This window comes from Pinus tabuliformis, chromosome 2_2 (assembly GCF_031772625.1).
Source record: "Pinus tabuliformis cultivar Carrire ecotype Pingquan chromosome 2_2, CPIR1, whole genome shotgun sequence".
Taxonomy (NCBI): Eukaryota; Viridiplantae; Streptophyta; class Pinopsida; order Pinales; family Pinaceae; genus Pinus; species Pinus tabuliformis.
Window position 1 is genome coordinate 68,534,407 of NC_142300.1, and position 72,089 is coordinate 68,606,495.

The window sequence follows — 72,089 nt, forward strand, 5'->3', positions numbered from 1 at the left end:
TTTTCTTCTAATTTACTTTTTAAAATATTTACCTCAACTTGATGTTGTTCTTCCTTTTCTAGATGTTGTTCTTCCTTTTCTAGATGTTGCTTTTTTAAGATTTCTTCAGCCTTTCTTCCTTCTTCCACTTGTTGTCTTAATTTGAGAATCTCATTTTCTTGTTCTTTATTTGCTTGAGGTAGTTCTTTATTCTACTTATTTTTAATGATATCGCTTCATCCTACAGCATTTGATGTACTTTGAAGGCACACTCCAGCTGAGCTTTTAATCCGGCAACTTCTTCCTTGAGGGCACACTCCCTTTTGTTAAATAGATCTTGTTGATCTATGATTTTATCTGATGCTTCATTTGCTTGTTCATCTTCAATCTGAGGTGATTCAAAATCTGTATACTTGCTTCCACCTAATGGCCAATTGTCTCTCCTGCTGTCGCTGTTCCTTTGAGCTGTCTTCTTCTTCTGAGGCGCTTTCTTCTTTAGCTTCTTTTCAATTGTTCTACGGATCTCCTTCAAGTGATCAAGCTTCTACGAAAGGACCTACTCTGATACCAATTGTTGGAAATAATACTGAGGGGGGGGGGGGTTAAATCAGTATTAGCAAGTCAATAACTTTTCTCTTTTCATACTCAAATTTATATACACTCCTTCAGTTAAGGGAACTCGTGTGTACACACAACAGTGTTTAAGGAAACTAGTGTATATCCAACAGACTTATGATTCAGTTAATTTATCATATGTTGATCTTTAATCAGTGCATTAGAACTTCATTAACCATATAAACAGTAACCAGGTGCAATAAAAACATAACAGATCATCACACATAAGAAACACACATGAACACCAAGATTTAAGGTGGAAACCCAATGCGGGACAAAAACCACCTGTTGCTGTCTTCTTCTAATATAAGAAAAACCTGTTTACAATCTTGTACTGGTGCAGACTCATACCAGTATGCAGGCACCCACCTGCAGAAGGCTACAACCTTCTCTCATTCTCCAGCTTCTACTGGAAGGGAGCTACAACCCCCTACCAAGTGGGGAGATAAAGCTAGTTATCAACAACTTGTGAGGATCAAAAACTCTTCTAAATAACATCCACAGATTGTAGTCATATATCATTATGTCAAAAAAGATAACTGTTAATTTTCTGAATTAAATTAGTCTTTCTGATTTTGTCCCACTGCATTTTTCCTCAAACCACATATACGCGACTGTGCAGCTTCGAACTTGCGTATATACATGACTTGTCTTCATGAAACTTGTGTATGAGATTTAGAACATTGAAGTTTCATACTTTCATCTCCCTCTGAGTCTATTATGTCTGTATACTCTGCTATACCACATCTTTTTGACTATACTTCCTTTTTCTTCCATATCTTAGAGTGTGATGATGATTTCTCCCTTTGGTATGGTGGCTGAAATTTGCTTCTACATTCCTTTGCTTTATGTCCAAACTTGTTACACGCATAACATCTTACATGATTCATATTCCTTCTTTGACAGTCAATGGATTTGTGACCAAACATCTTGCAAGAAAAACAATATCCCTTAAAGTACCTAGAACATGATGATCTTTCTATGTGATGGTCTTGAACCATTCTACTTCTGCATCTGGCTGCAACATGTCTAAAATTATGACATATGAAACATTCGACATTATTCATCGAAGGAAATAACCGTCTATGACTTCCACATGTAGGAGTAAAGATTTCCTTTGAAGACTTTCTTTCCTTGGTTGTTGATGGGGTCGACCTCTTATCTCCTTGTTGTGCATTTCAGGTTTTGCATTAGAGTTCCTTGCCTCACCCTGTGAGTTAGATTCACCTTCAATAGATTCATAAAAACCAAGACCAGTTTTGATAGTAGGAGATCTTTGACTACTAAGAATATCATCCAAAATCTTAGTACTGTCTTGAAATCGTAATAGTTTATCTTTTTCTTCTAATTTACTTTTTAAGATATTTACCTCAACTTGATGTTGTCCTTCCTTTTCCAGATGTTGCTTTTTCAATTTTTTTTCATCCTTTCTTCCTTCTTCCACTTGTTGCCTTAATTTGAAAATCTCATTTTCTTGTTCTTTATCTGCTTGAGGTAGTTCTTGATTCTGCTTATTTTTTAATGATATCACTTCATCCTACAACATTTGACGTACTTTGAAGGCACACTCCAGCTAAGCTTTTAATCTGGCAACTTCTTTTTTGAGGGCACACTCCCTTTTGTTAAATAGATATTGTTGATCTATGATTTTATCTCATGCTTCATTTGCTTGTTCATCTTCAATCTGAGGTGATTCAAAATCTGAATACTTTCTTCCACCTAATGACCAAATATCTCTCCAGCTGTCGCTGTTCCTTTGAGCTATCTTCTTCTTTTGAGGCGCTTTCTTCTTTAGCTTCTTTCCCATTGTTCTACGGATCTCCTTCAAGCAATCAAGCTTCTACCAAAGGACCTGCTCTAATACCAATTGTTGGAAATAATACTAAGAGGGGGGAAGGTGAATTAGTATTAGAAAGTCAATAAATTTTCTCTTTTCATACTCAAATTTTTATACACTCCTTCAGTTAAGGGAACTCGCGTGTACACACAATAGTGTTTAAGGAAACTAGATTATATCCAGCTGACTTATGATTCAGTTAATTCATCATATGTTGATCTTTAATCAGTTCATTAGAACTTCATTAACCATATAAAAATAGCCAGGTGCAGTAAAAACAGAACAGATCATCACACATAAGAAACACACATGAACACCAAGATTTAAGGTGGAAACCCAATGCGGGACAAAAACCACCTGCTCCTTTCTTCTTTTAATATAAGAAAAAATTGTTTAAAATCTTGTATTGGCGCAGACTCATACCATTATGCAGGAACCCACCTGCAGAAGGCTACAACCTTCTCTCATTATCCATATTCTACTGGAAGGGAGCTACAACCCCCTAGCTCTTGTACTAGACGATCTGTTTACTAGTACGTAGGCACCGCCATACTGAAAGCTCCAACCTTCACTCCTTTTCTAGCTACTACTGGAAGGGAGCTCCAACCCCCTATCTCTTGTACTGGATGATATGTTTACCAGTGCGTAAGCGCCGGCCTACAGAAGGCTACGACCTTCTCTCTTCCTCCAGGGACCACGTTTCATAAATTTTCAGACTAGATACTCCTGGAACACAACACCATAATCTGAAGGCCACGTTTCATCCAATTTTCATACTAGACCCATCAATAACATTGAAGCTCAAAATCAATCATCACTGCAATACAACCATCCACTATATTTGCATCAACCAATCACTGAAACTCAATCATAAATCTTTGAATCAACCCATCATTACTGAAGCAAATCACAATCAACCAATTTGAACATTCAGAATATTGTCATCATAACACAGTCGCCAGAACACAAAGCAGAACCCGTAGCTCTACAACGACCACTAGAACCAACAAAAACCTCAAATATCAAATCTCATAATGTATACGCTACTCTGATGAACTGAAATAGCATGTATACGTGCTTTAACCAAAGCCAACCAGCGTATACATCTACAAAAAATTTTGCAGCTATTACAGAATTCAGTAATACCCATATCATAATATTTGCAGAATAAAGCATGCGTCAGTATTCAGATCTAGTCTATCAATGATAAAACCACATAATGATAGTACATTCCAAGCCTTAAGATCCCGATCCATCATCTATCATCATCCACATAGGTGCATCCTTAGTTCAGATCAAGCAAAGCATCACAAACCCATAACCTGCATACTGGATCTCACACTTCATCATATATTCAATACTTGCACACCTTGGCCTAATGATCTTCTCCTCCTTATATAGTTTTAGACCTTTCTCAATACCATGGACCAAACACCTAGGGTCAATACCTTGGACCAATACCATGGATCAAAATACCATGGACCAAATACGTTGGAACAAAACTTAGTTTTCCAAGATATACGCGCTTTTCATTTTGTGAAAGTGTGTGTGTACGTTATACGCTCCTTTTAGTCTGTTAACTTGCGTGTATACACTTCTTTGTCAAGGTTAACCTGCGTATACCTCTCTTTATTCATTCTTTGTAGTCTGATCACTAATTCTTTGCTATTGACCTGCTTCACTATGATCTGTCATCTGAGTGAGTTGCCATCAAGGACAACACCTGTATCATAATGCCAACACCCTGGGGTCAATTTTGGGGTTAAAAGCCCAAGTTTTGGGGCTAAAGGCCCACGTTTTATGTAAGGAATGTAAAGTCTTCGCGTTTTGTGGTCGCAGAGCGTGAAGATGTAAACAGTCAAAAAGGGTTTCCGCACTTAGTTTAGATAGTTTGTGTCACCTTGATGAGATTCGCCCTTGGTCCGTGGGCCATGGGAATGTATAAGAAGGAGAGTCTTAGAGAGTCTAAGGAAGTTCATAAGTTTTTAGTAGAATTCTAAGTAAGTTTTGGGTCTATGAGAGCTAAGAGCGAAGAGTCTTAGCGTAGGAAGAGGCTCTGCAGCTGAGTGCGCAGAGGCCTAGGGTAGAAGTACACAGCTGAGTGCGTAGACCCTTGCAGCTGTGTGCGTAGGGAAGTTAGCGTCTGTACTAGAAATCTAAACCATCAATAAAGATAATTATTGTGGAGATATATGTGTATGAGTTATTTTACTTTTGTTATGAATATTGTGATTATGTTATGTTGAATACTGGGTTTATGATTTAATGTGATATTGATGCGCGAATCTATGTATTTTACTTTGTCATATGAATGCAAGTAAGAATATCTATTTACGCACGAAAATCATAATGCATGTTGAATTTAAGCAATACTTAAGCTAATCGGGATAAACACAGAAGTAAGGATAATTACAAAGGTGCATAAGCCTCTGAATTGGCTATTTAGGGTTCGTGAAGGATGATCAAAGAATTTCGTGGAGGCTTCAAGGACGAATAAGAGAAGTACATTGATAATCCCTAAAGGGCTTATAGGTCTGTGTGAAGGAAGGGTTATGGTATAAAACTGACATCAAAACCATCTCAGGGTGCAGAAACTTGGTTCCTGCATCCCCCCATATTGCTTCAGGTGAGACTCTAGTCCGCGCTCTGCGGGTTGATGCCGAAAGGGCCAGTAGTGTAGGGATTTTTTTTGCTACTTAACGCTGAACTTGGGTCAAGGCCCATCAAGCCAACGAATGGTTCCATTGCTAGGACCAGGATTTTCATAACGAGATGTGTGATGTCACATCAATGGAATCCAACTAAGAAAGAGATAGGAGACTAGTTGGATAGAAAAATCCACGAATTCGCAGCGTAGGAAAAAAGGAATCCGCATTTGACCAAAGAACAGTGGTTGGACAGATACCTGTACACAGAAATACATGAGATCTTCTTCTGTTCCTTCTTGATTGAATTATACGAGTGGATCGCGAAGTTGGCAGACGACCAAGGGAGGTGGAGGCTTGACGGTTTGATTTTCTGGACCCTGGTGTTAGTGTGGAGATTGGAAGCCTCTGAAGATAAGATCGCGTGTGTTGTCGATCATTGGATTGATCGTATCATAGGAGGGTTTGTGATAGAATTCGTAGTCGATATCTCGGTCAGTTAGAGCGAAGCAGAGTTCCGCTTCTTTAAGGGGCCGCGAGGTAAGTATTTAAGGTCTTTAAATACTTGGATTAAGATGTTATTGTATGAAAAGCAGGTTATGCAGTGACCTTGATGTTTGGGGCTATGCGAAGTGGAATGAATTTCAGGGATGGAGGAAGAAATGGCCTTGAATATAGCCTGCTGATTGAACGTCCTCTGAGTGACGACGAGGGAGCAACACAGGCTTCTTCAAAGAGTGCTATTCAGTTAATAAAATAGGGTTTCCTACGAATACCTCATCCACCCACACAGCCTCCATCTTCACCTGCACCGCTTACACCCTCACCCACACCACCGCCACCTCCACCATCGTTCAATATGACAAACTCCGTAAATCTACCTGTGTTCGAGGGCATGGGAAATGAAGATCTTGGCCAGTTTTGGTTCGTCGAAAGGTTGTATGGTAAGCTTAGGGTATCACTAATGACCAAATGAAGAAAGCAACATTGGATAGTGCTTTGAAGGACTATGCACTAATGTGGTACATTAAGTATTGCACTGATAATCCGACGTCCCCATTGGCAGATATCCAGATTGCGTTGAATAAGGAATTCAGTAGACCTAAGTCTGAGGCTTAATCAATTGTTGGATTTAAAGATATCATGATGAAGCCTGGTGAGACACCCTGGGATTTAGATCAGAGATTGAAGTGTACAATCCATGAGGCTAACATGAATCTAACTGAAGGGCAGCATCATGAATGCTTTGTGGCTTCACTCCTTCCTTATCTAAGGGTTGCACTATCACAACAGAAGATTGGGGCCTAGGTGGAAGCCCTAGAAATCGCGATGAGGTTGCATGAGACACCAATGCAAGATGCTAATATGGGGGTTTAATAGATCCATGCGTAGTTGCATAACCATTGCCTAGAAATTCATGAGACACCAATGCAAGATGCTAATATGGGGGTTCAATAGATTCATGCGCAGTTGCATAACCTTTGCCTAGAAATGCTGAGTCTGAAGTAAGATAGAACAGATCAACCCGAGGTGCACAAAGAAGTTTAGTGCCTAAAATGCAAAATCTAGGAGCATGACAAAGATCACTTTCCAGTTTTCACAAATTATGTTGTAGTAGGGGGACCAATGCCTCTAAGGTCAGAAGCTGTAGCAGGGCTAAGTACAAGGCCCATGCTATGGTGTGCTATTTGTTAGGTAGCTGGGAAAGATGCGACAGGCTATTACCATTTGATTTAGAAATTCGTACAGACATCGAAACAATGCTTCTACAACTTCTATCAATCAGTGGGTCATGATGAATGCAATTGCCGTAGTTACAAATTAATGATGGATAGAACACCTGCATACAGGGTGCATGTAGAAACACGGCCCCCGGACCAAGGCACTGGAGTAGCGCGAGGTGAGTATCAGAGGCATGGATGAGGCTGAGGTGGAGGAGGACCTGGTAGAGGTCAAGGGCAGGTTATTTGTTACAATTCTGGAGGATTAGGACACTACGCACGAGACTTCCCAAATCCGACGCAACTATCATGTTGCTATTGTACTAAGTTTGACCATGCGATGGGGGATTGCCCTATTTTGTTAGCTAAGATACATGAGAAGGAGGTGCAACCTCAGCAACCTAGTCTCTACCCACAGATGATGAGGGCTAAACCTCGCGAGGAAGATCCTAAGGTAAATATTGTGCTGTGGAGCGGGGAAACAACTGATGAAGATAAGGGGAAGCATCTTGAAGAAGGTGAGTGGGTTCACAAAGCACCAGAAAAGGAGACCAGGTTTGATCTAGAACCCGTGAAAGAAACATTTATGGAAGTGAAGAAAATCTTCACCGAGACCTCTACCTTAGGGATTCAAGAGAAGCTGACTAAATAAATGGACCCATCCATGATTACCACGTTCTTGGAGACCTGCATGAAACTACTACATGATATCAAGGCTGTGAAGGGACTGAAGGAGCTAATCAATAGGTGCACTGGGAAGGAAAATGCAACTGATAAACCACACGTAGTCAGAAATATTGGTAAGCATAAGGAAATAACTGGACGTCAGATGAGACTCACCATGCATATAGGAGAATACGAAATGGACCAACTTATCTTGGACCTAGGGTCGGACACGAACGTTTTACCGAAACAAACATGGGAGAGAATGGGGAGACATGTGCTACAATGGTCTCTGATTTAGTTAAGGATGGAAAATCAACAAAAAATCATCCTAATGGGGAGGTTGCAGGGGGTAACAATTGATATTGAAGGTGCAAGCGCACTAGATGATTTTGAAGTGATAGAGATTATGGATGACAACAATCCCTACCCTGCGCTCCTTAGGATCGATTAGGCCACTGACATGAATGGGGTAATTAATATGGAGAAGTGGAAGATAATATTTGAGAAGAAATCGCTTCGTGTAGTGGTGCCTTTGGACGCTATAGAAGGACCTCACTATACTGAACTAGTCTGCGATTATGAAAGTGATGACAATGGTGAACGCGAGATCAGTATTGGGTGAATCCAACAACAGATGTACATATTGCATGGGACTGCGAGAGTACCTGCACATCAGATTCAGACAAAGAATTGGAGCATTGGAAGAATCGATTGCATGAAGTATCTACGCTGCGCTGTAATATGATGACCAAGTCGTTGCGTTGTGTATCATCAGAGGTAAGAAATCTGCCTTACTATGATGGTTTAACTAATGTTGATCACTTTTTGGATGCATTTGAGAGAGAAGTGCCCAAGAAACATCACTTCCAGGCCTTGGACTGGGTGCTGTGCACTACCCCTGCGAGATGGTGGGGCACACACAAGGACAATTTTGATGATTGGCGTGTATACAAAAAAATGATGAGAGTGCGATTTCGCCACCCACAAGTGCGGCTAACAGAAAATATGATGGGATAAATGATCTACGTGACCATTTGGCCAAATAGATTAAAGTGTATGGAGTGAAGCCTCAGCTGGAGTGGGTACATCTGTTTTTTCATACCTTGGATGCTATACCAATGAATTGGTACTTGGAGATGGAACTCCTCCTTGGCACTGAAGAGTGGGATGTTTTGCACCAAGGATTTTTGATGACGTTTAGCTTCGAAGATGGTTTTGAATGTATCGATGAAGCATTGTAGGAGGTTAAGGCAACAATCTTCAGAATACTAGAGGATCCTCTAGATTTGATTCAATCTGATTGGACTACCCAGCTGAGCCACACATTGGAGTGCTACAATGTAACAACGGAAGAAGAAGATGAAGACCCGAGGAAGATTAATATCCCAAAGACTGAAGGTGACCATGAAGTTGAAGGACCACAACTAGAGAACCTAGACATAACCGAGCCACTCAAAAATAGACAGGTGTGTTAGCACCTAAATCTGCCCTAGGCTGAAGGAAGGCAAAATTCAGGGTAACCACAAGCCACGCTCAGTCTGGTAGCTATCCCTACCAGAATAGGAGAGGGCTCTCTTTGAGTCACGCTCAGTGAATAGATAAGCAAAAAATGGTCTGAGATGACTTACAATGAAATATTGATCTTAGGCTAGTAAGTGAATATGGATACAAGAAACAATTTTTATGAATGACCGAGCTTCTGGGATGGTATGGGACCAACGGTCAACAAAGAACAAAGAATTTAATACAAAGGCACAGATTACTTCTTGAGGCAAGGCAGGCGGAAAGTGTAGTAATTTATTTTGGAATAACGCGGAACGGAGAGATTGCTGAGGAGTGTGAAAAGGGCATAGGAACATGAATCCTTTTCAACAGAAGAAGAACACTGAACATGAAATTTTCCCACAGGCAGAGCAATAAAATTGAATTCTACCTAATCTCACTCAGAAAATTTCACTGGAAATGAACATGAATTGAATTATGAAACATAACGAAATACATATTAAAACATAAGAGACACATTTGCTACACTCACAACCACAAGAATCTCATGAAACAGAGCCGCTGCATTTCATTAATTCTCTGTCAAAAATACACAGTGAAGAAACAAAGTTTCTTTCCCACAGTCTCCCAGAAGTTACAAACTAACCAACCCTTTGCAAATAGTTTGCATACAATATATAGAATGTGCCATGAAGAGATAGAATGCCCAGGGGTTGGGGAGTTACTCGAATCATTACAAAATGGAAGTGGAAAGCCAACCATTAGCTACAGGTGCAGCGTTACAAACATGACAAATGGCTTGGGTGACCGTTTGCCTTCCTTTGCCACTTGGATAAAAGCCAATCTGGGGAAAAAATACTTTAAATTCCACCTTAGGTGTCAAAAAACCGAAGTGTAGATGAGCGGGCCCACTTGGAGAAGTCGCGAATCAAAATTTCGTTAAACGAAAGCAAATTTGGTAATTTTTCCTCTGTGCGCCGCGATACTTTGGGGCCTGTTTTGGGGCACTTTCAGGTGTCCAAAATGTTCCCAAGTTGAATTTTTGGAAATCCTGTCATGTCTACTTTCTAACCCAACTGAAATTTCTGAATTTGGTGCTCATTTGCCCCTCCAAGTCTTCATTCTCCCAAGACTGCTTCCTGTGTGTCAAAAAAGGGGCAGAGAGGCCATTTTTTGGGTGTTTTTGACCTCCTGGAGACTCAGATCTTTCCCAAATTTCTTGTCCAAGCACCAATATTCGTAATTTTTCATACTGAATCCAAAAATACAAACCATTCTTCATTTGGAGCTCCCAATTTTTAGCGTCGCGCGAGGGAGAAAAAACCTGTGTTTTGCCCAAAAATTTGTCAAATGACCCAAAATGCCCCAAAAATGCTCCAAATTTCTTGGCCATGCACCAGTAGTCATGATTTTTCATGCTAAATCCAAAAATTTAAACCTTTATTCATTTGGAGCTCACAATTTTTAGCACCGTGCCAGTGCGCGGCGCACAGGGAAGTGGCGCGGCACACTGGGTTTGAGGCGCGGCGCATATAGCTTGTGTGTAGTGGTTTTTGCAGGAGACGTTTGGAGGCCTTCCTTGTGTCCAAATTGGGAATAGAATAGATCGTTGGAAATTTATTTGAGTCTAATTTACAAGCCAATTGGAATTTGTCAATTTTGAGTTCATTTCCCCTGTCAAAAAGCAAATCTCCTAAGACTGGTCAAAATGTGCCAAATGAGGCTGCCTAAAGGCAGAGTGCTGTTACAGGCAACTTTTAGATGCCTCTCTCAACTCCAAATTGAGCTCATGATAGCTCATTGGAAAGCTATTTGTGTCTAGTTATTATTTGATGCATCAAGAAATTCATTTGGCCAACTGAGCTAGGAGAAAGTGTGATTTTCCCAAGGTCACTTCAGAGGTGCATCAATTCTCCCGAGGCAACTATATTTTTGACATTTCTCAAAAACCATGATACCTGTGTAAAAAGTGAAGGAGGTATTTCTTCCTTGGAATGTTTGGGACAAAAACCTCTCTCATTTTCCCAAAATTCATCTTTTATTGCTCAGAAACATCATTTGAGTGAAACCTATCCCGATGTGTGGAACAAGGGATTTGTCGAAATGAAGCGAAATGAAGGGGATAGGGAGCTTCTAAATTCTTGACGAAATTTTTGGAAATAGGGAGGGATGTTAGGAAGTAGGGGAAAGTGAAATATCAGAGATTGAGTGAGGGGAAGGGGTACAAAAAGGAAAAACACAGGTCCAACCTAGAAAATTGCCAAGTTATAGCAAGAAACTAAGGTTTGTGCGAAAACAAGGAATTTGGGGGACCTCAGTGATGGGAAGTGTTTGATAAGCTACTTTAAGGATAGGGGAAGGTGTATGAACATCAGGATACAAGTTTTGCCAATGATTTGACCGTCCAAGAGAAATTTCTTTCAAAACCCTAGGAGAGGGAAATGACCATAGCTAGGTGCAACTGAAGCATGAACAAGGTGTAAAATGACCCAGTGGAACTTGACATGATAATTAAAACCCTCTAAATGATGGTACACTCAGTTGAATGGTGACATGGACCAACATTTGGACAAATTTGAAAGGAGTGAAAGCAAACCCTAGATCTAATGCATAGTGACCAAATTTTACTTGAAGACTCACTAAAATGATAAAATTTGACCTTGATACTCTGAGACCACTTTGTAAGAGCATATTTGATCACTGGAGGAAGGCTGCAAAGACTGACACTAACAAGGTGAACATTGGAACAGAGGTAGAGCCGAAGTTTTCAAATATTGGAGACTGTTGGGATGACGCGAGAGTAGATGAGGTCGCCTAACTACTTCACGAATATCAGGATCTGTTCCCCACGAAGTTTTTAGATCTGAAAGGGATAATAAGGGACCTAGGTGTCATGAAGATCACTCTAAAACCAGATGCGAAACCAGTTCAGCAAAGACCTTACCGCCTCAATCCAAAGTATAAGGAAAGGGTCCGTTTGGAGTTGGATAAAATTCTTGCAGCAGGTATTATTGAACCGGTGGAAGAATTTGATTGGGTGAGCCCAATAGTAGTTCAGGAAAATGAATGGAAGTATGAAATAAAGATATACGTAGATCTCAGGAAGTTGAATGACACCTGTGTGCATGATCCCTTCCCAACTCCATTCACTGAAGAGGTGCTAGATAATGTTGGCGACCTAGAAGCATATTCATTTACTGACAGGTTCTCAGGGTACCATCAGATCAAGATCGCGTTGGAGGATAGGAGTAAGATGACCTTCGTGGTTGAATGGGCATGCTTCTAGTATACGGTGATGCCTTTTGGGCTGAAGAATGCTTCGACAATATTTTCGCGCGTAGTCATCACGACATTCAAGGAATTCATTCATAAATTTATGGATGTATACTTTGATGATTGGACAGTGTTTGGATTGGTAAAGTGCCATGTGAAAAGTCTGCGCCTGATGCTAGATACACGCTGGAGGTACTAGATCACACTCAATCTGAAGAAATTCTTGTTTTGTGTCCCTTTTGGGATCTTGCTGGGTCATGTGGTATGTAGACAAGGCTTGATGGTGGACCCTTCGAAGATTGCAGTCATAATCAACTTTGAGGCGCCAGGGTGTGTGAAACAGCTGTGCACAATGTTGGGGCTTATAGGATACTATAGGAAATTCATCAAGAGCTATGCCTAGATCACCGCAACGATGGAAAAAATGTTAAAGAAGGATGTTACGTTCTATTGGAATGAAGAATGTCAGAAGAACTTGGATGTGCTAAAGGAGAAAATGGTCACCGCGTCGATCCTAGTCTTCCTAGATTGGAAGAAGGAATTTCATGTGCATGTGGACGCGAAAGGTATTGCACTAGGAGTAGTACTGACACACGCCAGTGAAGGGGACTTGGATAATCCAATAGCATTCGCAAGTAGGAAGCTGTAAAAAGCTGAGAAAAATTATTCCACAACAGAGCGCGAAGGATTAGCTATGGTGTACGTGCTCCAGAAGTTCATGAATTATCTGTTGGGCGGAGATTTTAAGATGTATACAGACCATTCTACATTGAAATACCTAGTCAACAAGCCTGTGTTGGGGGGGAAGATATGCAAGTGGCTGTTGTTGTTCCAAGAATATGATTTTGAAGTCATTGTGAAACCAAGGTGATTGAATGCAGGACCAGATCATCTGTTGCACATTGAAACTGGAGAAGAGCCTACTAATTTGGAGGAAGGACTACCTGATGTGCAGCTCTTTGTAGTGCGCATCGCGGGAAGTCACTTTAAAGATATTATATACTTCCTGATGATAGGAACGACTCTGGAAGGATATAGAAATCAACAAAAGAAGGAACTAGTGGTGTGCATGGTAGACTTTTCTGTCATTGCAGGGCACTTGTATTAAATGGGATTAGATAAAATACTGCGACGTTATGTGCCAAAATTTGAACGAAAAAACATCCTGCGGGGCCGTGGGAGGACATTATGCGGGCAAAGCAATAGCGCAAAAGATTCTATGCACTGGGTTGTGGTGGCCGACACTACATAAGGATTCAAAGGCATATTGTAGGGCATGCGATGCATGCCAAAGGACTGGCAGACCCTTATGGAGGGATGAGCTCTCACTAAATCTGTAGATATCATTACAACCCTTCAAGAAGTGGGCGATTGACTTTGTGGGACCAATTCAGCCTCTAGGAAAGAAGACGGGTGCATGGTACATCATCACCGTGACTGAGTACTTAACCAGATGGGTGGAGGCACAACCTGTGAAGGATTGTACAAATGCGACAACAACAAAATTCATCTTTGAGTACATGCTGACAAGGTTTGGTTGTCCAAAATTTTTAATGAACGATCGCGGTACACATTTTCTTAATGAGATGATCATCGCGATGATAGAGGAATTTCAGGTTTGCCATCAGAAGAGCATGCCATATCATCCGCAGGCTAGTGGAACAGTGGAAGCGTTCAATAAAATATTGGAGAGCACACTAACAAAGGTTTTCAATGAAATGTCTGGGATGTGTGTGTAAGAGCGGTGCTATGGGCTTATAGAACGACTTGCAAGAAGCTGACTGGACAATTGTCGTCTGGGATGGTTTATGGCGTAGAAGTTGTGATACCAATGGAGTACATTGTACCTAATCAGCGCATAGTGGAATTCACAGGAATGGTGGATCGTGGAGCCTTGGAGGAGAGGCTCGTGTAGCTAATAGAGATTGAAGAGGATAGATTGCTAGCTGGATGACATCAACAAGTTCAAAAGGAGTGCGAAAAGGCATGGCACGATCGACACATCAAATTGCACACCTTCAAGGTAAAGGATTTAGTTTTTTTATATGACAACAAGTTTGATAAATTTCTAGGAAAATTTAGGATGGATTGGCTGGGGCCATATGTCATCAAGGAGATTGCTGACGGTGGAGCAGTAACGGGGAACCCTTCCCAGGAAAGGTGAATGGCAGCCGATTGGAGCCATACACTAGCGATCCAGCTAGATGACTACATGATGGAAGCACAGTCTTAGTGCCCTAGGCAGTTGAAAGGAGGCGCGAGACTATAGACTACACTGCTCGGGTTGTAGAGCTGCGCGGTTGGGCAACTATGTGGAATGAAGGAATGTCACAGTGTCAACAGAAACGCGTGGGGAGTTGCACTTTCAAAGAAGGGACCATGTAGGGCAGCCAAAAAGTGTCTGTTATGGTCACTTTTCATGACTTGACAATGGGAAAACGGCTAAATGGAGTCCGGGGGGGGGGGGGGGGCAACATTTAAGTCGGAATTTAAGGGCATGATCTTTGAAAATTTGCTGTCAATCTAGCATTTATGAATGAACTTTTGGGGGAACGGTCAGATTTGAATTTGAAAATGTCTATAAATTACAGATGGCTACCCAATGAAAAACGCTTGGGCATTTTGAGAATTGAGGTGTTGCACTCTCAGGCCAGTATGAACCATGAGAACTTTGAAGCTTTGATAATGAGTTCAGCGTTTGAGAAGTTGCCGAAGGAAACACAGGAGTGTTTTACTAGCATCATGCCGGAGCCCACAAAAACCGTGAGTCTTGGAGAAGAAATGGAAGCTGAGGGAGTTGCCCTGGATGTAGCAATGGGAGCTGAGGAAGCTGCCCTAGAGATAGAAAGTGTCGAAGTACCTGCAGAGGTACCCAAATCACCGAGGCCACCCAGGCCGAGGCCTACGCCGACCAAAGAGGGTCCGACAATGAAGAAAGATAAGCAGAATGCGACACCGTCGGTGCGAGCATCACCTAGAAAACACCAACAGAAGGAAAAACCCACAGTCCAGGAGAAGGGAAAGGTGGTTGACCTGGAACCTGAAGAAGATAATGAAGAAACAAATATGGGTGGGGAAGACATTAACATGGGGGCGGAGGAAATTGAGGTTGAAGGGTCCGACCCTATCTCTAAACTACTCGAATACATTCCTTTGTGCTGAGGCAAGGAAAAGGTTCCGAAGGACATTGATGAGAGCAAAGTCACACTACATACACCATTACTATTAGACAAGATCACATTTGAAGGACCGCGCCTAGCACGTGTCCCCCATTTAAAGCTGGAGGATTGGGATTGGCCGATACAGAGTGCTTTCCCCACTTAGTGACTGATTAGTTCATGCATCTTGTCTTCTATAAGGACACTGGAGTGACCTCGCTGGAGCCAAAGAAGTGGATAAAAGGGGTGGACAAGGTAGGACTGCTAAACATGCTATAGGTGCCACGTTACAACCGTGTGCCCATAACCATGATAGCGATCAAACAGCTGCTATGCTTGGTGCACAATGGGTGCATGTGGTTAGAAGAACCAATACTAATCACTGACATGTTGATCCACAGGATTACTCGGCTGCCGCATTCAGGATTAATCCAGCCATGGCATTTGGCGGAAAGACAGGTGAGCGCGACCTCGCTGAGAAAATGAAGGACAAATTTAAGCTCGTCAAGAAGCCACGTGGCTACTCCATTTCTAGTATAACTGACCCAGCATTCAAAGTAGTCACCCAGATCCTGGCTGGGAAAATTATGAGGAAGTGTCGTGCAGATGAAGTGCTAACACCAGTTGTATCATTAGCAGCCAAGCGCATGGAGGGCGTACAATTTAGCTGGGCACGCTACCTCTATAGCGAGTTCCTCACGAAGTACAGAGAGGCGCAATATTAGAGAAAAAATTTTAACTATGCAAGATTGCTTCTATTCATAGTACTGGTTGCATGGGAGTTACTAGAGGATAGTCAGTTTCCTTTGGTCGCACAGGATTTACCATAAGCAGCGAAGTTTTCTTTGCTCTAGGCCACTAAGGACCCCCAAAGGGTCAAGGATAACAAGATATTTTGGATCCTGATGGAGATGAGTATCAACATGACCATCAACTGTAAACAACGGTTGTCACTGACTGTATTTGAACAGTTGGAAAAATATGTGGAGTTCAAGGTGGCCTTCCACACCTAGCCACAGACGACGCAATCGCGGTGGTCCTCGACTGTTGGCCAGCAGAGTGGTGCACGGCCTCAGAATTGACAGCTGGGTCTAGCAAGTCTGCAGTGAAGCGAAAGAAGGAAGAGCCAGACTAAAGATGGAACAGTTGGCCAAAAAGAGGAAAAAAGAGGCTGAGGAAAAAGCCAAAATGGAGTGTGCTACCAAAAAGCAGACAGAAGGTCCAGAAGAAGAGGAGGAGCGCGACTCTGATAGGAGTCAGAAATCTCCTTCCTCGGAGACAGAAGAGGACAGGAAACGATCTGAACAGGGAGGAGAAGACTTGGAGACTACTCTGTTTCAGGTTAAGCACAACAGGGAGCAGGAGAAAGTAAGGCCATGAAAGAAGTCCAAGGCCAACAAAAAATCCCTCGTCCCAATCACCTTGACAAAAGGTGATTTGAATGACATTAGCGTTGCGGTGAGGGATACGACCGCGTAACTGCTGCAACAATTCGAGCAGAAGAAGCAACAAGCCTTGAGTGCCATTAAAACAAGTCTGCGTGAGCTGCAAATCTAGGCGTCACAGGTACAGACCAGTGTGGGGCAAGGCAGTGTAGTGTCAACTAGTTTGGTGCTTGGAACTTTAGAGGCAAAAGACATGGTGCGCACGCTTGATCCTCGAGCCATAGTGCTGCTGGATGGAGCACTGACTACAGAAGTAGAATTTTACAGGGCCACTGTTAGTGCCCTAAAGAGGGTTGGGTTAAATCTGGCTGCGCTTCCAAGTGAAGCTCTTCACACCTTGCAAGATGGTGTGATCGCAGAACTTTGGGCTTAGGAACAACGTGCCCTGAATGTTATCAGTGAGAAGAAGGTGAACAATTCTCAATTGGTTGTACAGAAGAATTTTTCCATTGATCTTTTTAAGGCCACCACGGAAAAGAATGAGCACATGACCAAGGTGGTGGCTTAGGCATGTAGGACTGTTTCGGAGCTGGATATTCCTGAAGATGCGCTAGTAGATGTGAGAATTTGGAAGCTCACTGCCGGAGTGCGCGAAGTGAGAAATAAGTTGGCTAAGGTTCAGTTTGAACTAAACCATAAAATTATAGAGCTTGAGTTGAGGGCCCAGCCTTCGACTCCACCAGAGGTTAAAGAGGAGTGCACCACCGCTGTCAAAGATGTAGTAGCAACTGTAGATGCTGCAGTGACAGATTGTACAGTGCTCTTCGAGTAGTCACTTGAAGTAGTCACCAGCCTACAGGAGGATCCCAATGTGTAAAGGCTAGAAACAGAGGCATGGGAGCTACAACAGAGGTATGATGAGGTTAAAGCAATGGCGTGCACCGTCGCCATTACACAAAGGTTAACGAAGCTGTAGGAAGCGAATGGATTAAAGGAAGAGGTGGATGTAGCTCAACGTAAGGAGGCAGTACTGAAGGCTAGATTGGGGCCTTGGCTAGAGGAAGCCTATGTACTCACTACCTCCATTGAAGGGAAATTGGCCAGTTTGCAGGTGACACAACAAAAAATATAGGCAGACAGCGCAGGGCCAATGACGGAGCAGCTAGTTGAGCAGGTAAAGTAGGTGGCAAGACAGTGCACCGCCGAAGTCACAGTGGTACAGGTGGAGTTGGGAGGTCTTCATGACAAGATCTCTATGCCAGAAGAGTGACTCGAGGGTGAGTCACCAGATTTGTGTTGGGGCCCTATTGGGAACGGGTCCCCTGGGGTCAATTTTGGGGTTAAAAGCCAAAGTTTTGGGGCTACCCTTGCTCTGTGGGCCATGGGAATGTATAAAAAGGAGTGTCTTAGAGAGTCTAAGGCAGTTCATAAGTTTTTGGTAGAATTCTAAGTAATTTTTGGGTCTGTGAGAGCTAAGAGAGAAGAGTCTTAGCATAGGAAGAGGCTTTGCAATTGAGTGCGTAGAGGCCTAGGGTAGAAGTCCATAGCTGAGTGTGCAGACCCCTTCAACTGTGTGCACATGGAAGTTAGAGTTTGTACTGGAAATCTAAACCGTCAATTAAGAGAATTATTCTAGAGATATCTATGTATGAGTTATTTTACTTCTGTTATGAATATTGCAATTATGTTATGTTGAATATTGGGTTTATGATTTAATGTTATATGGATGCATAAATCTATGTATTTTACTTTGTCATATGAATGCAAGTAAGAATATCTGTTTATGCACGAAAATCATAATGCATGTTGTAGTTAACCAATACTTAAGCTAATCGGGGTAAACACAGAAGTAAGGATAATTACAAAGGCATGTAAGTGTTTGAATTGGCTATTTAGGGTCCGCGAAGGATGACCATAGAATTTTGCGGAGGCTTCAACGATGAATAAGAGAAGTACATTGATAAACCCTAAAGGGCTTATAGGTCTATGCGAAGGAAGGGTTATGGATAAAACTCACATCACAACCATCTCAGGGTGCGGAAACTTGGTTCTTGCATTCCCTCATACTGCTTCGGGTGAGACTTCAGTACGCGCTCCACAAATTGATGCCAAAAGGGCCAGTAGTGTAGGGATTTGCTTGGTTACTTAATGCTGAACCTAGGTCACAACCCATCAAACCAAAAACTTCCCAAGGCTAAACCACCTCACCCTCATCAATAGAAACAAGCTTTACCATAATCCCAAACATATCACTAGGACCTAAACAATCATGGATTCCACTAGATTTCTCCACCTACACCGTGAGGAACTTTCATGTCTCCTAGTCTCTAGGATTTACCGCAATCTCTACCGAACCTCTAGGTCCTAATCAAGACTCCACCCTCCAGGTTTTACTGTATATCCTTCCATTCACTAGTCAAGGACTTCTAGGCCTCATTGAGGGCACCCACCTCTATGTTTTACTGTATATCCCTCCATTTACTAGTCAAGGATTCCTAGGTCCATCGAGGTAACACAAAATCTAGCTTTACCGCAACCCACATTCCAGTTCAGGGGTTATTAGGCCAAGGATTTACCACAATCCAAAGTACGATTCAAGAATCACTTGGCCATGTGTTCGTTCTTTCATATATCACCTAACTCAATTTCGAATCCATTCAATAATCCAGCTCTACCAAAACATGAGAACCCCATCACACCATGGCTATCTAGAAATGGAAAGTCTAGGCTGAAGAACACTGTCATACTTGGAAAAAAACATGCCAATGATAGCAAGAGAACCAAGAACACATGTGCATAACGATGCATGCAAAAACTAGTAAGGAAATCACACATGAAAATCGATACTTGGAAGTAAGCCCATTGTAACTACTTGATCCTATTCTTCGTTGCTTGATCTTTGCTTCCTCTTTCCTTCTTTTCTTTTCTTGATCCAATGCTAAAGTGCTCCAAGAAAACTCTAAGTGTCCAAGAGTGAGTGAGAGAGAGATGAAAAAATGAACTGACCAAAAGGTTACCAACTGATCCTCAGAAGCCTTTTTATCAACGAGGCCTCTATTTTCTTCAATTTTCCATTATTTTCCTTCGTTTTCCTCCTCACATGCAACCTTTTACATTTCACCTTCCTTTTCTCCTAATTTTGATTATTTCCATAAATAAAATGCCAATAATGTCTCTTTCCTTTTCAAATGCCTTTTCCATTACCTTTGCCAATTTCATTTAGCCATAATAACCAAAATGAACACCCACTAAGATGTTTCTCCCACCATTCAGCTTGGAGTACGTGTCCCATGACCTTGGTCTTATAATTTTTTTACATGAATTTTTGACCAGGGATGTTACAGAACCCTACCCCTTGGTGGAACGCCATCCTCGGTGTTAAATAAGACCAATAACTAGCAAAACCATTGAAAACCAAAACCTATTGCCCATGGAGATTTATAACCCAACTCGTTGCAATATTTACAATGAATAACCTACTGAAAACATGACAATCATACCATTTATTAGAGACTTATAACACAAATCAGTATGGTATTTACAATAACACCACATATACTTATGCACATTTTCTTCAACCAACAAATAATCATACAATCTATGGATCTTTATAAATCCAACTCAATAAAGTATTTACAATAATATACACATATACACATATGTACATTTTCTCTAACCAACAAATAAAAGGATACGATGCCCATATCAACACCAAGGGAATCTAGAGGCTCACACCTCCACCCTCAAAGTAATATCAAGATTCACCTCCTTCCTAGGAAGTCTAAAATCCATTGTCAAAATCAACTTTGCATCCAATGTCCAACATTATAATCCTGCGCCACTAGTCCTCTCAGTGAAGAGTTACCAACTCATTGTTCGAGGGCACACTCTCAATGTGCATTTGATTCCATCTGGAAATGCTAGTGACCAAAACAAATCCATCCCTTACCTTCCCTTCTCTACGACACAGTCCCTCGAGAAATCCAATCACCTCCTTTCATGCAGTCACACACCTTCCATGTTCTGCGGGAATCCCCTTCTCTGCTACACAGTCCCTTGGGTGGCCCCTCCCTTTGCAAGGTTTCCTCACATCAGAAGTTCAAAACCAAGGCATATCCTTGCCTCAAAACCATCATACCAATCATAGCATGCTCCTGGAAATTAATGGACACTATTGTGTACCAGTGTCCCACAATGGCCCTACTCCTGAAGTGATTTACCAACACACTGTTGCTTGTTCCAATTCCTTTTGCTGATGTTGCTAATTCTTGTAGTCAGTTTCAACCACCCAACTGGGAATTTTCAGGCTTACCTATACCAAGCACACAATTAGATTCATAATTAATTGAAATAATTTAAAATTATACCTCATTGGTGGCCCATCAACAACGTATACTTGCAATCCTGTTTACTTCCTGTCACAATGAGTCAAACTAGTTGTTTGATCAAATCATCATGTATAAAGACATCACATCCGGTTAGCTCAAAACAAAACCATCATAGATCAAAATCATGAATCACATGCAATCATCATAAACCAAAATCATAAATCACATGTAACCATCATAAATCAGAATCATAGATCACATGCATAATAAAACTAAAATAAACTACCGATACTTATCGTGTAATTGGTCCTTACTTTTGCCTTTGTTCTTTCTGTACACACACTAGATCAGTTGCCACACACGGAAAGCACCCAATGCCTTTGATTCTCTTCAATCACATACACATACACATAGTGTACATCACAACATTTACATCCACACACGACATAAAACACCACACAATAGATACACCCACACCCAACACACAACACAACACACTCACCTACACAGAGCGTACAACACCACAAAATACATACACCTACACCCGATGTACAACACAACACATACATCTCTACCTGATTTACAACACCACACAATACATGTACCTACACCTAGTGTACACCACAACACAATACATGTACTACAAAGAGTACAAAACAATGAATACACATGTCATGATACCACAAATACACAATGCACATACATTGTACCACATGCCTGCAACATGACATGTGCACAATACCACATGTACACCATTACCATATGTACAACATGGACACAATACCACTTGTAAACAACACCACCTGCACAACTTTTTCACAACATCACATGTACATGGAACCACCTACACAACGTCTACATAGTGCCACATGTACACCGCACTACATGTACAACATGTACAAAACACCACATGCACGACATGTACAGGAAACCACATGTACAAAACACCACATACATGAGATGTACACAACACCTCCTACACACAATACCACATGTACAACATGTACACAACGCCACATGCACACAACACCATATGTACATAGCACTGCATATACAACATGTACATAGCACCATATGTACACAACACTACATATCCAACAAGCACACAATACGATAAGTACACAACACCGCATATCGAACATGTACATAGTACCATCTGTATTCAGCACTATATATGTAATATACACACAACGCCATATATACAACATGAAAACAACATCATATGTACACAATACTACATATACCACTTTTACATAACACCATATGTACATAACACCACACATACAACACACACACAACAATATACGTATACAATACAATATATGAATCATGCACACAACACCATAGGTACATCATGTACAATAGATACGCAATAGTAATAGTGCACACCCAGAAGCCACACCATCTCTACCAGGTAACCTTACTTCTAGTTTCTTTCCATCATACATGCTTGTCCCAACATGCCGCAAATTGCATTCTCATTTCACGGATGTACCCCTTAGCATTACCTATCCATAACATAAACATAGGCATAATATAAACACATAATATCAACTCATATCCGCATGATACCGACCTCATAAATTTGTCAGGGCTACTCTTCCCACTTGATTCCTCATAGCCAAGAACCTCTTCATGCCCTTCACCTGCATAAGAAATCATTCATCCAAAAGAATGATCCCTGAAAACCCTGTCAGACAATGACATATATACATAGATACATACACATATATAATAAACATTAGCATAAAACAATCATGATCCATGATGACCCAATCATACATGACATACATGCATACATACATGTATACAACATAATTACTAGATACCATAAGGTCAAGGTTAAGAGAACTCCCTTTATTCATGCACAACATCCACAACATTGAGAACAACAGTTCCCAAAAAATTCAGTTGAACATCGACGACATGTGCGCCTTTATATTTGAGGAATTCTTCAACCAATTTATGAACGATGTATTTGTAAACTCGATCATTAGAAACTAGGTATTCATGTCCTCCAAATTCAGTGTAAGTCAGAATTGGTTGCAACTCTTCATCCAATTAAACACCCTTTGATATTAGAAATTAGTAGCGATTACAAAGTATATGTAATTTACAAAAATGAGGATGAGGAAAGCATACCTTCCATCTCATAATCATGCAAAATATAGTCTATCACGAATTCCAACGGCGTGGAGGGAACACTGAAGCAATATATATGAGGAAGGTCAAATCTGTTATCGCTTGCTATTAAATTAACAATAATAGTATTTCTTGATTATTGGTGGCATGCCAACTTACAATGCGTGAGATTTTATTTCTTTGAATAATGTAACATAAATACCATCTGTTGTCCAATATGCCTTGTTGGAAGCAGTTTCAATTAGCAAAGAAAGTTTAGCAGAACCAATTTCCAAATCATATGAAGCGGCGACAACAGATCCAAGTTCTCGACCACCGCTGATATAGGAACCTGATCTAGTTCCCATGATCTGGACCTTTGAGTCGGATTACACAAGATCCATTGTTATATACAGGGATGAAATAATATCCATTTGGAGCACACTGTGTAATGTCCTTCACCAAACCATCAACAGTACGAAGCTAAAAAACAATGTGAGAGTAGTCAATATGAACTCAAATTTGTCAAAGAAGGACTTGCCTTAATGAAACCACCGCATCAATTGATCCCATCGACAACAGTTCGAACTTCCAAGCATATAACCAACAACGAAAGCACCCACCACGTCTCCCTTACAAGGACCTTCAAATCTAAAACCCTACTAGCTTTCCTCCAGGTTTCAACAACTCACTGCATCTCTCTTCCTCTAGTTCCCAACTAGTTGTGGCTATTTCAGTGCCGATAGAATATGAAATCACTCAGATGGTTGAGATGTCGGGATTTTGGGGCACCAAACATGTAGATCCACTGAAAATATAGCCCCACCATAAAGATCTGGATCAGTTTTTCCTTCGCAGAGATCTGGATAGGTTCTACCCTCGTAGAAACAATGCCTTTACATTGCCAATTATCAAGGAAGGATCGATCTATAACCCCTACGGTTTACCATGAAATCACCCAAAATCCCAAATTTACTGCCTCTACAATTTAAATTATTAAATTATTAAGTTATTTGTAATTCAAAGTTTAAATAAAATAATTACAAACCTCTTTACTCTCTTTGAAATAGAAAGCAACTTTTCATTCAAATACTATTATTTTAGCTTTCAATTAATTAAAATTTATTTCATTTTAATTAATATAAGATTGTTTTTGGTTAGTTATATGTATTTTTCAAAGTTATTTGTAATTTCAGATTAAAGATAAAATAATTATTTTATTCTAAAATTGAGGGAATTACAAATATTTTTGAAAGTAACTTTTCATTCAAATAATAATTGTTTACTTTCAATTACATAAATTGATACAAACTAGCTTGGATCTATCTTAATTTTGGATTTACCAAGGGCAGAGGGGTTCAAATCTCTTTTCACTTTAAAAAAGGTTTGTATATGAAGAGATTTTATCCCTATGGCACTTGATAACTTGGTAAATTAGGAGTAAGATGATTTAATTATCGATTACAATTAAAATTATTAATTTTATATTTCACTTATTTTTATTTTTATAATTTACCCCATCTTTATTTTGCTTAACATTTTTCAGATTAAATTTTATTTTACGGAGTTTCCTCAAAACATTAAAATTGATTTTTAAAATAAAATAAATTGGCTATATTTTTTAATATTAAAAGTTAGTTTTAATTTTCCCCATGGTGTAGATTAGTTGATGATAGAATGGGTTGTTAAGGCATTTCTTATGATGTTATTGGTTTAAACTTTGATTAGCTCAGTGTGGCATGTGTGAGGAAATGCAGGTACACTTGGAGGTGATTGTAGTAGTGGACATAATCGATCCTTAAGTACAAACTCGCTATAGTTGTTTATTCTCACATATACAAAAGAATAACAATAACAATAACAATAATATTATTTAAATTTTATTGAATTAATTATTTATCAAAATTAGATGTTACTAAAAGCACATGATTTTATTGGAAGTAGTTTAGGTGATGGCAATAAAGGAAACTAATTTTATTGTAAGAATTTTCTAAATTGTATTTCCACTCAAACACTCATAGAAAAAGTCTTGGTCCCACCCAAAATTCCTAAAAGAAAACTCTCAAGAAAGCCACCCAATGTCACCTTGGTGGCTTTCTTCTCTCACTCTTTAGACTACAATAAGGATATCCTTGTCTAGGGGCAATCCTTAAAGATCGATCTAAGCTAGGTCATTCAATAATGAATGGAAGTTCCTTAATGAAGACTAGTGATTTGACACTACTCACTCTCAAAGTAAAAGGTCAGGGATAACTGTGCGAATAGGCAAACAAACCATGAATTATTAACAAATTTTGAATGATTTTATTTAGACAACTATGCTTATTCATGCAGAGAAATTATACTTGAAAAATGAAAGATAAAGCTTACTCAATTAACCATATAAAATGAGATGCTAGTGAAGCATATATACAATGGCACAATAAAAATATAAAATGAATCATAAATTTTCCATGCAAGTAAGGCATTAGATCATTCATTCACTGTATTCATGAGCAATGGAGATTCAGAGTTTGTTATCATCATCAAGGGACCATTCAACAATTAAGATATCATACATCAATAGTATTAACTATGTTTTGGACAACAAAGAGTTATGTGTTTGCGCTGATAAATAAAGGAAATATTCAAACTTGTCGTTGTCACTAAGGATAATGAAGACAACAAAGTTGAATGTGGACTTCTTACACATTTGTAACATTCAAATGTCATCCATTTATCATCAATTTATCACCATTTATAGTTGGGTAGTTTGTAACCATAGAATTGTGACCCAAACGATGTCTTTGTAACATTCCAAAGTGTGTAAGTACAACTAATGAAACATGAGAAATACCATTAGCATGTGAGCACAATTGCCACTATGTATTTAGAACAAATTACCATTAGGACTAGAGATCAATGTAAGTTTTAAAGCACCCTTAAACAATAAGCAATTCCATATGTCAACATCAAATATTTAAGAATTGTGCACATTATCTAAATTGAGTGTAGAGTGCACCAATAGTGGCACTATTGGGCTTCAATCACTATCTCGTTTTTTTCAGAAAGAAAAGCTTTGATATTTATATTAAGGAAATATATTTAAACAACATATAACTGATGGGCCTTTTTTAAACAAGACTGTAAGGGAAAGTCTTTGATATGGAGATACAACATAGCCTCGATATTAGAAACATTACATAGAAAGATAATGTGCCATAAAGACTCATTGCTGGAAAAAAAGCTTATCAGAAATGGGATATATAGCACCTCAGATCAGAGTCTACAAAAACAAAATTGTAAACTTTATACGCAGCAGACAGGACGCTGTTATGTAGGAGGAGGATAGAGAGCCAATACTGAAGATAGGACAAAATTGGAGGAGATGTTTGAATCTTCAAAAACTTTTAGATTCCTCCATTTCCAGAGGCACCAGATTGTTGTGGGAAGAATTGGGCGAATGTTTGCATTCTGTCCTCCCCACCAGGTGAAAGCTGCAACAACCGAAGAGAAATGGCACTATCTCATTATGTGTGTTAGGAAGTGGCATTTCAAATTAGAAAGAGATCATACATCTACAAAAAGGCAGGCAAGTAAACCATCAAGAAAATCTTAAAAATAATGAATTGTTAACCTTATGAACCAAGTCATTTCACGTTCCCATGCATTGATTTGCATACCGGTGTGGTTAAAATGTTAAATTTGTTCAAAAAATGCAAGAAATAAATGTATCAAGAAAAAATTTGACCATGATGTGAATTTGTAAGCCCTTTTCACAATTATTTATAAAGAGCTTAAATATCAAGGTGTTTCATGCATTCATGTATTCTTGTGAGGTTGAAGAGTGTTTACTATGCCATAGATATGTTACGTAGATTTGTAAAATCCAACATGAACAAGTAAAAATATGATATTGTGTCCTTACAAGTAAAGCGCTAATCATTTTTAACTTACATTAATCATTTTTTATTTTGCCACTTATTATCTAGTCATATATTTTAGTCCTAGACTAAATTAGTCATTTAAGTTAGTCACTTAATATCTAGTCATATATTTTTATCCCTAGACTAAATTAGTTGTTTAAGTTAGTCATTTTTAGTTCGGTCACTTAAAATTGCTCAAATTTAGTAGTAATTCACTTGAAATAATTGTGGTGTCTCAAAGAATCCACAGTAGAAACCATATTTGTCAACGTTTCAAATCCCAACAGGGATCCATCATCAGGACCAATCTGAATGACGATATAAGAAGAGCTATGTGATAAGATAAATAGTTAAAGAAATAATTTTGATTGAAGGTCAGTTAATAATTTCTAACTTATATTTTTAATTTTTAATTTTAATTTTATCACAACCATTAAATAAATTGTTTCTTATTTATTTTTATTTTTAGCAGGTTTCATATTAGTTGAATAATTAATTAATTGGAGGTTATATATATATATATATATTTTAAATTTAAATTTATATTAATGGATTTAGTATTAGCTGACATGATTAATTAGTTCCTTAATTCTAATAAAAAAACTAATTTTTATTCTAAATAATCAATAATAATAGTCATTGTTATTAACATAAATAAATTATTATTGTTAACAATTTTAGTTGTTTAATTATTGATACTAGTTAATTAATTGAATATAGTTTAAAATTTTTAATTTTTAATTATTATGTTTAAAAGTAATTCATATTATAGTTAGTTAATAATCATTATTAATATCATAAATTTCTTATTAATAATCTTTATATTCTTTATTTTTATTATTTTTATGATAATTGTTATTATAAATATTCAATAATAATAATTATTAAGAATAATAATTTCATTCTAATTATTAAATATAAGATTAGATAGTTAGTTTGTTTAGTTTGTTTAGTTTGATAAACTATATTGGATTAGGTAGTTTTTATTATATTCTTATTACATAATGATACAATAATATAAATTAGATATTATTAATAGTTAAAAACTGATTATTAATAGTTTTATTGTAAATAATTTTATTATTGTTATTATTATAAACAAATTAATATTATTATTATTAAAATTAATATTCATATTTAAATGATAATGATTATTATAAAAATCTAATAGTCATATCTATTTTAATTCTATTCTTGTGTGTTAATGATATAATTATAATTATATAGTTATAAGATTAGATATTTATAAGGGTAGGACAGGAAAAACAACTATTACTTGGGATGCCTTGGTGGTTCTAACCCTCTAATTAAGGGAAGCCAACTTCTACTGCTCTCAATACTGTTGTCCCTATTGAGATTTTGTGGATGTTTTATACTCTCAAGGGCCTCTCTAATCTTCCTTCTTTGATACTATTCTTCCCTTGCAATAATTGGGGCGCCTTCCAAACAAACTTGATGTTTCGTTTTCGAGGAATGCTCTGCAAGGGCCAAAGTGCAAGAACTTCTTTTGTTAATATCAACTCCATGTTATTTCAGTATTTTCTGTAAAGAGCGACCTGTTTCACCAATGTAACTTTTGCCACAGGAACAATCAATTTTATAAACCCCTTTGAGTTTCTGTCTATCAATGTCATCCTTGATAGAATTCATACCTTGTTTAATTGTTTCGGGCACTGAGAACCGTGTGACTATGTCTTTCTTTCTTAGGATTTTGGCAATCTTATCTTTCACACCATGAATATATGCTAGGAAAACTCTACCACCCTGGTTTAGGTCTTGGGCCCTAGGCATCTGAGATAACACCCTCCTTTCTGCTCTCTCTATGGATTTCTTAATTTCCTTTTCCTTGTAGCAGAAACAATTTATTTAATGATTATGATAAAATTAAAAATATAAATTAGAAATCATCAGCCGACCTTCAATCAAAATTATTTCTTTAACTATTTATCCTATCACATAGCTCTTCTTATATCATCTTTTAGATTGGTCTTGATGATGGATCCTTGTTGGGATTTGAAACGTTGACAAATATGGTTTCTACTATGGATACTCTGAGACAAAGGTCAAAAGAAATAAACCACAGATGCCTAAAATCCAGAATCATTTCCTTGTACGAAGGGGATACATGGAGTGAAACTATTTTACTCGAAAATTTTAGAATGAAGATAGCAAGAAGAGTTGCAGATCTCCAATTTCTTAAAAGTTGTCGTGATAATAACCTAATTCCCTCTTTTGCATAGATTAATCATAGATTACATAACAAATTTAATGATAAGGCATTTTTTAAATTAAGCATAGCTCTGGTGCGTGCAGAAATTAAAAAAGTTAGGGCTTCTCTGGACAATCTTGGACGGTTGGCATTTTCTTCGCATCTAAAATTGGCCAGCAACATTAGCAGAGATCTCTGGTCGGTAGTGGATGCCAAGGTAGCTCTAAAAGCTCAAAATGAAGGCCGCATTGCTCAATCAAGACAACAAAAGAAGCTCTTCAGATTAATAAATAGATCAGGCAATGATTCAAGTCATAGGTCAATAGGAACTAGTTCGTGGAGGTTTGAACACTCCACAACAACAGGACAAAAGGCAACTAGTTCTAAACCAAGCTTCGTTAGAGAAAACCGTTCAACTGATTCAAAAAAATAGAATGCAGGTTCTGAGAATAAGGCATGGGATAAATCCAAGGAATGTGAACATAATGAGGGGAACCCTAATTCCAGAAAAGGTGAAAATGGAGAAAGATCGAACAGAGTTGTTTTTCTAGGCAGTAACAAGGAAGATAGGTTAGAAATGGTTGATAATATAGCCAGCAATGAGCATAATAGGTTAGAAGAAGTGTTGAGAGAAAATGCAGTAAAGGTGATAGCGTGGCGTAAACCCAAGGAGGATGAGTGTAATGAGGTTGAGCGCAACAAAAAGATAAGAGAGCGTAATTTAGTTGTTAACGCTGACATTCAGGACTTCAGTAGGATGGGGGACGATAGACCCATCAAAGCTTCAACTCTGAGCAGCCCAGACATGCCTTGTTGGATAGTGGAGACTGTTCCCAACAACAACAAACGTGAAATAATAAACAAATCAGTTAACACTGACACCCAAAACAACAACAAAGCTAGCAGGCTGGAGGATGCTGACATTCGAAACAACAACAAAGTAGATAGGTTAGGGGACGTAGATAGGAGGAAGTATGAAAACATAGACAGCCCCAGTCATGTGTCAACTGGTAGTAGCTTAGACAATTTCGATTCTGAGCATGAACGAACTAAGGAAGCTATCCCCAGTGCCTCAGGAGAATTAAAAACCGTAGGGATTAATTTAACATTAGGTAGAAACATATCAAAGGCTAAATTTTTTGGGGATCTATAAACTAATAATGGTGCTGGAAAACTAAGTGAAACAGATAGGAGCCAAGATGTAGGACAGGCCATTGAGGACAGCGATAGTTTAGTAGTTCGCAACAATTTTGGAAGCAGTTCATTAAGCAGAGAATACAATTCGCTGAATTCTGTAAGCACATTAGGATTCAATAACTTAGGTTCCAACTTATCCTCGAGAACCCTTCCCAAGAGAAAGGTGGTCAATTTGTCTTCCTAGGAATTAGACCCAGAAATTATTAGTGTTCTCAACAAAGGTTTAGGGTTCGCAATTTCTCCAAAGAGTATTCCAGTTGAAAGGATCATTTGTAGCATAGAGGATGGAATAAATAACCTCTCTATGGAAGATAAGGAAGCATTGAGACAAGAATTTTCTCTCATAATGAGGAAGGCTATAATTCCCAAGAGTAATTTAAGTAAGGAAGAACAAATTGCCTTTAGGTCCCTACGAAATAATGACAAAATTGTAGTTCTTAAGGTAGAAAAGGGAGGGGTAGCGGTGATCCTCGATAAAGAAGACTACATTTGTAAAATGAATGAACACCTCGGTTGTGGCCATTATAAGAGGCTTATCACCAATCCAATTCCTAAAATTATGAGAGAGGTGAAGAAGGCAATTTCAAACTCCAACCTTGAGGAAAAATTAAAGAAGAGATTAACTCCTTCCTGTGAGACCATCCCAAGAATTTATGGGTTGCCCAAGATTCATAAGAAAGGGGATCCTCTTAGAACAATAGTCAACACTATTGGCTCCCCAACCTATGAACTCACAAAGTATGTTGCGAGAATCCTTAGACCTCTGGTTGGGAATACTGATTCTTTTATCAAGGACTCCCATGATTTTGTGAACATTATCAAGAATGAAAGGGTAAACCATGATGACATCCTGGTAAGTTTTGATGTGGTTTCATTATTCACCAAGATTCCTTTGGATGAAGCTATTCAGGTTATAAAGGAGGTTACGGACACAAAAACTACAAAAATTGCCGAGGTTTGATTACGGTCAACTGTTTTCACATTCCAAGGAGGATATTAAGAGCATACATCAGGGGTGTTAGTGGGATCACCCCTATCACCAATTGTGGCCAACTTATACATGGAATACTTTGAAAAGAAGGGCCTTGAATCATACCCTTTGAGGCCAGCTTGGTGGAAATGTTTCATTGATGATACCAACCTAAAATGGACCCACGGTAGGGAAGAGCTTGATAAGTTTTTCATGCACCTAAACTTTATCTCTCTCGAGATAAAATTTACTATGGAGATAGAAGAAAAGAATAGTATCCCATTCTTAGACCTACTTATCATTATAAAAATGGATGGATCTTTAGGACATAAAGTTTTTAGGAAATCCACTCACACAGAAAGCTACCTCCATGCTGACCCCTACCATCATCCATCCTAAAATTTTGGTGTGCTTAACACTATTTCCATTAGGGCCTTTCGACTTTCTGACTATGAACATCTTACGAAAGAGAAGGAACATTTATCTTCAGTATTTAAAAGTATAGGCTACAAGGAAAAGGAAATTAAGAAAGCCATAGAGAGAGCAAAAAGGAGGGTGTTATCTCAGATACCCAGGGCCCAATACCTAAACCAAGGTGGTAGAGTTTTCCTAATTCATGGGTGACAGATAAGATTTCCAAAATCCTAAGAAAGGAAAACATATTCATGCAGTTCTCAACACCTGGAACAATTAAATAGGGTATGAAGTCTGTCAAGGATGACATTGATAGAAAACAACTCAAAGGGGTTTATAAAATTTATTGCTCATGTGGAAAAAGTTACATTGGTGAAATAAGTCACTCTTTACAGAAAAGACTGAAAGAACATTGAGCTAATATTAAGAACGAAAGATTTCGTACTTCAACCTTTGTGGAGCATTCCTCGAAAACAAAACATCAAGTTTGTTTGGAAGGCGCCTCAATTATTGCAAGGGAAGAACATTATCAAAGAAAGAAGATTAGTGAGGCCCTTGAGATTATAAAATATCCACAAAATCACAATAGGGACAACGGTATTTGGCTTCCCTTAATTAGAGGGTTAGTACCACCAAAGCATCCCAGGTAATCAGGTAGCCGTTTTTCCTGTCCTACCCTTATAAATATCTAATCTTATAACTATATAATTATAATTATATCATTAACACACAAAAATAAAATTAAAATAGATATGACTATTAGGTTTTTATAATAATCATTATATTTAAATATGAAGATTATTTTTAATAATAATAATAATAATAATAATTTATTTATAATAATAACAATAATAAAATTATTTATAATAAAACTTTTAATAATCAATTTTTAACTATTAATAATATCTAATCTATATTATTAATAATATCTAATTTATATTATTATATCATTATGTAATAAGGATATAATAAAAGCTATCGAATCCAATATAGTTTATCAAACTAAACAAACAAACTATCTAATATTATATTTAATAATTAGAATGAAATTGTAATAATTATTATTGAATATTTATAATAATAATTATCATAAAAATAAATAATATAAAGCTTATTAATAAGAAATTTATGATTTTAGTTTATGATATTAATAATGATTATTAACTAATTATAATAAGAATTACTTTTAAACGTAATAATTGAAAATTAAAATTTTTAAACTATATTCAATTAATTAACTAGTATCAATTATTAAACAATTAAAAATATTATTAATAATAATTTATTTAGGTTAATAATAATGACTATTATTATTGCTTATTTAGAATAAAAATTAGTTTTTTGATTAGAATTAAGGAACTAATTAATCAAATCAGCTAATAGTAAATCATTATATAAATTTAAATTAAAAAAGTTAAAAAAATAATTTTTTTATAAAACCTCCAATTAATTAATTATTCAACTAATATGATATCTGTTAAAAATAAAAATAAATAAGAAACAATTTATTTAATGATTATGATAAAATAAAAAATATAAATTAGAAATTATCAGCCGACCTTCAATCAAAATTATTTCTTTAAATATTTATCCTATTACATAGCTCTTCTTATATCATCATTCAGATTGGTCCTGATGATGGATCCTTGTTGGGATTTGAAACGTTGACAAATATGGTTTCTACTGTGGATACTCTGAGACAAAGCTCAAAAGAAATAAACCACAGATGCCTAAAATCTAGAATAATTGTGGTGACTAACTTTTTTAGTCACGTAGTAACTAATCTCTCATTTTGTACTAGTGATAGCCAAAGCATTTGATGCCTCAGATCCGTTTACTTCACCTTTACTGATTACTTCCTCATGATTGTCCTACCACCATCCATTTACGTCAATGGACCCAACCAATCCAACTAACTATCATACTCTTTCCTTTAGCTTCCCTTATACATACATTGAGATTCATCTAGGTCTTACATTACCTGTTGGGTTTCATTCATCTCTCTTTGAGCTCCATTAAATTCCTCCTTCCCAACCAATTCCCAACACCCTTAATACATAAAAGGAAAGAACAAATGAAAACAAGAAGAAAACCATGAAAACCAATATAGTAATATGATACCACAAACAAAGTGGCATGACCATACACTAGACATAAACAAAACTGCCAATCAAGCACAAACAAATCACAAAAGACCAAAATCACAAAACTAACAAGAAACACCATGACTCAACCCCATGGTTCCCAATGCTTCCAACGGAAATCTCAACTCGAGCCTCCTTCAATATTTCATGGAAATCTCTTTCCATGCAATCCTCTGCATCATACTGCCATAAACACATAACTGTCAATGCATAAATAAATATAACACTACCTTACCTTACCTTGTTGTGCCAATCATGTTTCCTTGTAACTGAACACATCCATGCCATCTCTCAATGGACTCCAATTCCTTTGAAATATATAGATATAACCAAAAACCAACTGTTATACCCATCAATTACATGTCCATGAATATGTCACATTTCCACATAATTTCAGATGAGATTAGGGTTAAGAAGAATTCCTGTATTCAAAGCATTCATTCATTTGGAATTGTGGTTTCCAAACATAGACAAAGAAATTCTCACCCAATTACTTTATTTTACCTTTTACCTTGCTGTAATCGAGTCTTACTATGTACTGTCACATCACCCAACTATTAATTACATAAACATATCAACTATTACCTTGTCATGCTAATACCAAGCATGTTACCCTGCAACTTCTCACACTTGTCAATCACACATTCCAAAGATCAATACATCATGTCTATTAATTGAAATAAACCTTTACCAAGACTAACAACCATGTCATAATCAAATCATAGTCATTAGTCATAATACTACAACTAACACCCACTTACACTCAAATACATACAAACTATCTCAACATAGTACCACCATCTTAAAACAAGATCATTTATTCATGCAATCTTATAGACACATACTCATACCAGGAAATTAATTAAACATTGAAAGAAAAAATAGACGACATAATAGAAACCAAACACTCAAACACCAAAAAGACGACATAATCAAACATTCAAAAACCAAGTAGACGACATAAGCAAACTCATATCTTAATATATCTTAGGGGAGGCTATCCTTTCCACACAATCAATCTAGATTAGCACATTATAACTTCAAAACATATTAAATCAAACATAAATAAGGGCATGATATCCATGACAGTAACTAACTAACATGTTCACATCATAAGCTCATAAACAATTGTTATGCATGCATAAAAATCACATATCCACAGTCATTCTATATTAGTATTACATAATATCACAATATATAAACTCATACCTGAATGTCACAATCATAATCATATTTATAGGTCAATCCAAATTAGCAAAAAAATAATAAAATCAAGACCTCAACTGCAATGACCATAACCATCATGCATATGGCCACAATACATATAACAACAAGTTACTATCCTTTATGACTATCCGACACATGTACATATGACTACACTGATCAATTAACATTCATTATACATGTAACCACGATAAAAATAGAATGATGAGCATCTAAGTAGCCCTAATGCTTATAACAACCATTAACCCCATACATGCATGCCAAACATACAAACCTATATGACGCTCTGCTCTCACCCTGAAGTCTAGTGTTACAACCTCGATTTGATTATCTACATCTCTTAATCTATCTTAGACAACACATTAGAATCATAACAACCAACAACATAACGATGAAACAAACTACATGCAGTGACCTCACAATGCATGCTTGACCTGTTATACATGCATAACTATAACCATGACAATGCATGAATAACAACATATAGATACTGACATGCATAACAAATGCATATGCAATCGACATGCATTCATGATGACCACATTCAACAACAACACCACCACCACTATGCATACACAACTACAACAATGACCGTTACCATGCATACATAACAAGAACATAGGCCACAATCATGATGAACACATATTAAACGACATGTATGCATGACAAACACATTTCTCCTATCCGGTCTAAGGGGTGAACCATGCTCTGATACCACTCTGTGGTATCGAATGACACCCAAAGAGAACGCAAGTTAAACATCACCCAAGGAGAACAGAACCATGCTATGATACCAATCTATGGTATTAGATGACACCAAAAGAGAACAAAACCATGCTCTGATACCACTCTATAACACCCTCCTCCCAAATTTACCCAAGCTAACCGGTCCATAGGGTAAACATGTGACGAAGAGTTACTTGATATGATTCAAATCCATAAGTGTAGTTAAGGAAGTGGAACCGACAAACCAAGACTTTACATACCTCCCTCAGGTGCTACAGGACCCCTTAGAGCTAATCCACCACTCCATGTGCCAAACCCTTGAGTTAACCTAGCCTTTCAATGAATTGAACCCCAGTCTCTCTCTAACAAGGCCTTCATGCGACTGAAACCCTACAATAATTCCCACAATGCCTGCAAGGGAGAGATTGCAGTCTTTTTCAGCCAGTTTTGTGCCAGAGACTGCGAGATTTAAGCCACTTCTTTAAGGCTAGTCTCTAGGGACACTAGAAAGAACTTGATGAGGCTTTCCAAGACAATAAATGACACCAAGACAAAGCCTCAAATAAAGGACTTGACTTAACCAAGTATAACCATGAAAAACATTTCGTTGAACACATTGTGCACATGTAATCTATAGGCCATAACGACAGATATAAGCATAGGGGTCTCATACTTATATGAGAATTTTAAGTAAGCATTGATGCCTTATCACATTAGCTGCATTATCATCTATTAGGTTATAGATTCATTGTTCATTCATATATCAACCAAAACATGATGAGAGCCATACATTATCACTGTCATAAAACATGCTGATAACCAACATATAACCAACACAAATAACAACGATACAACAACCATAAATACCACATATGTACATTTACACATAAAATACCAATGAGAAGGAACTCTTATTAATGAATTCATAAGCCATCCAGGTTTGGGACTTCCACGGACCACTCGACCGTAGATTGGTTGAACAAAATCTTTCTTTCAGCCAATCACCCTTGTGCCATATTCCAAGCATGAATGTGGGAGTCATAACCAAAAATAAACTAGGGCTTCCCAAAGCTAAACCATCTCACCCTCATCAATAGAACCAAGATTTACTGCAATCCCCACCGGATCACTAGGCCATAAACAAGCATGGATGCCACTAGATTTATCCACCTACATCGTGAGGAATTTTCTTGTTTCCTTGTCTCTAGGCTTTACCGCAATCCCCACCAGATCACTAGGCCCTAATTTAGACTCCAACCTCTATGATTTATTGTATATCTTGCCATTCACTAGTCAAGGATTCATAGGCCTGATTAAGGGAACCCACCTATAGGCTTTACCATATATCTAGCCATTCACCAATTGCGAATTCCTAGGCCTACCGAGGTAACACAAAATCCGGCTTTACCGTAACCCACAGTCTAGTTCAAGGGTTTCTAGGCCAAGGTTTTACCGTAATCCACAGTCTAATTCAAGGATCGCTAGGCCATGTGTTCTTTCTTTTAGAGACCACCTCACTAAGTTTCAAATCCATCTGACAATCCAGCGCATCAAAACTCTGAGAACCCCATCACACCATGGCTATCCAAAAATGGAAAGGCTAGGCTGAAGAACACTTTCACACTTGGAAAAACCCATTCCAATGACAATAAGAGAACCAAAAACACACATGCATAACCATGCATGCCAAAACTAGTAAAGAGCTCACACATGCAAATCGATACCTGCAAGTAAGCTTGTTGTAGTTGCTTGATCCTGGTCTTCCTTGCTTGATATTTGCTTCCTCTTGCCTTCTTTTCTTTTTTTGATCCAATGCTTAAGTGCTCCAACACAACTCTAAGTTTCCAAGAGTGAGAGAGAGATAATGGAGAGAGAGATCCAAAACTGAATTGCCCAAAATGTTGCCAACTGATCCTCATAAGCCTTTTTATCAACGAGGCCATATTTTATTCAATTTTCTATTATTTTCCTTCATTTTCCTCCTCACATGAAACCTGTGACCTTTCACCTTCATTTTCTCCTAATTTCCATTATTTCCATGAATAAAATGCCAAATAATGCCTCTTGCCTTTCCAAATGGCTTTTCCATTGCCTTTGCCAATTTCCTTTAGCCATAATAGCAAAATGAACACCCACTAGGATCTTTTCCCACCATTCAACTTGGAATACATGTCCCATGGCCTTGGTCTTATATTCTTTTACATGAATTTTAGACCAAGGGTGTTACAATGATAATACACATCTTGTTGAACCTGTCAACGACCTCATGTCCCTTCCTAGTTGTTGGTAAAATTCCCACAAATTCCATGGAAATAGTTTCCCATGGATGAGTGGGGATAGGTAAGGGATGGTATAGACACTTTTTCCTATTACTGGGATTGGTGGTATAAAAAGATATACATTCTCTAATGAACCTAGTAGTTTAATCATAGATTTCAATTGCAGTCACAAATTACTTTAATTCTAGTAGGACTGCCTAAAAATATCCCAAACACATGGTGTAGGAATCAAGCACAAAAAAACTCAATGCAATCCCAAACATGCACATTAAAACTAGAAATCACAAGGAGAGTGAAGGGTCATACCTTTTTATCGTGAGAAAATACTTTGGTTGGTGAAAATAGCTTGAGGGAGATCTCAACTCCTATCCCTATTCCTGAATACCTACACAAGACATTGATGTAGAAATTCTCATTGTAGATAACCTGATAATGAAATATACTATAACAAAATACTTGATCTACTTCTACAAACAAACTTGCAGAAGCTTAATCAATTTTGAGCAAGATCGAATAGAACACATATAACAGATGAAGAAGAAATCATACACATGAAACACATAAGAATACTCTGGGGAAAGCCTCAGCTAAAAACCCCACTATCTGTATTATCATACAAGTGGAAATATCTTAGGATTACACAAAGCTTTAGCTCTCAAGCTATCCAGATCTCAGTACAATCCCTCACTGCTGCTCATAGACATAATAGACAACACATATGCCTTCCTTCAGTCCTCCAAGCCTACTATTTCCTTGCACAGTTTCTCCTGGGCCCTCCAGCTGCAACCTGTGTGATTCTCACCTCACACACAACACTGACCTCTGAAATAACTGTGCAATCCTGAAGGAGTTAATTCCTTCTACATGGATGATTTTCCTATATAGGAAAATTCCTCCAACTGATAGTACACTATCCCTTCCTTTAATCTCAACTGGGTCTCTGTTTGAACTGACATGCATGAGTTATTTATGAGAGAATATTCAGTTATCTGGAGAACACTAGTTGCATGCATGCATGCATTAACTGTTTGAACTCACAATTAGTTCCTCCAACTATTTGGAACTAATTTAATTGGATTTAACTCAGTTAACTGAGCTAACTAATTACAACTCAAATACAACTCATCCTTATCTCCTTAATTAAGGGATAAATTCCTCTATCAAAGGGATAATTGTTGCATGTCTTCACAAAGACTTCATGTTTGATTTTCACCAACTAATTAACTCGGGATGAATTAATTAATTATTTTTCAAACAACTAGTGAGACTAAATTCGAATTTTAATTCTCAATTTTGATTCAAGGACAAATCAAAATTGGAATATATCCCAAAATTCTATTTATAGCAATGCTATTTTTAGCATTTCTATTTTTTTCTATTTCCAATAGAGATGGAGTATATCTTGAATTGCTATTTATAGAAATTCTATTTTTAGCATTTCTTGTTGCTATTTTCAACACTCCCTCTCAACAAGAAAGGCATTCAACTCAATCTCGATCTTGAACCTTTGGAATGTTCTAAATGCAACACTTCTCTCAAGTTTGTTTGCTCCAGCAACTCCAAAAACAAAAAAATATACAACCTGAATCAGAATGATGCCTCTGTCATCAAAGTCTCTGATTGCTATTGCCTCTGTCGACTGAAAACTCTGCACCTATGTGCTCTTCAGTATCTAACTGCTCCAGCCTCTGCCACTTTGATCTCTCATTGCATCAATCACACTGATTCCTCCTGTTGCATCCATGCTGCTACTGGTCCTATCTCCCAACACTACATCCACTCTACACCTCCTCTCATCATGTTGCATCATGCTGCCCACTGCTGCACTGCAACTCAGTTACTGAGAAGTAAGTAACTGATCTCCCAACAAACCTCCCTGTTGAGCTAGAAACACCCTCTGATGCTGAAGTTCCCTCTGCCACTCCATCCACATCTATATCTACCCACTCAGCCAGTCCTACTACTCCTCGTTGGGGCCCCTGCAGCAAGGTCTAATCAAGGAGGCTGGGTACATCAAGGATCCTACCCATATTTCAACCTTCTTGAGACTATCACATCACATCGCCCCACCTCACACCTGGAGGTATGGCTGCATGTGATCCTTCTTCCCACTTAGCTCGAAAATCCTCCCTATTGGAGGTCTCTGCATGAGTGGATTCCTCAACTCGATCTCGTCTTGGCTTCTCCAGTTGTGGCTACTCCACAACCTCCTGAAGCTGCTTCACCAATTGTGGCTCCTCCACAATTGTCTGAGACTTCTTCTGAGGCTGCATGTTGAGAGGTAATATACTCTCCCTCTCAACCACCAAGTCTCTAACATTTGCCTTGCTCCTCAAGGCTTTGCATGCATATTGAACCTCAAGACCATACAGGTTTTGTACCCATGAACCAATCTATTTCACCTCACCCGTGGTGATGTGTCTAAGGAAAAATTTTCCCTTAATGAAGACAACATTGTAGCCTTTGTCCTCCAACGTCGCGATCGATACCAAGTTCTTCTTCAGTCCAGGCACATACTTCACATCTGTTAGGGTGATAGAAGCCCCATGCTCCCTCTGAAAAGTAACCGTGCGCACTCCTGAAACATTATACCTTTCATCATTACCCATCTCGATGCAAATCTGGAGGTCTTTCTCCTCCAAGGTACTAAACAAACACTTATCGTCGGTCATGTGGAATGAGGCTCCATTGTGAAGAAACCAACCACAACCCATCATCGATGAAACCATGCATACGATGAGGGTAAAATCCAATTCGAACTAAGAGGCCAATGCCTCACCTTCAAATCCTTCCGAGGATCCCTTCTTGGATTTCTTTAATGGGCAATTAGTTGCACAATGGCCCACCTCATGACAATTAAAGCATCTCACTTTAGATTTGTCAATGTTCTTCTCACCATGGGAAGAGCTCGATTTGGAATGAGAATCCTTCTCCTTCCCTTTCCTTTCCTTACTGGCTAAGGTTAGATTTTCTTCATCATCCTTGGATGAAGAACCATCTCTGGCGCTCCTCCTGATCTCCTCCTGCAAGAGATCTGACCACAATCGTTCCCAATCTGGCAGTCTCTCTCTTACATTCACTGAGTCCTGGTAGCTATGCAAGCTCTTAGGAAGACCAAGGAGAGCAAGACTCACCATATCATCATCGACTGTCGTGATTCCTACACTTCCAAGCTCATCTCTGCAGGTGGTGAGATTTTTCAGATATGTAGAGATCGTGTCACCCTTTTCACACTTGATTTTACGAAGCTTGTCCTTTAGCACCTGCTTCCTCTGGTCGCTCCTATTCTGATATAGATCCTTCAATGTCTTCCACATTGAAAATGGAGTCTCCTTCCCATGGAGACCCGAGACAATATGGTCTCGAACTACCTCTAGAAGAATCCTCCTCGCTCTCACCACACATTTCTTCCATTCTCCCAATTCTTGGGCATTAGCTATTAATGGCTTGGGGACTTCTTGATCAATGAAGTCCTTCAAACCGTTTTCCTCTAATACCGCTTCCATGCGATCCTTCCAGGCTATGTAATTCGAGCTACCATCCAGGGCATACTCGAGTATCAAGCCATTGAACGCCATTGGTAGACTTTGAGATGTGATAAGAAATCGATTTTGTACCCACAAACAAGAACTTCAAACTTGAACTTCTCCCTTCTTTGTATACTGTTCTCCACTTTGATCACCTTTCCTCTGATACCATATAGAAATTTCTATATGGATTGGCTAGCTTTGCTACCATGTAGAAATTCTCAAGTGAAGATCACCTGATAATGCAATATACTATACTTGATCTACTTCTAAAACAAACTTGTGGAAGCTTAATAGATTTTGAGCAAGATCAAATAGAACACATATATTAGATGAAAAAGAAATCATACACATGAAACACAGAAGAATACTCTGGGGAAAGCCTCAACTAAAAACCCCGCTATCTGTATTATCATACAAGTGGAAATATCTTAGGATTACACAAAGCTTTAGTTGTCAAGCTATCCAGCTCTCAGTACAATCCCTCAATGCTATTCATAGACAAAATAGAAAACACATATGCCTTCCTTCAGTCATCCAAGCCTCCTATTTCCTCGCACAGTTTCTCCTTGGTCCTCCAGCTACAACCTGTGTGATTCTCACCTCACACACAACACTGACCTTTGAAATAACTGTGCAATCCTGAAGGAGTTAATTTCTTTTGCATGGATGAGTTTCCTATATAGGAAAATTCCTCCAACTGATAGTACACTATCCCTTCCTTTAATCTCAACTAGGTTTCTGTCTGAACTGACATGCATGAGTTATTTATGAGAAAATATTCAATTATCTAGAGAACACTAGTTGCATGCATGCATGCATTAACTGGCTGAACTCACAATTAGTTCCTCCAACTGTTTGGAACTAATTTAACTAGACTTAACTCAGTTAACTGAGCTAACTAATTATAAATCAAATACAACTCATCCTTATCTCCTTAATTAAGGGATAACTTTCTCAATAAAAGGGATAACTGTTGCATGTCTTCACAAAGACTTCATGTTTGATTTTCACCAACTAATTAACTCAAGATGAATTAAGTAATTATTTTTCAAACAGCTAGTGAGACTAAATTCGAATTTTAATTCTCAATTTTGATTCAAGGACAAATCAAAATTGGAATATATCCAGAAATGCTATTTATGGCAATTCTATTTTTAGCATTTCTATTTTTAACATTTATATTTTTAACATTTCTTGTTGCTATTTTCAACAATTGAGATCAACAAAACTCTATTCCTTGCAATAGAAAATATTACATACATGCAAACACATCCATAATCAATCGTTGAAATGTCAATGAAATATTGTCATGAAATAATGAGGGAAAATATCTAAAGCTTGTATTATACCAAATCAATGATACATTGTCATGCTGTCTTGTATACTTCATCTGTAGTCTCCTCCTCACCAACAATCACTAATTGCTGAAATTGTTATGATAACTTATTCAAGAGAGAAACTATAGCCAAATCCTCTAGAAACACTTCTACATATCTATCCTTTTCCTCCTTTGTGATCTATGAAGAGATTACTTTAATGTGTTTTCCCAAGGAGCGATCACTTCAAATGTAGACACTTTCGGTGATCAATTTATTCTATGAGTGATCAATTCTTGACTTGATCAAACCTCACCCATGCAAATATGCACTATATTTATTCAACAAAGTGTCACTGGGGCATTTTTAGCCCACTTTTGCTTGAGACGACTTCCCATAGAGCATTATTAGGCCAAGTGTTGCTTGGCCATAATTGTATGGGAGTGATGAAGCATCCAGTTCATGATTTTTGGAACACCCCACAAAACACTTTTGGATTTATAACTTGGAAGACAATGTTCCCTTGTAATGGAAATAAGGGGGTGGATTTTTGACATACAATAGATTCCACCTAATGTAAGAGGTTAGAAGAGAAACTGATGGCCAAAATACATTATAATAAAAAGACAAATGAGTGAAGTGGAGAGAGTGACCATGGGAAGAAGACCTAAAGAGACTGCTAAAATCATAGATACATAAAAAGTACAACCTCAAGGTAGGCATGCACATACTTAGTATTGAGGGAATAGTGTATGGACACCTAGACAAAATACTGCAGATTCATGTCATCAAGGGCTAGTCATGATACAATATAATCTATGGCATAATAAATTTCAGTAGGGTTGGCCACTAATGTAAGTGCCCCCAATGATGGCCCTAAAAGCACATAATGTACTCTCCAACTGAACTTTGGGGAGGAAATGGTCATGAGTGAGGTAGCCCCATGCCATAAGGTATTCAACCCATCCAAATGGTATGAATCTACTAAATGCAAATGAATGAGATGATGCTAAGAATGCATGGAGATCATCTGATTACCAGAAATTAATGTATCTTGTTAATATATGCAAGGGAGATCAACGATAATGAAAATGGTTCCTAGCGTACCTCGAAAAATCTTCAGAGGGAGAATAAATGAGCTGAGGTTGAACACTATGTAGAATCAATTTACATGGGACAATGATGAAAACTCACTATCGACAGTAAGGAAACCTACCACTAAGGACTGCAAGCTCCAAAGTACTAGACTGTTTCTAGATCTACATCCCAAATAAGGCGTTGACATTCCAAAGAAGGCCTTGACGTATTCCCCCATCGATAAATACAAAATTGAAACTAAGATAATGTCTCTAATAATAGTAATTAAAGAAATGATACACAACTAACACATGGATGGTTGACATAAACATATAGTGATACTTGTATATGGTTGACTTTGGCTAGGAATTCCCTTGAACATATAATGACATGACAAAATTGGAACTTGGAAACATATATTGAAGAGTACCAAACAAACAATGGTGACATAGGAGGCATCACCAAATCCCACAGACTGGAATGGTAAACAATCAGGTGAGATACTGATACAATAATAGAGTGACTCCACTAGAGGTGATGGTGTGGTTCTAAAGATGGGGAAAGACCAACTGCAAGAGTACGACTCAAATGAGTGTTATGTTCGAGGGAGATATATGAATTCCATGATACAACAAAGAAGACAATAGATACTCCCCCACCTATTTTTGCATAGTGGATCCCCTTCATAGTTTAGTGAACATGAAGGAGAAGACAAGTGAGCTTGATAGGTTCCTTTTTCATTTAGTTTTAATGAGCCTAAAAAATAAATAAAATAGTACTCACACTGTTTTTTTTTTCTCCGTAATTTTTATAGTGAGGTTAAATAAGAGATTAAAGTACAGTCTTGTCCTTCGCATGTTTTAATGAGATTGATAATTGAAAAGAGATTTCTCGCTATATTTCATCTTGGTTAACAAATAGGAAAGAATGGAAAGAAATTGACGTTTTCAGGTAGGTTGAACGAGCGTGAAAAAATAACAAAAGAAGCTCAGGATTTTCATTGTTTAATGAACATGAAAATAAGACCCAAAGGAAACTCATTTTAGAGAGATGAGTGGTGTAACAGTATGAATCTTGTTCCAAGGTTGATGGAACTAACCTAAGCAAAGCAGGAGGCAATGGAAAAGTGTTTGGTAATAGAAATCCACTCGTCGTAGTGGTCTCTTTGTAATCTAATGATGGTTGCAAGAGGGAGCCAAGACTGATGCAACGACAATAGGTCAAGCATGGTTGGATGGTTTGTAAGAAGAATAAAGGCTAGCATCATTATGATATCATTTAGAAATAAATTGAATACTGTGGGCATAAGCGACCTAATACCAACAAGGAAAAGAGTTGGGACCCCTTATAGGGTGATAGTGGCTACAAATAATAGAAAAAGAGAGACATGTGACTCAACGAAGATGTCATGGAGGGTACTAAAGTGGATCCCCAAAACTAAAAGTTATCACAACATGGGAACTAAAATGAAAATTAGGTTCTATTTTAAGGATCCCATGAAGGGTAGGCCCCTACTACACAAGTTATGACATGCAAAAGGGCAAGATTAATTCTGCATCCTTGTCGAGGTGGGCCCTAGGGCATAATGAAATGGTGATTTTTTTTTTCAATAATGTAGTGACAATATTGATGAATCCCAATCCTATATGCCATTTTCAACTTTATACCTCAATGCGTCAATTAATATTTTTTGTCATTTTGGATGATTTTTTATTTTGTGATGTATTTTATACATTTGTACACAACATGAAAAATTTTGATAGGTTATGCAATGTAGTTCTTGCTGTTAGGCATAGGCCAAGGATTCAAATTGATGTTTATGAACTCATATGCAGTGGTTAGAAACATTAAAACACCAATAGGGGTTCATGCCACATCTAATTGAATTTCCATGTTCCTAAAGGTTGATGATTCCAAGAATGTTTTAGAACCATAACATTTGTAGAAATTATGTTGTAGATTTGCAACTGCTCATGAAGGTTTAATCAAAATAATAAGACAAAAACCTACTCTACCACTTTATGGAATTTAATTCATAATGAAGAACATAAATAAAAAGCATGCAATGAATAACACACATGCACACAATATTTTTCCAGGGGAAAGAAATCTTCAAAAAACCCTTATGTATGCTTGCATTAATATGATGAATACATATGTATTACAATTTCTTTACTCAAATGAGCACAACCTACAAGTGAATAACCTATCTCTCTGCTCACTGAGAAGCTTTGACCCAGAATTAGCCAAAATTTGCCTCTGATTGAGCCTTATTTCCTTGCACAATTCCTAAGGAAATTGGGCCCCTATTATTTAGGAATTTCCTCCAAAATTCTTGCGCAATTCCCAATGTTGATCATTTCACTGCATGCAACACCTATACACTCAAGAATAATCTACAATTGATGTTACACTACCTTGGAGTCTCCACCACAGCTGGGGAAGTTGAATTCTATGCATGGACTAGCTATTTTGGGCTAATTGATCAATTAATTGGTTTATCACTGAGTTAGACTGAAGTCTCACTACACAACTGAACTTCCACTAGTTCCTCCAATAGTTGGAACTAGTTTAACGAAAAGCAACTTGAAATAACTGACCTTGATTGTTACAAGTTAGTAATCATACATGGTTAACTAAACTCCAATTCCTCTAATAGAATATACTGATTAAATTGAGTGACACAATCCATGCCACACAGGTTACCTGTTGATGTCGAAATTCAAATTCTCTCAATTTAATCAAGGAAAAATCAAATTGAGAATTTATTGTTGCATGTTTCAACACTCCCTCTCAACAAGAAAGGGATTATAAACCATCCCTATCGTGCATTTGTGGAACTCAAACTTTTTCACAAAGCCTTTGTGAAAATGTCAGCATCTTGTTCCTTTGTTAGAATGTATCGTAGCAACATTATCCACCTCTGCACACAATCCCATAAATGGTGATAGCGAATAGCTGTGTGCTCGGATTGGTCATGAAATAAAAGATTCTCAAAGAGCTTGATGCAACTCTAATTATCACAATAGATCACCTTTGGATCCATAATTTGACCAAACAATCCTACAAGTATGTTTCTCATCCATATCGCCTCACATGCTGCTTGACTTGCAGCCATGTATTATGCTTTTGTCGAGCCGAGTGCCATAGATATTTTCTTCCAATTGTACTAGGAAATTGCTGTGGATTGAACACTGAAAATTCCACTGATGTACTCTTTCATTTAGATGGATTCCCTACCCAATATTCATCTGTGAAGCCACACAACTTCAATTCCTCTGTTTGTTTGTACCATAGTCCAAATTGGGTAGCGCCTCTGAGGTACTGTAAAACATGATTAGCTTCATTCCAAAATAACTTGGTTGGCTTAACCATAGCTTGGCTCAGCTGGTTGACTTCATAACACATATATGGTCATGTGTCCACAAGATACATTAGTGAATCCACTAACTTCCGATAAATAGTAGCATGCACTTCCTCACTCGAAGTGGCATCCTCCTTCCTCCAATTGGTTTCCAGAGGTGTCTCCATGGGTTTACAACTCTCCATGCGGAATCTCTTTAGTATCTCATTTGCATACTTTCCTTGAGACATAAATATTTCCCGATCTCCTTGCCATACTTCCAACCCAAGGAAGTAGTGCATGAGACCCATGTACTTCATTGCAAATTACCTTGCAAGGTCCTCCTTGCAAGATCCGATCAACTGGTCATCACCAATCAAAATAAAATCATCAACATATAATAAAATAATAATAAATTTACCTTCTACTAAGATGTGATAGAGGTTTGCATCCCCTTCACTTTTGGTGAAGCCCAAACTAGAGAGATAATTATTGATCTTGGTGTACCAAGCATGGGGTGCTTGTTTGATACCATACAATGCTCACTTGAGTATGCACACATGAGACTCTTGATCAAATGTCTCAAAACCTTCTAGTTTCTTGATGTACACCTCCTCCTCAATGAACCCATTGAGAAATGATATTTTTACATCCATTTGGTGGATCTTCCACCCCATCTACACAGCCATAACAAGAATTGTTCTAATGGATGAATACCTTGTTACATGAGAAAATGATTCCTCATAGTCATTTCCCTTATCTTGAGAGTACCCCTTGGCTAGAAATATGGCCTTATACTTCTCTATGCTTCCATTTGCTGCATGCTTGAACTTGAAGATCCATCTCAAACACACAAATGATTTATTTGTTGGTCTTGGGACCACTTCCCAAACATTGTTATTTACAATAGATTCATATTTCTCCACCATTGCATCAACACATACATGTTTCTCGACTGCTTCTTCGAAAGAGGATGGATTAGTATCTACAAGATTAGTCATTAAATCCATGTAGCTAGTGTACCTCTTAGGTGACCTTCTCTTCATGTGCAAATTTGAAGGAGATCCCACATTCTCTTTCACATCCTACACAAGTCTATCAACTTCCCTGGTTCTTTTTTTGCCTTCTCTAGATGGTTCTTATTGAGTGGATGTCTCCACTCTCTACTCAATTTGTGGCTGCTCCACAACTTCCTGAGGCTCCTCCTTTGGAGTTAAAAGCTCCTCTTCTAGTGGGATATGAATATCCCTCTCAATAGAGAACCACATCGCTTTCTCCTCAACAAACTTTACATCCATTCACGCAACTATCATCCCGAGGGAAGGTAAGTACACATGGTAGTTGTGAGAAGTTTCTGTGTAACCAACAAATACCCCCAAATCTGTTGTCGACTCAAGCTTCTTCCTTGATTATTTGGAGACATGGAAGTAAAGAAAGGCTCCAAAAATCCTGAAGTGCAACACATCCGACTTCCTCCCCGAGAAAGCCTCCTCCAGTGTAATCATACCAAGAATCCAATGAGGACTCTAGTTCTGCAAGTAGACTTCTATGTTGCATGGATCATCCCACAAATGAAAAGGTAGGCCCTGGTCACATATCATATCTCTCACAGCTCCCACAATGCTATGTTTCTTTCTCTCACCCACCCCATTCTGTTGTGGGTTGTGGGGTACTGTCAGCTCTCTTCAAATGCCTTCTTTTGCACATTTTTCTTTTGAATATTCAAAACATACTCAGCTCCATTATCACTCCTAAGAGCCTTCACCTTCTTACAGATTTCTTTCTCAACCAGTGCCTTGAATTCTACGAACTTGGAGAATGTCTCATCTTTATTCCACATGAGGAAGATCCAACACTTCCTTGTGAAGTCATCAATAAAAATGACAAAATATTTGTGTCTAGCAGTGGAGGTTGTCAAGAAAGGTTTGTAGACATCAAAGTGGATCCTTTCCAAGACTGGATGTGCTTTGCTGTCCCGATCATGGAATGTGGATTTTCTGTACTTCCCCAAAGTACATCCCTTGCATACATCCTGTTACTCAAGTTCTCCTTTAGGGAGGCCAATGTTCATTTGTTGCATAATCTTCAAGGCACCATGATGCAAATGGCCAAGTCTGCTATGCCAAAGTTCACCGACATTGTGACTCTGCACTTTCTCTACCTTAGTGCTTAATGCAACACAATATTCCACATCTAGTTTATCAAGGCTATTCACATGAACCCTAATATTCTTCACCTGTCCCATGGCTATGTGTCTCAGGAATATTTCCCCTTGTTTAAGATCACATCATAACCATGTTCTTCCACAATTGCAACAAAGGTGAGATTCTTCTTTAGGCCTGGAACAAACATGACATCCTTGAGTCTGCGAGGGGAGCCCAACTCCCTCTAAAAGGTGATTGTATCAATATCAGTCACATTGTACCTTCTTTCATCTACCAAATCGATGTGGATTTGGATATCTTTCTCCTCCGGGTCACTGAAAAGGTGTTTACACCCTGTCATGTGGAACGATGCACTTGAGTCCAAGTACCACATGCTCCCCATCATGGTGCTGGCCATGCATGCGATAAGGGTGAAGTCAAAATCTCACTTTGAAGCCAAAGCTTCACCTACTGCTCCTCTTGCGGTCCCCTTACTTGACTTTCTATGTGGACACTTCGTGGCACAATGCTCGAATTCATGACCCCTTGGCTAGATTTTGGTTTGGTTTGAGATTTATTCCCTTTTCCCTTCTTTCTCTTTCCAACCAATGCAAAGTTTTATTCATCCTTGCCCTTGGATGAAGTTTTGTCTCTGGTATTCCATCTTATTTCCTCCTGTACCAAATCAGAATATAAGCATTCCAAATTTGGTAGTTTCTCCCTCTCATTCACTGAATCTTGGTAGCTATGCAAACTCTTGGGAAGGCCTAGAAGGGTTAGGATTACCAAGTCATCGTATGAAACAATAACAACAAATCTTGCAAGCTCATTCGAACTTGTGTGAACCTGCTCAGATACTGCTGAATATTGTCATTCGTCTGCATCTTGACATTTTGACGTTTATCCTTGAGCGCCAGTTTCCTATGGCCGTTGCTATTCTGGAATATATCTATCAGTGCTTGCCACATCACATAAGAGTTTATTTCCCATGGATATTTGTGACAATGTGGTCTCACACTCTCTCCAATATTATTCTCCTCACCTTGGATACATCTTTCTTCCATTGGGATAGGTTCTGGGCATCATATTCTGTTGGTTTTCTAACATCCCTCTTGATGTATTCTAGCAATTTGTTGTCATCCAAAACCACCTCCATGTGATACTTCCATGCAATGAAATTAAAGCTTCCTTCCAAGCCATAATGTAGTCTCATCCCGTTGAAGGTCATCTTCCCAACTCTTAAGTGATCCTGCTATATTGAATTGAAAAATCGAACCTCCTAAGAAACAACTTCGAAATTCCTGCTATAATGTGAAACTTGGTCCAATACCATGTAGAAATTATGGTGTAGATTTGCAAATGCTCATGAATTTTTATCAAAATCACAAGACACAAACCTACTCTATTGCCATGCAAAATTTAATTCACAGTTTAGAGCATCAAACGCAAACATGAAATGAGAAATAACACACATGCACATAGTATTTTTCCAAGAGAAAGCAATCTATTAAAAACCCCTATGCCTCCTTGCATTAATCTGATGAATATAAATACATTACAATTGCTTTGCTCAACTGAGCACAACCTACAAGTGAATAACATATCTTTCTGTTCACTAAGATGCTTTGACCTAGACTTAGCCAATTTCTACCTCTGCTTGAGCCCCTATTTCCTTGCACAATTCATAAGGAAGTTAGCCCCCGATTATATAGGAATTTCCTACAAAATTCTTGTGCAATTCCAAAGGTTGATCATCCGACTACATGCAAGACCTGTACACTCAAGACTAGTCCGTTATGAAACCAGCTCAAGAAAAGATAGAAAAGATAGATCAACGCCTTAGAATTTAGCCTCTTCGAAGGGGCAACCTCCTTTACATTACATAAATGAACAATTCTTGGATGATAAAAATGAAAAGACCTCCTTTCTATATATAGGAGTCCAAGGGGTCATAGCATAATCAGAGCCGACATAACAATAATAATGTAAGGGCACAATAATAACAATAGTGGGCTTCTATGGGGCACAATAGTAACAATATGGGCACTACATGGGTACATCAATATAATAAGTGGGTTGTACTAATAACAATAAGGGGTTACACTAATAGTATAGGGGCCTAACATGCCCCTCTCCTTCAAAAAGCGTTGTCCTCAACGCTTGAGTAGTTATTGATGTTTTTGTATAAAATTCTTGTCCTCCCATGTGGAATCTTTAGCGGGTAAGTTCTTCCACTTGATGAGATACTCTGAAATTGATTGATTTCGTAGCTGTCGGGTTCTTGTTTTATGACTGCTCTAGGTTCCAATATGATTTTTCCTTCCTTTTCAATTTCTGGCAATATTGTTTGAATTGGGATCTTTTGCAACTTTTGAATAAGTGGCCATACTTCTTCAACCTTCTTCCATTCATCCCTTGCTTCATTTATCCAATCTAGTTGGATAATAGAAATAGCACAAAACAATGCTTCCACATCCTCATCCTTGAAGAGTCTTCCCATTCGGTAAGGTCGACATTTTTTAAGTGCATGTAGTATTGCCAACATTTCCTTCTCATAAATAGCTTGCTTGAGATGTAGCAGTAAAAAAACCCAATCACCTACATCAAAACATTTTTCACTATGATGTTGATCTACCTGTTCTTTCGTTTGATTTTGCACCGAAGTGGCGTTATCCGTTAAAATTTGGAGAACTTGTTGTTGATGCTCAATGTGATCTTTCACTGCTTGAACCTTTTTCTTCTTGATATGTCCTTCTATCTCTGGAGTTTGAGGAGTGGTAATTTCTTCTAATCCTTTACAAGATATGGTTAGATTCATTTCTTGATGCTCGATGTGATCTTTCACTTCTTGAACATTTTTCTTCTTGATCTGTCCTTCTATCTTGATAGTTTGAGGAGTGGTAATTCTCGCAAATGCTCTACAAGATATGGTCTAATTCATTTCTTCTTTCTCTGGGGTGGAGTCCTGGCGTATATCTTCTTCTTTTGATGTTTCTTGATCCTTTTCTTCCTCCTCTTCATATTCTATGTAAAATAATTTCTTCTCAGCACACTTATGACCTTTAGTGCATTCGCTATCACAATTGTAACAAAGCCCTTTTTCTCTTTTTTCTTCCAATTGTTGTGGTGTAACCCTTGTAGGTTGCGGAAGGCTAGGAGAAACAACACTTCCATCTTTATAGTTGTGAGGGGTATGCTTCCTGGTTTCCATAATTTTTCTTTCCAATATGTCACAAAGCCCTTTTACTCTTTCCAATTGTTGTGGTGTTGCTGTAAAGAAGGTGTTGCTCTTTGTATCCTCATAATGTGCTATCATTTCCTCTGTGAAAATTGACCACGTAACAAGTTTTTTATGAGAACAAAGTCCTTCATACCATAAAAATTGATTTGGTTCTAAATATGAAGATGCAATAAATACCTTTTGTAACATTGGTACACCATGTAGATCAAAATATTGCTCCATCTGAAGTATCCAATTTACTGGATCCTTGCCATCAAACTTCCTCATCTTGCTTTTTCTTGATTTTAGGAGCTTGATCTTGAAATGAATGTAACTCTGTACTTTTGGATCTTTAAGTTCTGAAATTGCGACCTGTGGTAGCCCTCTTTGTTCTCTTTCCAATGCCACCACTCTGATCCAAATTGGATTCTCCAAGAAAGAGTTATGCACAATCTCCTAAGATGACCTGATTATAGACCTTTCTAGAAGAGAGAACTTGTATGAAGTGCCACGTATCACTGTTTTGACCTTTGGCTCTGCAAAATATCTACAAGAAACTATAGTCCACCCTATTTCTGTATCTTCTTATGAAATTTCAATCTGATGCTCAGAGAGAAAGTTATGACGATTTTCCCTAGGTCACCTGTTTGGAATGTAATTCAGGAGTCTACAAAAAGACCAACTTCCTCAGATCATATCTCTGCAAATATAGTGCAAAAAGCTTTGAAATTTGGACCCGAGCTTCAGTGCGATCTCATATCAAACGGGTTTTTTTTAGCTTCTGAAACGTCGCAAAAAAAAAAAGTTATAGCGAAAATACCACGATGACCTGTTTGGAGCAGCGAAACCCTAGAATCCAAAGCTCTGGTACCAAATGTTATGAAACCAGCTCAAGAAAAGATAGAAAAGATAGATCAACGCCTTAGAATTTAGCCTCTTAGAGGGGGAAACCTCCTTTGCATTACATAAATGAACAATTCTTGGATGATACAAATGAAAAGACCTCCTTTCTATTTATAGGAGTCCAAGGGGTCATAACATAATCAGAGCCGACATAACAATAATAATGTAAGGGCACAATAATAACAATAGTGGGCTTCTATGGGGCACAATAGTAACAATATGGGCACTGCATGGGTACATCAATATAATAAGTGGGTTGTACTAATAACAATGATGGGTTACACTAGTAGTATAGAGGCCTAACATGTAGAAATTTTGAATAATATGACACTTATTCACAGAGATTATCCTGATTATACACTATTGCGGAATACATGCATAATACATAACCTCCTCTACGTTGATCATCAATTTAGTAGCATTAGAAACAATGAAACATCAATCGCATGCGCACATTAACACAGTATGTAACCCGGGGAAAGCTTACAGCTGAAAACCCCACACTATCTGTATATTAATGATTGAGAACATGTAACATTACATAGTAAAATACTCCTCACAAGTACTCAGTACTATCTCCACCTGTTACACACAATACAACTCAGATCTAATCTCCAAATCTCCCCTGCTGCTTTGCCTGCCTCCACTGCACAATCCTGCAAGAGAATGAATGATGAATGGCTGATCCAAACTCCTATTTACCTTGTGAAAATCACTCACACTGGAAATCACGTGAGCACAGGCTATTCTACTGGGCATATGTAATTCTCATGGGCATACTCAATCCTTTTAATGTGCAAAATCTCATGCACAACTATAGTCACAACTGATAGAAATCTCAACCTCTAACACCTGTCTCCACTGAACTGTACATGCACTAAGTTAACTGATGTATTCTTCAGTTGCATTATGAGTTAATAATTAGTGAATTAATTAATAACTAATTCACACAACTCATCACTTAGTCTATTGGCCAGTTAGACTAAATACAACTAGTTCAACTAAGTCAAACTGAACACAACTCCATCAACTCCACATCCAACTCCACAGAACTCAACCACATGAGTTCTAACTGATGTCCTGCATGCAATAGCTCAATTGACCCACAAAGAAAGCGTATTTCCTTCTGACAGCTGCATGTGCCACATCTGTAGCTCAAACTGAAGTGCTCCAAGAGGATAAGATAAAGTTTATAGTCTAAATATTATTATGAGACAATAATATTTGACTTTTCTATTTTTGACTAGCAGTCTAAAAATAGACTCTGATCACTCCTGCTGTGATCCAAAAATAGAAGTCCATCTATTTTTCCCAACATGAACAATCATCCATAAACAACAAATTGCAACTCATAGACCATGATCCATATGTCTAAAAATAGACATAGTCTAAAAATAGACTTTACACCAAAACTTGCCCGCGAGACCACTTAGTGAAGGCAACTCCTTTCCACTAAGCTCCATCATCTTGTTGCATTCTCAACAAGCATTTCTTGTTGCACACTTTTCAACATAACATAGTCTACAACTGATATTACACTGCCTTGGAATCTCCAACACAGTTGTGGAACTCGAATTCTCTGCATGCACTAGATATTTTGGGATGACTAACCAGTTAAATAGATTATCATTGTGTTAGACTGAAGTCTCACTGCACAACTGACCTTCCACTAGTTCCTCCAATATTTGGAACTAGTTTAACTTAAAACAACTTGAAATAACTGACCTTGATTGCTACAAATTATAAATAACACATGCTTAAATGAACTCCAAGTCCTGTAACTTGAATTTATTGAGTAAAATGAGTGACACAAGCCATGTTACATAGGTTAACTACATCCAGGTTTTTTGCTGATGTGGAAATTCATTTTTTCTCAATTTACTCAAGGAAAAATTAAATTGAGAATTTCTTGTTGCATTTTTCAACAACATTATTAAGGACATAAAAGGTGAATGGTCTCATGAGCTAAGATGACTTCTTTATAAGGATGATCAATACATGAAGAGGGTATGAGAAAATTATTGATGGGGGAAGTTAGAGTGGATAATTCAATGGCAAGTTCAATGCTATAAATCCTAGACTTGACTTGGTCCAAGGGTGGTACTTCAGTGGATGAATCAGGAAATTCCCCCTGGCCCGATTCAAGATTTTGATAGCCAAGCTCCATCATTTCCAATTTCAAGAGAGTATAGGAATCATGAGGCATAGTCTCTCTTATATTACCATGTGAATCAATGAAATCCAAGATGGCCTTATTTGAAGGCAACTCAATATCAAGGGAGTCATGTGGAACTAATAGAGTGACAACCATTTTGGGATCATATTCCATATTAGGATGGAGTTTCTGATCGGTGTCATCAGATGGTGGTGGGACCATGGAAGAGGTTATTAATTTCACAAAAGATTGCATTATGCCCCCATGAAGTTCACCTTCCATAGGCACTGCTTGAGGATCAAGAGGTCCAATGGATTCATTAGTGATAAAAGAGACCATGTTAATGGTGGAAGCATATGGATTTTGATAAGGTGGAGCAAGGTGAAAGGTGCCCATATATGAGGCATATTTAAACATCCCTGCCTTGATGCCTTCAACAAAAATAATGTAATTTCCTACAAAGGGATCTGATTAGCTATCACGAAATCAAAATTCTTGCTTGTAGAAGGTCAACTAGTCAATGTTGATTATCTTACCATGACGGAGGAACATCATGACATTGAAGACTAAAGACTGAAGACATGATGATAGTCATGGAATAAAACTAACTTCTTCAGAGCATAAGGTTATAATCTCGTAGTTCATCAATGACCTTGAACTCAACAAAGATGTTTTTCCCATTAGTTCAATAGGAAAAGAAGAGAACACCCCTTGAGGCTAGAAGGTATCCCCATCAAAAGAATTTAATGCTGACTTAGGTGGAGAAAATGTTTGTGAACCTAGATATTTCCAACACTTCGACAACATGATACATATGAATTCAGGCTTCTGTGATCCATATTATGAATGCTGAGAGATCTTTCGGTAAAAATCACATAAAGAAACTATAAGTCAACACGTTTAAAAGGAGGCCTATCACTCTGAATAGATACAATGGTTGGATAATTAGCAGGTGTTGGATCCCTACCTTGTACTCCTAAGTTTTTATAATAGTTATTTATTTATTTTAATCAGAATTTATGGTATTCATTTATTTCTTATTTATTTACAGAGTCATCTATGGAGGTGGTGGAATTGCCTGGACAACTAAAAGTGGCCGTAATCCGGGCAAAAAAATTCAAAAAATCTTGTAGATGGAGTGTTTAAATAATTTTTTTGATGGTGAAATGGATTCAACACCATAAAAAACTTCGAAGGCACTTAAAATTTTGAAATTTAACAACTTTTACTTCTATTTAGAAAAATCTTTGCCAGATTTTTTCCAAATATTACTAGAATTCCCATAACTTTCAGGGCAAAAAAGCAGTTTCGTTAGACGATGAATTTATTTACTATTCATTTTTTAAGGACCTATTATTTTATTTTTTGTATTTAAATAATAAAATCGAGTTAATTCATTATTTGAACTTATATTTTTTTTTCATTTTCTTATTACTATTTTTAGTTGTATCATTTAGAATAATTAAATTTGACCTTATTATTTTTATTTTGTTTATTTATTTATTTTATTTTTATTTTTTCCATTTTCTTATTACTATTTTTTAGAGATTCTGGACATGGATATTCCACAATATTCATTTTTTATGATCGACGTTTCGAGTCTAGAACAAGACACATCCTTAGGACTTGATCTACAAAAAAGGAAACGATGTTATAAATATGAGATGGAGTGCTGTCAAATTGGTGAGCCAGCTAACTTAAGGTGAATAATTTTCTTATTTTATTTTATTAAAATCTAATTTCTAATCCCTTTTCTTGTCATCTATCTTGTCATCTAGTAACTATCTATCTATCTATCTATCTATATATATATATATATATATAGAGAGAGAGAGAGAGAGAGAGAGAGAGAGAGAGAGATTTTGCTTTAAATCATTATTATATATATTTTATTTAAGTCATGTTATACTCGTTTAACAACCCTTTATTGATAAAATTGTTATTAGTCTTATTTAATGATTTACACTTCAATTCATTTTAATGGATGGAGTAATATTAATAATACTTTGTTAATAATTTGACTAGCAAAGTAATTTATGTCTTCAATGTATGTATTGATTTTTACTGCTTAATTTTATTTTATTAAAATTTTTCGTTTTAAATTTTATGCTTTCATGTATTGTAATGAGTTTCAATGAATAATATAATTATTATTAGTCTTCTTTAGAAAGGAGAAAGGATTTGTCCTCAAGCTGGACCTTGCCAATGCCTTTGACAGGGTTCGACATTCCTTTCTGTTCGCTGTTCTCCATATAATGGGCTTTGACCCCTCCTTTATTTCAATGATCAAAGCTTGTATTTCGGATCCTTGGATATCCCCTCTGATTAACGGAAGACCGTGTGCTGCTTTCAAATCCTCTCGAGGCCTTAGGCAAGGCTGTCCTCTGTCTCCCTATTTGTTTATCCTCATGGCTGAGTCCCTTAGCCAAACCCTGGATTTTAATCGAAGAATAGGCCTCATCACTGGTATCAAATTTGAGCATGGCACAAAAAATATTAATCACTCCCAATTTGCAGATGATACCCTCCTGATAGGAGGAGCGTCCACCACCATTGCAAGGCGCTTCAAGAAGATCTTAGATCAATTTATGGAATATTCAGGAGGGAAAGTTAATCAGTTAAAAAGTTGTATCTATGGTTGGAACACTCCCAGCCATACCATCCATAGCATTGCTAGCATTCTAGGAGTCTCCTACAAGCTCAATTGGAACCACTTCACTTACCTTGGAATGCCAGTAAATTTGGGACCTCTGAAATATGACACCTGGAATGAAATCCTCAACAAAATAAAGAGGAAAATTCAACAATGGGGCACCATGTGGTTGAACCCATCAGGAAGACTTGTTCTTCTGAAGTCAGGCTTGACCTCTCTGCCCATTTACCGTCTCTCTTTATGTCAAGCACCTGCACCCTTTCATCAGAAAATGGAAAAAAATCTCAGGTATTTCCTCTGGCAAGGAGGCAAAACGGAAAAAAGAAAGTTCAACCTTGTCAGTTGGAAGAATGTCATCCAATCACAGGAAAAAAGCGGGCTAGGAATAAGATCACCAAAAATTCTGAACTTAGCTCTTGGAGCTAAAATAATTTGGAGAATGATCACTGGTCCCACAGCTTGGTGGAAGAAGGTCTTAGAGGCTAAATATTTGAACAGTGCGAGGCAGCAGCTTTTGGATACCAACATTCCCAACAGAGATAGCACAAAAATATGGCAACTCTGCAAGAAAGCCATACCCTTCATGGCTCAAAACATTTCAAAGGTTCCTGGAGGAGGGAACAGTGTCAATTTCTCCACAGATAGAATCCTCGGACAGCACCCAATCGGATCACAATCGGAGGCAATTCCTGCAATAAACTGGCTCAGCAGTAAAGAAATAGTATACCTGTCCCAAATATCACAATGGGAAAATTCTACACAAGCATGGATAGGTTGGGAATTTCCGGAATACCCCAGAGAGCTTGAGACCAGCTTTATTGCTCTCAAGAACCTCCTTCATAGCAAAGCCCCGACGCAAAAAGGCAAACAAGATGGCTACCGTTGGGATCCAACTGGAACTCAGTACACGACCAAGGCTGGGTACCATTGCTTATGCAATAACATCTTCCCTCAGGATGTTTGGAGTCAATGGAAGCTGGTTTGGAGAGCAGAAGCACCCCCCAAAATCAAATTCTTTATTTGGCTCCTTTTAAAAGGAAAGGTTCTAACCGCAGAAAACTTAATGAAAAGAGGTATAATGGGACCCTCTCGATGTCCAAATTGCTGCAGATCAGAAGAGACACTTCAACATCTGTTCATAGATTGCCCTGTAGCTGAGGAATGCTGGAGGATGATGGCATCTCTCGGGAATGCTCCATGGGAGCCAAAGGCATCTATTGCAGACACTCTTTTTAGCTGGAACACCATGGCAATCACCCTCCTATGGCGAATTTGGTTAGCACGTAACGGTAAGATCTTTCAAGGGAAAAATTGCAATATCAGAGTTATGTGCCATAAAGCTAGGATCTTAGCGGTAGAAACAATCACAGCCCATACCAAAGGCAAGATAGAGGTCACCAATTGCAGCGTCGAAGAGAGAAATCTGATTAGCCAGGTGCAAGAAAACATAATCAGTGCTCAGGAGATAAGCCAAAGGAGGGTGCAAACGAAAGAGACCAACAGGACATGGAAGCTGAGATTAAAGGAGGAGGAGTTCGCAATTTGGCTGAGAAACTGCAACAAGTTCCTTCTGTTCTTTGATGGCGCTTCTAAATCCAATCCCGACCAAGCAGGGGTAGGGGGCCTAATCTGTAATGTGAATGGCGAAAAAATTCTTCATTTCGAATGGGGATTGGGAGAATTATCCAATAACAGGGCAGAAGGATTGGCTTTGTATCAAGGGCTCCTCCAGCTGATCAAGATCGGGATAAGAACAACAGTAGTCTTCGGGGATTCAGCAATCATCATCAGGCTCATGGTGCAACGGCAAAGCACACCGAACATCCTCCTGCAATAGATCAATTACAGGAACCAAATCCTCCACAACTCCATGCAAGAAGTTCGTTACTACCATATCCTCCGTGGACTGAATAAGGAGGCTGACATGTTTGCCAACAAGGCATGTGAGCGCTCCAAGGGCAACATGTACTGCAATGACACCTCCTCCTTCCAACCGCTCCCATGAATCACACGAATACAGTCAAAGCTCATTGTACCGCAGTTGATAGCATCTATGACTACTGGCAAACAATCAGAACAATGGACAGAACAGGTATGGTTGATAGGAATTTGATCAGAATTTGGATTGGGAGAATTTGAATTTGGAAAGATGCCTCATAGGTAGGAACGCTAGAATTAGGATCAAGGAAAGGAACTATTTTGTAATTCCTTGGATCCACAATGCTCAAGAAGCACTATATGTACGGCAAGCTGCCCCTCTCTTTTTTCAGATTAATACATAGCAACCGAACTTGTCAAAAAATAAAATAAAATAATAATAATAATAATAATAATAATAATTTGTTAATAATTTGACTAGCAAAGTGATTTATGTTTTCAATGTATTGTACTTTTTTACTTTTTAATTTTATTCTAATTTCATTTTAATGAGATTATACATTATTAGATCAAGTCCTGAGGATGAGTCTTGTTCTAGATTCGAAACGTCGATCATAAAAATGAATACTGTGGAATATTCGAGTCCAGAATCTCCAAAACCACACCACAGAAATCTACAAGCAATTACTATTTTTTAGTTTTATTATTTAGAATAATTAAGTTTGACCTTTATTACTGACCTTCGTTTTGATTAAAATAATAATAATAATAGTAAAATTAATTTAATAATTTATTTACAACTAATTTCCATCTAATACTTTGTTTAACAATAAATAAATAAATTTGATTACTAATTAATGATAATTCTTTAGTCAAAACTAGCTATTATATTCTAACGACTATAAAACATATCTCTTCATCTATTTAATCTAATGCCATGATCTGGTTCTTCATATTGTCCTAAAGATGAACCATGCTAGTCGGTTGGAAACACGTCAACTTATAGTTTCTTTATGTATTTTTTACTAAAAGATCTCTCAAGATGATACATGTAGATAACCCTCATCCAAGAGTATCCAATGAACACATTTTCTGATGAATTGGACCATTATGAGGAAGGCCAATTAATGTGAAATATGGGCTTCCACAAAGGCAAATTGAAGCTCATGTTATTTGAATATGAGGGATTTACTCCACTAATAATAGATAAATGTTCCTTGTTTTGCGTCAAGAAACTTTGCAATCCTTCAAGCGCAGACAAAGTAGTCAGAGCCTGGGCCAGATCCTTGAAAATACTATATTTGTGAGCAGTCCTCACATTACGATGATGCAAAGTATTTTGAAGTGCACCCTTAGGAGGGAATGTGATCCAGGTGGATGTTGGTGGCCACCCACCTATCCCATTTGGACCCCCACAACTGTCTCTTTCAGTCTTTTCAGTTTCCTAAATTGCAGCATAGTTTACTATTTTTAGCAGTTTTTCGGGTCCTGAACTTCTGGAGCTGTTTTGAGGCCCTAAATGACGTTTTTGGGAAATCTAAGGCAACATGGGTCCACCCATGTTGCCTCCAAAAGTGGTAGTGCTCGGATAGATCTTTCTAACGAGCTATTGTACGCGTCAAACAGAGAACGTATGCCAAAGTTACGACGCCAGGAAATTGATGTACCAATTTACCCAAACGGGGCCCACAATTTGGCGTTTCATCTTCTAGGGTTAGGTTTTGGAATGTTAAGGGTTTTCCATTGTTTCTCAACAATAAATAGGCCTTCGAGCCTCATTGTAACAAAGTTCAGAACAGTTGAGAGGCATGTAGCCACCACATCTCTTCTCAGAGATATCTACCATCGCCCCAGCTAGGTTTATCCAATTCTATTTGTAAGCAAATTTCAATATTTTACAGTAATGAAATGAAGTATTATTTCCACTGCATATCTGTCTTTATGGTTATCTATGTATTTTATTGCGTTCCTGTTTAAATCCGGATCAGTGGTATCAGAGCGGTTTGCTTTTTCTCTGTTTTTCTTTGCATGTCCCCAACGAGGTAGGGATATAAGGAGTTAGGGCTTGAACTGGTCGAACCTTTGCAAGACCAGCCTCGCAAATCCCGACGGCCTACCATGGTGGATGAGAAGAAAGACGAGGGGGCAGGAGATCCTATCAAAATCTTGCTCGAAGAAGCGCTCGAGCGACAAAGGAACGCGATGATGGATAGCTTTGCGCAGATCCTTCAACGGCTACCCAGAGGCGACACATCGGCTTCCAACAACGACTCTAGAAATGCCACATCGTTTAAGGTACAAGTTAATTTTGAAATCCCCATCTTCGAGGGTCAAATAGACGCAGATGCCGTAGATAAATGGTTAAATCTGCTAGATGGGTATTTTTCTGTTCATGAATTTTCAAGTCGGGAAAAGATTATTTTCGCTCTTCTCAAAGCAGCCCCCCACGTCAAGGACTGGTGGGAAACCTACTGCGAGCAGAAGGATGAAAGTACAGGCTCACCATTTTCAGCCGCACCCACTTGGAATGAATTCCGGGATGCCATCAAGGAGCAGTACTACCCTGTCAGAAGCAATGAGGACAAAGACATCAAATGGACCACACTACGGCAGGGATGAGACCAAGATGTGCCGGAGTTCACAAACATTTTTCATACCCTTCGCACACAGTTGGGTATCAAAGATTCTAAGCTGCATCTGGTACTCAAATACCGTGGCTGCCTACACAGATACATCCAGGAAGAGATGGGGTTCTTGAACATCTCCTCACTCGGCACAGCATACCGATACGCTGTCAAAATCGAGCAAAAGTTCAAACAGAAGAAGCGAGACTTTGGATCTGCAAATCCGAAGCCCAAAGGACAAAGCCAAGGCAGGGTGACCCAAGACAACCCGTCGAAGCCACAAGAAAGGAACAACACCACGAAGCCGAAGAAGGACACAGGAAAGTGGTGTGAGTTCCACAAGAGTCCCACTCATAACACAAGTGAGTGTAGGACCAAGCAGTCGCTGGTGGCAGAGTTGAGGGCTTCCGAATTAGATGCATGTTTTGACCCTGAGCCAGAACCTGACAAGGGGAATGGCAAAGGGAAGCAGATCATTGATGTGGATCCCAGCGCCACTGTTGCCACTGCCAAGATCCAGAAGAATGAACCTGCAGATCCAGAAGAGGGGGAGCATCTTTTCCACTCACAGATGTGGGTGAAGGGTTCGCCGCTGCAATTCATTGTCAACAGTGGCAGCCAAAAGAACCTCATTTCAGCAAAGGTCGTGAAGCGGTCGGGCCTATCGACTACACCACACCCGTAGCCATACAGCATCGGGTGGCTTCACGAAGGATGAGATCTGAAAGTTTGCCAGCAGTGCCGCCTTCCCTACAGCATCAAACCCTTCACAAACGAGGTATTGTGTGATGTTACACCTCTAGATGTTTGTGATGTATTATTAAGCCAACCATACTTGTGGAGGTGACATGTTGTGTATGAGTCAAGGCCTCGTGCTGTCATTATTTCCTTGAATAATTCATTATACAGGATACCAGAGGTAGCCCCACCTACTGCCACCTCTTTGATCACTACTAAGAAAGGTAGCAAGCTCATCTCCCAGACTAGGAAATTCATTTGTCTGGTTCACTCCCAATGTAAGGGGAAGATCGTTGCTGGATCCATGACCCCTGCAAAGGGTTCCTCCACGCAGCAACAACAACAAAGGGATACGGTCATGACAGAACACAGGAACAACTTCTCCTCACCCACAGGGGTACCACACAAGTTTCAGGTGGGCGACAAATTTTGATTACATCTGCAGAGAGAACGCCTTACCAGGACCCATCAGAAACTCAGACCACTCAGACATGGTCCTTAAACCAGTACCAAGGCTACGGGAAACAATGCTTTGAAGCACAACATTCCTCCATTCCTTCGCTTGCACCAAGTGTTCAATGTGGACCATCGTCGACCATGATTTCCACCATTTCTGGACACATCAGAGATTGCAGAACAGCTCACCAGAGACCCAGCTCAGTAGAAGCTTCCTCATCTCAGGGAGGAACTCAACGCAATGGGGACCATTGCTTCCTAAGGGGGGAGGAATGATCCAGGTGGATGTTGGTGGCCACCCACCTATCCCATTTGGACCCCCACAACTGTCTCTTTCAGTCTTTTTAGTTTCCTAAATTGCAGCATAGTTTACTATTTTTAGCAGTTTTTCGGGTCCTAAACTTCTGGAGCCATTTTGAGGCCCTAAACGACGTTTTTTGGGAAATCTGGGGCAACATGGGTTGATGGACCAATGTTGCCTCCCAAAGTGGTAGTGCTCGGATAGATCTTTCTAACGAGCTATTGTACGCGTCAAACAGAGATCGTATGCCAAAGTTACGACCCCGGGAAATTGATGTACCAATTTACCCAAACGGGGCCCACAATTTGGCGTTTCATCTTCTAGGTTTAGGTTTTGGAATTTTAAGGGTTTTCCATTGTTTCTAAACAATAAATAGGCCTTCGAGCCTCATTGTAACAAAGTTCAGAACAGTTGAGAGGCATGTAGCCACCACATCTCTTCTCAGAGATAAGCTACCATCGCCCTAGCTGGGTTTATCCAATTCTGTTTGTAAGAAAATTTCAGTATTTTACAGTAATGAAATGAAGTATTATTTCCGTTGCATATCTATCTTTATGGTTATCTCTGTATTTTATTGCATTCCTGTTTAAATCCGGATCAGAATGACATAATGTTCAACAACGAATTATCAAAATGAAGAAGACCATTAGGTGGAGTTTGGGTCATAGGCTCTGAGGTAGAAGTTCCACTCTTGAGATTCTCATAATTGTGCTCGTTGGTTGTGACATTAATGTTTTTATCTACCATAAGGATATCTTGTTTAGAAGATAAGGCATTAGTATAAAGGTTTCTCCCACTGCCCCCTTGCTAAGGTGGTCGAGGGTTAGCAACCATATACTGTTGTTGGGATGGAAAATGATTGATCAAGATAATAGATTGAAAAATAGTAGGTTACTATGAGAAGTATTGATGAATCTCATCCACCTGGGGGTACTCATGAGTGAGATGGTCTTCCCCACAAATATTGTAAGGAAAACTATTTTTCTTCTTCTTCTCTTTTGTGCCACCCCCAACATTCTCCTGGGTTTGAGATGTTCCTTGTTCCTCATTCAAAGTTTTGTTAGAATTGTTATTTTTCTTCTTACCTCCTTGTTGCTGAGTGTTCTTGGTTGATGTGGATTTAACAAAGTTCATCTTGGAGGTGGGAACATGAGCATTAGGACTTTGAGAGGAACGATTTCCAGCTAGAGTAATAGAAGAGATATTCATTTGGCCTATGTGTGAGGCTAGTTGGTTTATGTTTCTTGATGAAACGAAATCCACTACACCATTGGAATGGGTTTCAGGATTGTGATTAATAGGATAAGTCAACGATCAATGAGCATTAGGAATGATCTCATATAAGGTATCGCCTTGATAATAAATCAAGTCTAATTTATAGGCATGCATGATGGCTTACTCCTCGATTTGGGCTCCTACCTTTACCAAATCTTCATTAATCTTAGGCAAGAGGGACTTGGTGAACTACTCACACAACAAGTAATCAAGGAACTTAGTTCTAAAGAGATTTCAACTCCTTTTCCTCTCAAGAATATGATTAGAAATGTGGGTGGAGGTATCCTCATAGAGGTTAGTGAGAATGCCAGTCCCAATCTTGTACCTATCAGGCAATTGATCATGGTTAACAAAGGCCTAAGCTAAAGAAATGAAATTATCATAAGTGGCACACTCTAAGTCAATATACCATTTGGCAACACCACTAGTAATATTCTTCTAGAGTATGCTATCATCCATGAAAAAGTTGGAGGAGCACCATAAGTGGTAAGTGGCAATGTGGGTCGTAAGGTATTCTCTACGCTTACCATTGAACTTAGATATGTTTGATGGCAATTTATGTGGGATAGGTTGCCATGCATAATTATGCTTAGTGGGATCATTCATTAAATTAAGAAAATCAAGCAAAGAAAGTGTTTCCAAGAAAGGTAAGTTGAATTATTCTTGTGGGGGGGGGGGGGGGGAGGTTCCCCATGTGACCCAAGTAGAGGAGGTTCTCCACCCATAACATGTTTCTAGTGTTAGGTTGACTCATGGAAGTGGTTTGGCTAGAAATTTTCACTCCAATACCAATGCAAACATGTTTTTGGTTAATACCCCCAGTGGCAAAAGGATTCCGAAAGGTTGTTGACCTCTTAGGCCAAAGGGTATGTTGACCAAAAGGATCAGAACCCCACGGATTAAAAATATTATGGGAGAAAGTGTTTTCCCCCTCCCTTGGGCATTCCACAGGAAATATGTGAATCCATGAAATGTAGATCCCCTTAATGATTGACCTCCAAAAGGATTAGAAAAACACTAGAAATGAAATTACCCCCAACTAAACTAGAGGATGACATGGACTGGGTAAAATAATTCCAACCATATGAAAATCAATTATTAGGTATAGTTGCACTCCCTAATGATATAATGACACCCATCATGGGGCCCAAGAAAAAAAAACGTGACACAAACATGAAAAGAAAAAATACTAAGGCCATTAGACATGACCAAACAACATGCACCTATACAATCTAATGGAGCAAGCAAGCCACTAAGGAAATTTTGGGTTAAAAAAGGGGTCTAAAAACAAAAAAATTACTAAAAAAATTAACTTATAAGAACCAATAGGATTCAAGAAGATGATGTCATCCCTAAGGGTAAATATTTTGGAGGGAAAATAAGAAAACTACTTTTTTTAATCGTATTTTTGGTTGATCTCTTATAGGTTTACTTAAATGTCAAGTGTATACACCCATTGGTTATGAAATTACATTCCACATGTAACACGTGTTTAACACACTTTTTTTTCATGTATTTTCAAAATTTTTCAATGTGGGTCTACTAAGAAGTACGTAGAATGGGTACTTGTGTGACATGGAATTTAATTTCACGCGCAAAAAGTGTCTACACTTGACATTTGAATAAACCTATAAGGAGATATGCCAAAAATACAACAAAAAATAGTTTCCTTTCTTTTTATTTAAAAATTTAGAACTCTTATTTTACTATTTTAACTATTATTTTATTATTTTCTGTAGGAGGTCCATTTTAGACCTCAAAATTCCCCTAATGCAAACCAAATATGAAAGGTTCCTCTTAGAGTTGAAGCCTAGTTAATGAATGCTTAGGTCATCTGTTGAGGAAATGGATGGGATAATTATAACAACCTCTTGCTAAATGACTATTATGCCCAGAATCAAGTACTCTTATGTGTTGTGGGGTAGCCCCATGGAGAATTGAGTGATTTTTGACTAATTTTTTCCTTAGGTATAGCAAGGATGACCCCTTGGTCATCACCTGTGAGAGTTCCCTAAGTCAATGGACACTAAGGATACCACAAAAAACAACCTAACCTCGGGGAATAATTGTCAGTTGATTCTACATGCATGGGTAGGGTATCGAGATCGAACCCTTCCTATAGAGGTCCCTTGAGTACGTGCAAACTAACGCCACCAAGACCGAATGAAGTAGGGTAGATCACTCTGTTGGCCGTGATGTGACCCTGTGATTGACCCTTGTGTGAGAAGGGCTTCCCAAGAAACATGCCAATGCAAATGAATTTTCTCTCCCTAACTCAAGATACTAGGTTTGTTTTGTGTTCTTGGAGTGTTTACTTCACTCCCCTATTCCAAGACCCTAGCCTAAGCTATTATGGGTTTACTACCAGAGAAAGTAAAAATATCGAATAAATTTTAGTTAAGCATTTATTTTAAGTGGTTGTTTATTAAATCAATGGTATGTGGATCAAAATTATGTGGTGTTTTAGTCCCCACTTGTCCAAAGAAACCATGTAAAATATGTTTATGCAAACATTGATTTCAATGAATCTACTGTAAAGAAGGGTTAGGTCTTTTTTTTTTAATGCATCAATTAAAACAATCCTTACTCACTCTCATTAGATTCCAAGACACATAAATAAAATCAGAATTACATATGTAAATTAACAACAAGAAAAACTAAAAGAAAATAGTAAAAAACGCCCACTCAAAAAACCAAATGCCTAGCCTAAAAGCATGCATACACTAATAGGAAAAAACCAACAAGCACACACACTTACAATTAAGCAAATAATAGAGGGCTATCATGATAGTGATGCTAGAAAGGTATCTGGACACTAATGTCTCTGATGGGAATTAAACCCAAGAGAGAGTTCAAAACCCTAAATTAGAAAATCAAATAAACTTATTTGAAGCAAATATCGACAACTTACACAATAATCAAACATAAAAGAAAATACACTCCTAGTGGGAAAACAAAAGTACTAAAATTCTGAGAATATTTGAAGTAAAACCCTTCAGAAACCCATATAAGAACGCTTGAATGCTTTTTTGTAGAGAAAGCTGATAAACAATAGCCAACGATGCTCTATTGCAAATTCAACTGATAACAATAGAGCCTTTAATGCTATGGTATTAACTAGAGCTAAGAAACAGAAGGAAATAACTTATATCCTAAGCTTTTGGGAGTCGATGTTTCAAATCCAAGCTAATTATTTGACTTACAAGTACTGTAAAATATTGAGGAAAATTAAAAAACACTATTATAAGCATAAAAAAGGCTTAAAAAATGTGTCCACTGGGATTTCCCCTATGGAATTGCTAATTCTATTTAAGGATAGATTTTGCTTGTAGTAATGGGTTATTTGAAATCTATTAGCCTTGCCCAAGAGTTTCCTAGATGGTGGGTGTAGGAATCAAGCACAAAAAAATGAAATACAATCCCAAGCATGCACATTCAAACTAGAAATAATAAGGAGAGTGAAGGGCCATACTTTTTTATCGTGAGAAAATCCTTTGGTTGGTTCAACCAACTTTAGGGAGATCTCCCAGAGATGTAAGCTCCTATTCCTGCTCCTGAATACATACACAAGATAAAGAGACCAACAAAAATCTATTCCCTTCAATAAAAATTAGTACATACATGCAAATACATACATAATCAATCATGCAAATATCAATGAAATACATGAAATAATGGTGAAAAATATTTGAAGCTTGTATTATACCAAACCAGTGATAGATTGTCACACTCTCGGGTAGACTTCACTTGTAGTCTCCTTCTCACCAACAGTCGCTGTTGGCTAAACGTGTTATTCTATCTTATCGTAGAGATAAACTAATGGTTAAATCCCCAAACAACACTTCGACATATCTAGATTTTTCCTCTGTGATCTTTGGAGAGCTTGTTTTTATAGGTTTTCTCAAGGAGTAATCATATCGAATGTAGACACTTTCTTGACCATGACTAGTCCTTTGATCCTTATTTTCTATGAGTGATCAATTTTTATCTCATCTAACCTTATCCATGCAAATTTGTGCTTTGTTTCTCCAACACAATGTCACTAGGGTGTTGTTATCCCTCTTTTGCTTGATATACCGGTTCACATAGAGTATTCTTAGGCCTAGTGTTGCTTGGACACAACTGTAGAGGAGCATTGAAACCTCCAATTCATGCTTTTTGGAGCATTCCACAAACCACTTTTGACTTTTTGGCTTGGAAAATGATGTTCCCTTCTAATGGACCGAAGGGGGTGGATTTTTGAGCTATAACACCCAATTACATCTCCTTGTGTCCTAGTTCAATACACATACCTTTACAAATTGGAAACCATATTCCTTGTTATCACTCAGATTTTCCTTGAAGTTGTCAGAAGAAGGAAAGGGGTCCAAGGTAACCACAAACCAGCTTTTAAGTATAGAATCTAGCCAATCTATACTCAGAGAGGGCTCTCTATTTACGATTTAGCTTTGTTTAATAAGGTATTAAGCTAGTTATGAAAGCTTGGGGGTTTTGATTTTGATTGGTGGTGGAATTCAGGAGAAGATGGGTAAAATAGAGTATTTCAGGCCATTGGGCTATGGAGTCAATTGAAGATGGCTTAACTGGATTGGGTTGATTCAACAAAGGAGGGCTTCACAGGGCAAGATAGCTAAACAAGAGACAAATGGCAACTTGAAAGGGTGGAATGGTCTCGAAAGGGAGGAAGGGCAGTTAAGAATCCTTCAACAAATTTCAAGGGGAGGAAATGATCATTAATAAAAAGCAGTTAAGAATTTCTTATTAAATGACCACAATGATAAACTAAGAAACAAGGAGCAACTAAGAATTCCTTGCCTATGATAGCTTAGATGAAAATATTGAGAACATAAACGATTTTAAAAACTGAATGCAATAAAGCACTTTATGAAATATATTTTTCGTTTATAGTTTAGATATGAAACACATGTGAAATATTTAACCAGAAAATAGTAAAGCACAAGATATAGAATACTTATTTGCCCAGTGTTTGACACATGAATCCTGTGAAAGTCCTTTGATTTATTACTGCTTCCAACCAGCCATACAAGAGTTGTCCAACAACACTTCTATTCCAAAATAATGAGTTTACAGAAATGTCTAAGAATCCACCCTAAGTACTCCAAATGAGGAAGTAATTATACAAAAATTTACAACAAAATATCTCTTAACTGAGAGAGATATATTCTAGGAAAACTAAATATATTTTACATAAAAGTAGAGACAAATGGTCTCGAAGATAGAAATTGAAAGTGAACTGCTGACTTGTTGTCCCTGTTTTTGTGAGTGAGCTGGATGCAGGCCCTATGATTGAGCATCTTGCTGTATTACTCGTAATTCTATGCTAGCTGATTGCTTTTGACTTTTGACTAATACTCTTTAACCTGTTCTGATACTCTTTACTTGCTTTATCCTCATTCATCTTCTTTTACCAAAATTGACTATGGTAAATACTTCACTTTACTTTTTACCAAGGTAAATCATAAAATGTTTGTCATATCTGTCCACCAATCATCCCTTGGTATCCTGGTCCTTTGTAGCTTCCTGAAGATTTCATCAGCCTCAGTGTATTTTACAAAATTGGGCTGTATAGGAAACAAGTGTTTCAATTCATGCTCAACATAGAAAAGGTTCTCCAAGCTGTCATAGAGAACTCTGCCTGTAGGTAATGCTTTGGGTGCAGATGTACTAGCTGATGAACTTGCTTGGTTATTTGCATACTGATCCAATTTGTCGATGTAATCCTCATGCCTCATTAACTTATCATTAATAACTAAAGGACTTGGAAGTCCTCTACTTTGTAAAACGCCGAATTTTCTATAAATTGATCTATGTCTTCTTGCATATTTTGACATTTTCTTTCCAGGTTCTGCATCAGAGTCCTTTTGGTTAAGAATTTCTTGATTTCTAGAATGGTTCCAGTTCTATCCTCAATATTCAGCTATTCTAATTGATATCTATTCCTACTGTTCAAAAATTTTATTAGCCTGATAGCTTCCTCAGGCTTCCCTCCTAGCTCTCCCTTGGTTTTGGCAATCTCTTGAAGAGCAACTTTGACTAGTTCAATCTGTTCAAAAATTATTTGAATTGATGACCAAACATCATTGATGGATTCAGTGATGTTGGTCCATAGAATTTTTCTAATATCTGTTAAAGGCTTTTCAAAGGTGAGATCCTTTT

The 72,089-nt window shown here is 38.1% G+C and overlaps 1 protein-coding gene across 1 annotated transcript; it reads left to right on the forward strand.

Moving 5' to 3' along the window:
* The first annotated feature begins 30,888 nt into the window (after positions 1-30,888).
* LOC149191486 (uncharacterized) lies at positions 30,889-31,503 on the forward strand. The gene has a single exon (XM_089406662.1). It carries the CDS (start codon positions 30,889-30,891, stop codon positions 31,501-31,503), a length of 615 nt encoding a protein of 204 aa, XP_089262788.1.
* Positions 31,504-72,089: the final 40,586 nt, after the last annotated feature.

Excerpts from the sequence above, each read along its gene's own strand:
- LOC149191486 (XM_089406662.1), top strand. The coding sequence starts at position 30,889 with ATGAGGAAGGCTATAATTCCCAAGAGTAATTTAAGTAAGGAAGAACAA.